Genomic DNA, 72,089 nt, shown 5'->3' on the forward strand with positions numbered 1-72,089 from the left:
CATTTTTGGTGTTGGACTCGTGCTTCTAACACACACACACACACACACACACACACACACACACACACACACACACACACACACACACACACACACACACACACACACACACACACACACACACACACACACACACACACACACACACACACACACACACACACACACACACACACACACACACACACACACACACACACACACACACACACACACAGGCGGCTCATCCAATGCTCAAAAAAACAATTGAACTACAGACCCTGAGGTCATAGAGGCACCTCAGGGTTCTAGAATTGCACTGGGGACTCAGAAAAGACAGATTTTTCTTCTTCTAAATGGTCAAAATCAATGCAGCAGAGGTCAAGATATCCTGGCCAGTCCATATCCATTATGCAGCTCAATTATCCCTACCACACATCCTACGTCTTTCAAACTCCTCCACTTCACTTTGTAACAGCAGGCTTTGTTGTTAAAAAATGTAAGCCTAAAGTTAAGATAACCCTAATGACCGCCACAGAAGACATTACACAACACAGTTTTCACAGTATTCTAGTATTAGTTGTGTTGATATATTAACACTTCACTGGATATTTGTGTTGTGTCACAGGTCTCATTACATTATTCCACTCTGCAGTCCAAATTTGACTTAATTTGTGTCAGTTACAAACTACAGTAGCTCCAGGGGGGGACACAATATGAGGCGCTGAAGCAGATTATTAAACCCCGTAGGCTATAATAGTCCTTTCAATCTACTATTCAGTTTAATCTTTGTACAAACAACATAAAACACAACAAGGAAACATTCAATACAAATGTTTTATTAACGCTCGGCATCCCAAACTGTCAACTATATCAAGTTTGTTGTTTCATTGTAAAAGAAAAACATCTAACCAAGTCTCTGTGTGCTTCCTTTTGTCTTTTATATTAAAATCAATTAATCTGCGGATTATGTTATTGATTACTCAACTAATAATTGGTCTATAAAATGCCCTTTATAATTTCCCATACTACCAAACCCAAATATATCCAGTTTACTATCATGTATGAAAAAGAAAAGTATAAAATCTTCACATTTAAGAAACTAAAACTAGCAAATGTTTGTCTTTTTTGCTTTAAAAAAGGTTATTTGATTATCAAAATAGTTGCCCATTCATTTTACTTTTTTTTTTATACAAATCCATCTGAAACTTTCGGTATTTTTTTTTATTTCTTTTGCATCCAAGAAAAAAAAATCCTCAGCTTGAAACCCTCTGCCTCCTGATACGCTCAGTCTGCCAGACCTTTTTAAACCACAGCTCTTCCCCAGTTTTTTGACAGCTTCAGCAAAAAAATTTTTTATACATTTTGGTCAGTTGTCTTTCACTTCTCAGAGTAACGACCATGAGTAAGCCTGCCTTTTCTCTGCCGTGAGCTGACATTTAAGTAGGGCTGAGATGATTAATCGCAAATTTATTGACTTTGAAATTCTGAAGTTGTTATCAATGTATTTTTCCCATGACGATCATTTTGATTATTTATTCCTGTTGATAAGCCTACTTTCTCCTTAAAAACATTCAACTGCGTGTATTCACGTGACTTCGCCCTGACCAGTCAGCCGCATGGAAAGCATAAGGGAAGATAACTCAAACACAGAGTCTGAGTCAACTTAGCAACAACAAAAAAAAACGCAGTGTCCGTCGTCTGGAAACATTTTGGCTTCAGAAAAGATGATTTAGAACAACGTGATTAATTATCATTCATTTATCGTTATTGAGGTCAAATGTGCAATTAATTGTGATTTTGATTTTATGTCATATTGTGCAGCACTACATTTAAAGATGAAGAGTTTCTTAGGAGTGATCCACCAAGGAGTTGTCATTAACGTAGCCAGTTGTGATTTTTCTGAAATGACAACTACATTTAACGTCTATTTAAGGGTCTAATTGGCAAGGTCTCAGAGAAGTCAACTAATTCTTGCTTTCATTAACGGCAGGTACATTAGGAATGTCAACCACTTAAAGTGCTCATATTATGCTAATTTTCAGGTTCATAATTGTATTTAGAGGTTTACATCATATTGTTGTTGTATTGCACGTTGCTGCAGCTCCTCTTTTCACCCTGTGTGTTGAGCTCTCTGTTTTAGCTACAGAGTGAGGCATCTCACTTCTGTTCCGTCTTTGTTGGGAGTCGCACATGCACATTTAACCATTTCCACATTGACTAGCAGCATGATATATTACACATCTCATAACATCTTGTGCTGCAGTTGTTCAAAAGTTCCCTGTGTGCATTGTGTGAACCCTCCTGTCCTAGCACAGCAGAGTTTGTAATGATTAACTATCTCAACAGCGGTGTCCTTGTCTTAAATATCTACAACCAACCGTCATAAAGTGAACACCCAAGACGTCTTATGATGCAGTCGTTGACGCACATCAGATAGGTCTGTTAAGATTTGAGCCGATAAGGACCGTCTAAGCAACGTTCCAAGAGCTTCCCCGCAAAATGAGATTCACAACCTTCACCCCCTTCACCCCTACCACCCACACATCTCTACGAATTATTACTATCATTATGACTGACATGTCTTACCTCTACAGTAATAGGATATCAAATAAATAGTTTTAACCTGAACAAACTTGAACTTTCCTGCATATGGTCTGGGAGTGTGAACAGGTGCATGAGTTTTGGAATAAAACAACATCAATAATACAGTATGTGACAGGATGTCGAATTCCTACTGACCCAATTGTTTTGTTACTTAATGACAACTCTAAATCACACCTGCTTGGGACACAGAGGAACATTTGGCTAGCCGGCTCAACCGCTACAAAGAAAATGATAGCTCAGCACTGGCTCCCCCCACTCGATTTGTATAAAACAGTGGTTGGCGTATTTTCTGGACATAGTTATGCTTTAGCTCTCTACAGCAAGGATTAACAAAGCCAAATCATCAACTATCAGCCTATGGGAAAGCACAGCAGCACAAATATCAGACTTAATGACCTCAACCCCACCAGAATTAGAGGAGAGTCATTAGGCAAGGTGTGATTTCTGTTTGTTTTGTTTTCCTTGAGACCGCAGAGGGTGGGAGGTGGGAGAGGGTTTTTGTTCTTGTTCAATTTGTGTTTATATGTGCACCATCTGCTATTAGCGGTCACATGTTGGGTAACTTGTTTTGTGTCTCTGAAGGTGCCATCAATCCTCTCATCTAACTCTCGGAAAGAAATCCCAAAATGTCTTATTATTGCTTTAACAATTGCAGTTATATATTCTTGCACATACTAGTACAGACTACATTTTGGAAATAGTTTTTATTGCACTTTTCTTGGACCATGGCAATGTGGAATTACACATTGTACTTGTATAATGATGTACCGTATGTGATATATAAACATGTGCTTTGATGTTAATGGTGTCATTGTGTACCAAAAACCTTCATTAAAAATAGCACCACATGTTAAGTTCAACTTCAAATAGTTTTTAGACTTTAGAGAGAGATTTCTGACCTCCACTAGCTGAGGCCAAATATCTTTGCATGTCACGCCCTCGTTACACAAGAAGGAGCTTAGCGAAACCACATGTAGTTTTCCAGCTTTAACTGAGTGACTGAGTTACTCACTCAGGCAAACAAGAGGATACATTGCCTTTGGACAGTAATCACTGAGGGACAGGAGCAATCCAGATATAGGTGTGTTTTTACTCTGCTTTGCTCTCTACTGCAGACTAATTTCTTTAAGTGGATCAGTACAGTATAATCTGTCACCGCTTTGTTCTTGAGTTTTAAACCATCAACTCTGCAATTTGTTAAACACGACAGCTATGACAAATGTCATCATTTCTGCAACTGGACAGCGTAAAGCTTTAAACTAACATTCAAAAATAGTCCTTACACTTCAGAAAAAAATACTGCTGCCGTGAGAAACTTCAAAACTGACAAGTAGTCTGAATTTTAGTCACATGTCAATAAAAGCCCAAGGTTTTTTTTTCTTCTTCTCACCAGTGATTTCTAAAGAAGTGACAAGAGAAATGTTTTTTTTTTTCTTCTGTAGAATTACCCAGTGAGTCATGCAGACAGACAAAAGCAGACTTAGGCATGGGCTCTGCAAATGTTTGCAGATGAAACACCCTCAGATGGTGATGATGATAAGGGAAAGAGGAGACGGCTCAGTGCTGCGTGGAGCAGCACGCCATCTGATGGACACAGAGAGGACGGTCATGACAATGGTAAATAGACGACTAAAGGATTCCCAAAGTTTTCCACGTCAGACAAACGGGTCTAACAGAATAACTTTAACTGTGTAGAGGCTTTGTGCAGAATGTGTGTGTGTGTGTTTGTGTGTGTGTGTGTGTTTTGAGAGGGAGGGGGGGCTACAGAGACAGAATGAAGGAAGTAGATATGGAGGAAGGAAGATAAAGACAGGAGGAGGGAATGCGTAAATATTTTGGGGAAATACATTCCATGTGGGTTTCCTCACAAAGTTGAATTATGCCAACAGTTTAACAGACACAATCCTGCTTACATACAAACAACACAACTGGAAACTACTACAACGGAATATGTGCTGCGCAGATCTCTTAATAAACACTGTAGAGGATATTCTCAATGAGAAAAATTTATTACAGTGATATATAAATACTCTGGCAAAGTTCCATTGAAGTATTTCATGTTTTTACCTATTTTTGGTTAATTTTTGTCAAAGTATTTACAGGAATATAATGGGAATATTAAAGTAAATATGCTGTGAAGCAATACAAACACACTATTAAATCTAATGAATGTATAATAGGGATTAGATATAACATTAATGAAGCTTGTATCAGTCGAAGTATCTAAGTAAGTCTGAGTATCACATATCCTTAAGTCCCTATATGTATTCTGCAGGGATAGTACAAGACTCCCATATTGAAATCCGTGATTTTTCAGAATTTTCTTTCCTAGGAGCAAACTGTCAGCCCTTCAGTTTTCGAACTTACTTTTTCATGGAAAACGTTTTGAAAGTTTAATTGTACAGATTAAGTTTAACTCACCGCAGCGGCCGTCTTTTCTTTGCAGGGAAATTCCACTGGACCTGTTAAAGGTGTCAGTCAGGTAATGCTGCTGCAGTTATGGTTCTTTTCCATTTTATTGCCGCTGATTAGTTAGTTAGTTTAGACTTCAAACTCTGCAACATGCAACGCTGCGTGCCTGCGTGCCCGGTCGGCCGTCACTGTGACGTCGACGCCCCGCCGGATCACATGACAGGAAGTGTAGCTGTGGGACGTAAACAACACTAATCCACTAACCACAAGGTTTGCTCTGTGGCTTTCAAACCTTTTTCCTGCACACACACACACACACACACTGACACACACACCTTTTTTGCTTATCTATCATTTATTTTTATTTTTTTTTACTATCACTCACCCCATTTATTTATTGATCTATCGAACCATCCATCCATCCATGTCTCACCTAAAACAATTGGACTCAAATAAGGGCTTGATCCCTCCCACTCACATATGTTAATCAGATTTATTAGGCAAACAAGTTAGGCCAGTATGTCAGACGACCTACTTCTACTTATGTTTTTGCTGGAAAAGTTTCAGTGATGTTACACACACAGACGCTGAGACAGCAAGATCACTCTTAGTCAAGATCACTTTCAGTTTGGCCGGAGTGGCACAGTCCTCTTACTGGCTCTGACCTTTTAGGGTAACCCTCACTATCAAACCCTGCAGACAACATGCTTTATTTCTTGAATCTGAGTCATCTATTTGGACAAACTTGACATGTTTAAGTGTTGGTCAAAAGACAACAGACAGGGTGCTGGATGGTTCTTCTGAGCATAACATCAATCTGAGTCAGGGATCACAACAAGGACAGAGGCATTGTTAAGCCTGGGCGTCCCCTGCTACAGCCCCAAATGTTTTATGGGGGGAGGATCTCTGGGGGCGGGGCTGTGTTGTGACAACATCTCCTCATTCTCTATCTCTCTCTCTCTCTCTCGCTCGCTCTCTCTCTCTCTCTCTTTTTATTTTGTATTTTTTATTAGTATAATAGAATAAAAAAGCCCCAAAATGGTACTTGCAAATAATGAAAACACATATTATCCAAGGCACTCGCAGTTCTTACATTTCTTTTGTAGAACTCATGGTATAACTGTAACTTTGTCCAGTAGCCTATATTTTTTCTTATCTGAAATATTGTGACTTTATTATTGTAATAGTGTATAACTTTATTTTTTATCAAAACATCACGACTCCTCCAAATCTCAGAGAACACAGATGGGATGAGTTATATTTTGATTGTGCACAAAGTTTTGAACATGAGCAGAAATCTTGCTCAAACATCTGAAATATTACAGTCCAGGGGTTTATTAATGCATTAAAATTAATTAATGTATCATTGAGGTGAATAACGGTCATATGCACATTTAAGGAGGTTACATCAAAAGATGCAAAAGAGGGAAGAGTAAATTAAGTCCACACAGACCTGGAAGCAAAACCTTGGCCTTTGGGTTGCCAGGCCAGTTATGATTAGGCCAAATGTTGGTGCTATTTAACCTACATCTACAAACTGGGCAGCTAAAATAAACACTGCACTGGCTATAAACAAGCTGTGCAAGTCAATCCCCATTTTGCATTGCATTCAGTATAGAATTAGATGGGTCCGGGCTAAGCCCTGAACCTCCTCAAGTCCTAGAAACGCCCCTGACCAGTGATATGGAGAAGCAATAAAGTACTTTTAACGGTTTTAGAAATATTCCTTTTATTTCATTGAAAATATCACAAATGTGCTTTACATCTGTCTGGCAGCAATTGTGTAATGCACACAGAAGAGGTTTATATGATGATCAGATCATCCAGATTTTTAAAAAGCATGGATTTACTGCAACCCCTGAGCGTAAACGTGCAGCAAAATTACTTGGTCCAAATAGTTTGAAAGTAGTCTGAATGTTTCATTTTCTATTGGAAGAAGGCTGTGTGTGTGTTTCAGTCATCACATACAATGTTGACACATTTCATGTAGTCCTCTCACACAGAACATGTAGAGGACTTTATGTGTCAACATTGTATGTGACAGATATATAACATTTGTCTTTAGCTGTACAAAAAAAAGGCCTGTTATGTTTCTGCAGACTAGTTTCATTGTTTTTAGAAGGCAGAAATAATCTAATGGACCAGGCTAACAGCAGATCCAACCAAGATAAACTACCAGTATTTGAATTTGCAGGTTTAGCAAGCCAAAGTGCACTTGTTGGCATTATTTGTAGATAGTCTAAATAGGTTTCCTTTGTTATCTCATCTCTTCCCTTGGTTAGTTGGCAGTCTTAATATTTCTTGGCTATAATTATTCCAATAAATTGGGTTTTCTTCACTGTTCCTGCTAAAATGTAACTCAACCAATACGTTTATTTCTACATCAAAAATAATCTACACTGGATGTCTCAGGCCAGGGTAGACATTTATACATAATCTATGATAATAAATAACATAATACAAACTGTATACTTCACATACACTTGTACATTCCAATTACGTTTCTATGTATACAATAATTGCCCAAAAATACATTTATACATGCAGAGAACATTATTTTCACGTACATTTTCAATACTGGAAATACATCTTCCCATGCACTGTTGATAATACAAATCCCCTAAATCATCATGGAAACTTAAAATGTACTGTATTCCTATAATGTTACATTTAAAGAGTGCAATTGTGAATATGCTTTTTAGGCTGATTCTTTTTTCAAAAGAAACTATGGAGAAAGAGTTGATTCAGCTTCAATCAGCAGAATTAAAAGCAGCCAAACAAGCAGGTCAAAGGTCAAAGCTGGGGCAGAAATACTCCACTGTCATTGACAAAAGTGTTTTGTAAAGAAATAAGAGTTGTACAGCAGACTGGACTCCTCCTGGATTTCAGTGTCTGAAGCCCCCTTTGTCATTTTGAGTACTGGGCGAATGGAGACTCCTCTGTGACATTTCTCTGGAGAAATGAAAGGAAACAGCAAAAGGGTTAAAAGGAACACAACATATTTATAACAACCTGCAACCAGTGTGGTGTTAAAAAGGAGTTGCAAAGCAGCATTCCAATGTTAATTTAGTGAACATTAAATGGAGTGCAGTGTGAAGATGTGTTTGATTCTGTTCAGAAGCTCCACATGCAGGAAAAAATAAGATAAGATTTTCACTAAATATGTAGATGTAAAATATGTAAAATTGCCTTTTAATATACAGAATAAAGTCCTGTCACTTATCAAACCTGCAAGTTATCTGCTCATCATCACCTGCTTAGTTTGGGAAATCAGCGGTTTTTGTGTGTGGACTCATATGTTGTTGGCCATGTACTGTACATGCTGCCGTGTACGCAGTACACTTTGTTCTAATCCGACACAACGTCCTGAAAGCTATTTACAGCGGCTGCACTTGTGTGGCAATAAAGATTTAGAGATAGCTGGCAATGAGTGTTTTGCTTTCGTCTCCGTTTTTCACACAGTGGAGATCTGATGCTTGGTCACACTTTCATCTGAAGTGACATCTGAGCCTACAGGTTTAAAGTGTCTGAATACATGCTGACGCACTGATACAGTGCTGATGATAAACTTGAATTTTCTGAAGAAAGTGCTTTGTCATTACATGCTCACCACACACACTGTCCTGTTTCTGACAAATGGAGTCAGGCTTCCTGTTTGTGTAAAAGAGTAAGCAGCAAACTATGACTACAGAGGGGGAAGAAGATGACACATGCCAGTTAATCCATTTTAAATGCCAGCTCTTACACGGCCATAGCCTGGTTAACACCAGACCCTTCTCAGTTGTAACTGACCTGCAGAGCAAATCTCAAATTTGCCGGAAGTTCGTCAGGGTTTACCCAGGCTAACACGGCCAGGGTTGATGGTTCAATTTCCTGTAGAGCAAGACTGTAGACTGTAGCTTACTGCTGCCAGAGTCACACCGTGTTCACTTTTTAATCATATTTTACCTAATGAATGTTGCCCCCTGCTGGTGGAAATACCAGGCAACTTGCACACACAAGGCACAACCCCACTATATGTATTCATGTTTATCATTGTTTACTGTGTATTCTTCTTGGTTCTTTGTCTCATACAATTTATTTGTCATCTTCCATCTTTGCTTAGAGTTAAATTGTCTCATTTAAGTGTAGTAACAATGTTAAAAGTGTTACAGAAGCTTATGTTATGATGCTTATGTAATGTCAAAATGTCATGTCTTCAAGAATTTGGCAATCAATTTTAGGAAAATGACATATATGACCTAGAGTCTGCAGCCATGCTAGCTGGGGTGTGAAGCTGTTCTTAGACACAGCGGTACTTTGACCTAAATACTAACGTCAGCATGCTAACATTCACAGTTACAATGCTAACATGCTGATGTTTAGCAAGTATAATGTTTACCATGTTCCCTTTCTATAGTAGTTTGTTAGCTTGCTAACGTTAAAGCTATAGTGCGTAGTTTCTGTCGCCCCCATGAGGAATTCTAAGTCATGACAACAACCCTCAACAAGCCCCCACCCCTCCTCCACGCAGTTGCTAGTATGCTAGGAGGACACGGAGGATTAAAAAAACATGATGTGACTCTTCAGAAGAGGTAATTATCTTCACTCAAGCTTCTGCACGGCAAATTCGCCGGACGACACAATCTTCTGAACATAGCCATGCAGAGAGAGTTGTGTGGAGCTGATAGTCTTAATTAGCTTCGTAGCAACTAATTTGGGAATGGCTAGAATGGATGTTCATTAATATGAAAAAGTTACGCACTAAAGCTTTAACACTAATTAGCACTAAATAAAAAGTGTATTTAGCGTCTTTACTTTTGCATGTATTATGCACTAGACAATCAATGAATGTTGGTACAAAATTTCATGAAAGATGACCAACTGGTTTCACCAGTATACTACTCACATTGCTTAGAACTAGGAATAACCTTTTTCACACTCATCCAAATGTGTAATGTAGTCTACCCATTTACGTAAAGATTGGATTATGTTTACAGTTTTTTCCAACTGCTGACACACAAAATCTTTTCATGTCACACGATTTTTGAAACCTCTCACTCAAAGTGCAAAACTACACAGCAAATCTCCAAAACCATAAGCTATTTTTCAGCCTTTCACTCAGTTTTCAATTGCATAAAACACTTTTTTCAAAACATTACACACAATTCTCTACCTAAGACACAAAAATCAACAGGAAGTGACTTGCTTTCCTTTTCTAAACACAACTAATCAAAATGTTGCCAGGGCACACACACACTCCTCACATTTGCAAACACATTATGTCATAATTGAACACTAACCAATCACACATACATAGGTCAAAGGTCAGATTACCCGTTTTGAACAATGGATGCCAACAATAGACAGAGAGCAAGGGGAGGAGAAGGAGGAGGGAGAGACAGGGGACAACAACAAGGAGGAGGAGGAGGAGGATGAGGAGGGAAGAAGAGGAAGAAGGAGAGCCATCTCTGATGAGATCAGGGCCACATGTATTCATCATGTGCTCAACCACGGATTGACCATGAGAGAAGCCCATTTTGAGTAGCTTTACAGTGGCGTCCATACTGCATGCAACTATCTAATGACTATTTCAGCATTACAAATCAATCAGACTTTGTTTCGCGCAAAGTGCATACAATCCCCCCTCCCCGACACACAAGCGCACAGACACACACTAGCGCACACACACACAAGCGCACACACACACGCACACACACACACACTTTATTTTAAAAATGATACCTTTGGTTTACATATGTTTGTACTTTTGTTTTCTTGTTTCATGCTACTGTATACAACACTCTGCTACTCTTACAAACATGTTTTGCCCAATCAATATTTTCTCTTTTACTGTAACATTACATTGTTTTTTACAGTGCACTTTTCAACCACTTTCAGCAGATTACTTTCTCTCTAGAACATTGTAAATGTAGATATAAGCCTATGAAAGACAAAAGAGCTTTAGATTTAGAACAACAATGTGTACATGGTATATCCAAAAATTTACTATTATGAAAAAAGTGTTTGCCATTTGATGCAAATGCTTCATTTTGAGATGTGTTTATGGTATTTGAATGCAGTGTTTCATTTTGAAGGAGATGTGAGGCATTTTGGACATTGTGTGCAGTTTTGGGAATTGTGTGTAGAGTTTTGAAAAAAGGAGACATATAGTAGTTTTGAAAACGTGTAAGCAGTTGGAAAAAACTGTAAGTAGTTAAAATGTAGTTTTACAAAAAAAAATTTAAAATCTGAACATCAGGTTCCTGTTTTCTAACTCACCATCGGCACGTCTTCAAGCCTCTCGAAGTTGGACCTAGGCGATTGGATGCATTTCACGCTGATAACCACCAGCACAAGGACGACGATGATACAGAAGATGCAAAGGATAGCCACAAGGCCGGGATTTGCTGCTATGTCATCTTTTTCCCACCCATGTGAAAGACCTGAAGTGAGACAAACCAAGAAGTCACCTTCTTAACTACTAAACAAAGATACACTACATTTCTGCTTCAGTCCAAAAAAAAAGGTTGTTAAAAAATAAATATTTGCAATTCTAAAATTTGCCAGCAAAAAGCTGGTCCACAGCAGGGCCAGCAAACCCTATGCTAAAAGCGATGTTAGCCCACTTGGAATGTGTCAGTGGGAAACCTTTCTTAGCCCAAGGCTGACAGCTCTGTTATCCTGGGGCTATGTGCAGTGTGAAAAAGGCTATTGCTACATTTAGCCTTTTGTCAGATCTGTGGATAAAAAAATATCAACAAGAAACTTTTATATGCTTCCCTAATACCCTTGTTGGGGGATTATCTGTATGTACTCTTTTATTACAGCTGTTTCTGTAATCCCTATCATTTTATGTATTGTACAGTAATGTTTTTTTTTGCAGTTTCTCAATTGCCTCTAGTAAAAACCTCAAAGGTCAACTGCGGTCTTAAATTTTTACTGGAAGTGTGTTAGAGGACAGAAGGACTCTTACGTAAGATTGTATATAAAAAAAGACAGCAGGTTTGGAGTCTTCTTCTAAGATCCCCCATTGGCCAAACATGTAACAATGCAGCTTTAGAGTGAATGAAAGTTAGTTGCAGCCTTGCAGTTATTTTAATGCTCCACTCAGTTCTAGGACTGATCTCTTTCACCACAAAAACAATTACGAAGGAACCATATCTAAATGAGTGAAAATGTTGCAGGATTTTTGTCACTATTTTGTCACATTTTTCAAATATTTTGAGGTGTAGATTCACCGTTCTCTGATTCAGAATAAAGAATAAACCTTTAAACCCTCAGCTCTGACAGTAGTCTGACCTGGGCTGGTTATGTTTACAGTGATGGTTGCAGTGATGTTTGGGGATTCTGGTGCCGGAGGGAGTGTTGATCCGTGGAAAACGGTCTGGTTGGACGTCTGGTTGGTCGTTGTAGTCTGAGGAGGAGTGACACTGGGATGTGTTTCCTCTGTCCTGTTGGGTGTTTGTGGGGAAGTCAAAGGCGGTGGTAATGATGAAATGTTTTTTGAAATGACGGCAGTGGTAATCTGGTGTGTTGTTGTTGGAGGTTGTTGTGTGTCGTCGGTTGTCACATTGAATAAAGTGGTTTTTTTTTTGCAGCCAAACTGGTGTGGTGTGCAGCACTTATGGTTATCGCCTTTGAAAGTTTGATTGTGGAGGAAGTGGTGTTGTCTGCAAAGAAACAAACAGCATAAAAAACGTTGGGAGGATGAACAGCATTTGCACCTGATCAAGATAAGGCTAACGGAGTGTTGGCTTTTTCAAAGTTGATAACAGAACTCGTATTTCATTTTAATTTTTTGAAGATAATTTTTTGGGGCATTTTAGGCCTTTATTTTTGACAGGACAGCTGAAGACATGAAAGGGGAAGAGAGAGGGGGGAATGACATGCAGCAAAGGGCCACAGGTTGGAGTCGAACCCGGGATGCTGCGTCGAGGAGTAAACCTCTACATATGGGCGCCCGCTCTACCAACTGAGCTATCTGGGCACCCACAAAACTGATATTTTTAACCAAAAGCAGAGGCGCAGCTGAATAATGTGTCCTATGCAAAGGAGGTGACTAAGCTTAAGGGCCCACCTCCACTTTAGATTAGCTTCATTTTATGACACACTATGCACAAACACAGTACTGAACTTGGAATCGCCCAAGTTTTTCCCTCTGTATCACATTCGAGTCACAAAGCTATCATGATCAAATTAATTTGTTCTTACATTTTAATGTAAGCAATTCAATATTACTTCAAATAAATAAATACTGTATAAAAATGAACCGTGCAAATTAGTCTATTTTGTATTGTCTTCCCTAATGGGCGCCCAGCCATGCAATACACACTAAATTAACACAAGCGTCCTCCTTATCCCATCTCATCTAATACAAGTAAGTGGGTGTTAAAGCAGTAAAACAATGATTCATGAGTAATTGGGTGAGTAGCCAATCAAGACTTCACACAAGGGAGGCTTGTTGGAGAATCAGATACGTTTAGCCACTCTATTCCACTCTTTTAAGAAGTAGAGTATCAGGTCCAATATTTGTGTTATCACAATGTGCGAGGGGACACATTGAACACACTGTGCTACTTGCTGCTATGACTTTATTCAACTTTTTCCTGTTAACAGTTTCCTAGCCATAGCAACGGCAGCCTCGTAGGACACACTAATCCATTACCACAATGTTAGCCATTCCCAGCTCCACTGGTTCAGTCCAGCAGACTTGGACGACGCAACAACAAAAAAGTGGTCAATAGCAAGCTGGTATGGAGTAATAAACTGTAGACTATTGCCACATTTCATATGCACTATTGTATATTTGCATTGCAGTAACTATTACAGAAGCAGTAGATCTTTAAGCATTAAGCAGAATATGACAACCAAGACATTTCATTTTGTTTATGAAAAATAGGAATGAATGTACATTCAGCATTTATGTTGAAATTAAATGTTTACATTTAAATACACACACATTTGAAAAAGAAAAGTTGAAAGAAAAACGTATTAAGTCCATTCAGTAGCTAAAGCCCAGGTGACAAATGTGAAATATCTGTACTTTACTTGAGTATTTCTAATTCATGATCATTCATTCATGTAAAGATTTCATAGTTTACGTTTCGCAAATACAAAAAGTTGCTTTTTTTTGGTCTCAAATGACAACAAATGTTTAATTGTAATCCATTTTGAGGTTTGGACTGTTGGTCAAACAAAAGACATTTGAAGGTTTCAATAATTGTGACGGCATTTCTCACTATATTCTCATGTTGTACAAACTAAACAATCAATGAATTGATCAAGACAATACTTAGCAGATCAATGGAAATAATTATTAGTTGCAGCCCTTTATAAAATGATTAAATATTAGCTTAACATCAACCAACTACATGAATAAAATGCTGTTTAAACATGAATGCATGAGTAGGCTAATAATAATCCAATGCTATATGACAGTACATTGTATACACGCACAGGGGACATTTTATTCTGCATTGAGTACTTTTGATAGTTTAAATACATTTTCCTAATTATACTTTTTTTTTTACTTGAGTTATATTTCCAATGCATAACTTTTACTTGTAATGAATTATTTTACTGTGTGGCATTGGTAATTTTTCTAACTGTACGTAAAGGATCTGAAAACGTCATCCAGTAACTGCTCCATATCTACTGATGAAGATTGTGTGACACGATCAAATGCGCCATAATAGCTTCTAAATGGACCTTGAGGTGAGATTGTTTCGCCAACTAATTAAGCTGTTTTTCGGTATTTTAGGCACCGTTCAGTTTGAGATCCAGATTAGGCTGCTGCCGTGTTTAATAACGCAGAACTAAATATCTGTCATGATGTGTGTTTAGGCTACTGATGATGCAGAAAAACAGCTGGCGATCAGCTGGCATTGTGTACACGTGTCTGTGTGCGTACAATGCAGAAGTAGCAGACGCGACATGTAGGTTTACCTCAGGATCCCTTTCACTGATTCACTTCAGTTTCCACCCAGGCGTGACCTTGCCATTTACTTTAACTTCTCTTATGATTTACTAGCAGTTCATAGGCTACTTCACTTCAAAATGCAGAAAGGCAAACTTCGACTTGCATCAGCAACACACATTAACATACCGCCAACTATTTCTGTGTTAGGCTACTATAGGCTGATTGTTGTACAACTTTTGATGCAATCCTGAGCTCAGATAGGCCTATTGCTGTTAAATGCATACAAATTACACTAAATATATTGTGTTCCTGTGTGTTGAGAAAAAAAAAATACCGCCAACAAACCTGCCTCTCGCTGCAGGAAGTTCCCCGTTTGCGTAACTTTGCATCTTTTGATTTCCATATTACGTTCAATTCAAATTCTCACACAGGTTAAATACATCAACTAAACACGTAATGTGAAATGTTGACTTACTTTCACAGAGAGTCACCGCAAACAGGGACACAAGCACAGTGAGGTGCATCGCTGCAGGCATGTTGAAAGAGGAAAAGGTTAGCGGTAATATCGACAACATTCAAATACATCTACATCCTTGACAGCAGGATGTGTGAGTGCCTGAGGAGGTGTGCTCTAAACGCTGGGCTGGTGCATATCAAATCCTTCAGGCTGGATAGTCAATGTTTGAACAGTGCTCTGTATTGAAAGTGATATCTATGTTCTTGCTTTCTACTGCTGAGGGCTCTAATATTTTGAATAAATTGTTGTGTGAACGCTGGATGTTAAAGTACAAGTGTACAAGTGACTGAACAGGCCACTAAAAAGACAGTTAAAATATATGGGCAATGAATTGGATTGCTGGCTTTAAAGGTTGAATAATACCCATAATGTATGAAAGATGTTCAATATGTTAAGGTGTGAAAATGTCTACTTCAACTTTAACTTCAACTTTATCTGTGTCCCACCCAGGACATAAAAGGCACCTTCAGGTACATATAACAGGTGATTTACCCTTCTTTTTGCTGTACAAGTGACTGAACAGGCCATTAAAAAAATATTTTAAAAGTTAAAATATATGGGCCTAATTATATGAAAAACTAGATATATTTTGATTGTTTAAATTGTGAGCACTGGGAACTGTTTTATATATTTTTTTCGTTAAACTTACATAAAATTGAAATGCAATTATTCATTAATGACTTTGCATCTTTATAAGATTTTAACATGCCGTTCAATTCAAATTCTCAAACCAATGAAACATGTCTGTGTTAAGAGCGGTGTACAGCTGCTCTCCACTCTAGTGTGATGTCACACACTCTGGCGCCAAATATTCCACAGACACTAATGTAAAAATCTGAAAAGGTCTGAAAATTGCACACCACTAAACGTGTAGTCTAGTACAGTACCAAGTCCCATTTACACTAACCAGTATAAAACTACTGCACAGTTTGAAAATGAATGAATTTCCCAGCTTCAGCCTGTCTCAAGGCAAAGTTTATACGGGTCATTATAAGTGTCAAAAACATGAAAACTGTTTCACATCAATAAGGGTTATTTTTGTCCCACTATACCAGAAACATAAAACAGCAGAGAAATAAAAGGAATGCCCCTCTGTTGGATGTTGTACCGTTTAAATCTTTGAGTGCAACAACAACGATTTGAATTTCACACTATAAAACCCTCCCAACAACTGGAAGTTGCATGTTGTGTTAATGGCAGCAGTTGCACTCTTGCCTAGAATGTGATAAATAAATAAAAACACTACAACAATCAGAGGCAGGCAGTGAAACAGCTTTTCATCCCTGAATGTTCCTACAGGAGTGCACATAATTTAAATATAAATAAACAGACAAATTGGACGGAGAGACATTAAAACTACAAACATGAAGGGAAAAGTGTTCCAGCACTTTCACTTAAACTTCACTTCAAGTCGCTGTATACTGTGTGTGTGCGTGTGTGTGTGTGTTTTTGGAGCTGGGTTGTCTCCATAACTCCAGGGTAGATATGGACGTGCAGGGCATCAATGGGAAGGGGAGGAGTTGTAGTATGTGAATCAGCTTACAAATTCAACGGGGAGCCATTCGTGGTGTGTTTGGCAGTGCAAAATCAGGCACTTTAGCAATATAATTGTGTGTGTGTATATATATATGTGTATGTATATATTTGTATTCATGTATTTCTCCGAATGATTTGTGTATGCGGCTGGAAGACGTTTGCTAAATAAGTTTGTGGTGTCTTGTAATCCCATGTGGGCATGACACAGCAATACAATGAAACTAACTGAACTAACTAACTAACTCAAGTCCTCTGAGTTCAGACAGAAACATGTGGTCATTCTAAACTTGGAGAGGAACGGCTTGTCGGAGGAAAGAGCACTCGGTTATAATAGTCTCGCAAAACAAGGCAGAAAGATTGAACAGATAGAAATGAACGACTTCACAGTTGAGCAGGAACTCCGTCTCTAAGCTTTGGTCTCCAGAGGTTTGGACGGTGGGAGTGCTTCCTGCTGTAGGCCTACATCCACAGCACTGCTGTCTGATTCCTGCTCAGTGGGGTGGCTGTCATCCTGTCAACACAGCAGAAACCAATACACATATTAATACAATCAACATGACTTTACTTTATTTAATTACTGAACAAGTTTTAAAATATACTGCATACACTGTGAATATATCTAGTGTATATATTACATATGCAGTACATCATTCTCTCCTAATTCTTACAAAAACAAAAACACATTTCTTGAGATGGAGACACTGAGACAACATCAACAATGTACACACAATGTAACAGAGATCATATGAAACCAGGTAATCTTATCATAAAACCCCTTGATTTACAGAAGCACAATAATCAATACAGTTCAATTTTAAAATCTACTCTTAACTTTCTCTTGGATGCATTTTTTTTTGTATGAAGCATCCATAACACATATAAGACCCATTGAGTTAAAAACTTTAAAGCACAAGTCAATTGTCATATAAGTAAAGAAAAACAGATCCCTTTTGTAAAAGAAAAATAAAAACTCTCCAGCACAAGCAGCAGAATGTCTACTTATCTGGCTAACTTACTCTGTGTTTGAGGTTGGAGAGATAGGTGGACCATACTAAGTCGGCAAAGTTCATGAAAATTATGCGGAATGTGGGCGAGATGAAGTAGAAGTTGATCATCTGAGCTGGAGGCCAAAAACACCAGTCAGCCTGCAGGTAAGAACAACAAAGATGAGCAAAAACAAAAGTGGACACGGCACAAACATTGTTCAAACTGTCACTTTCAGTTGGCCGGGCAACTAAGATATCTGTCTTTACAAATCATTTTAGAAGAAACCGCCAGTGAGCTTTTTCAAAGAATAATTTCTTTGACATTATTAAAAAAAAAACTCAGAACTCAGAATTATTTCATAAATTCATTTAGCATGTGGTGATGTGTTGGGTTGGGTGATCACAAATGATTGACCACAATTCAAAGGGTCAGCAGTAACAAAAACAACTAGACTAGGTTGAAACCTAGAATATGGCTGGACCGTGTATGGCAACATTAGCAAAATACACAAAAATGGATAGTGGCATAAACTACAAGTCTGTGTAATGTTTTACAAGTTAAAAGTACAATCTTGAAGTCATATCTAGCATGTACAGGGAGCCAATGCAAATAAATAAGAATAGGGTAATATGATAAAATGTTCTAGTTTTGGTTAATAGTATAATAGCAGTACTTGTCAGTAGTTAATAGTTGGCTAATAACTGATTTAGGTTAGCCAGAGAAAGGTGTTACAGTAGTCAAAATCAGATGAGACAATATGCATGAACAAGTGTTTCTTCATCAGCCATGGAAAGGATGGGACAAATCTTGGAAAATGTTGTTATTATTATTTAAGTGGAAATATGCAGTCTGTCACATTGTTGATAAGTTCTTAAAAGGAGAGATTCTGATCAAGACCTGCTCCAGACCTAAATATAGGAGCCTAACAAGTGTACTTGCCCTGTACATTTCCCAGAATTTGTCTTTAAACTCCTTCAATCCTTCGGTTATAGTGTCTTCCTCCATGACAGCCATACCTGCAATAAAAAGTTGTCTGTCAGATATGCGTCAGCGCCACGCTTCATCAAAGCCGACTTCAGGTAAGGGCAGATGCTGAAGGAACTCTTATAAAACATGACTGATAGACTGATATTCACAAACAAAACCTCAGTCAAATCCAAACTGTTAATCACGGACAACCTTTGAACTCTATCCACCTCTGATATTGACACTCATCGTCTTATGACTTCCTTCATTCACGTCTTTAAGTGCAACCTTTGACTCAGTACTGGGACTCTGTGTTATGTGTATGTGTATGTGTGTGTGTGTGTGTGTGTGTGTGTGTGTGTGTGTGTGTGTGTGTGTGTGTGTGTGTGCGTCATAGAGAAACTGCTTATGTGCCAACACCATGACAAATGCTGAGGTGTGTATGTGTGCACTAAGGGATGAAGAATACAGGCTGCTTAGAGCAACAGCAGTAGAGTGCCAGATGATATAGAGTGCACTCAAAGCGAAATACTTTCTGAGTTTTCCATTTTAAGAAATTCTAATCTCCACCACTGATGATTTTAATATTCCTAACTTTATTTTTTTATTATTTATTTAGTGGGTTTTGCATTCCATCTTATTTTAATGCATTCTATGTCTTCTATTTTCATCTCATTTAATCTTATTTTTTACTATTATCAAGTGCAGGGACGTGCACAGGTACGGGCTATTGTTGCCCAGGCAACTGCCCGTTTGCCCTGATTGGCTTAGCTGCCCCTCTGGTGAAAGAGCCTAAATACACTTTTCTTTCTTTCTTTCTTTTGCTGTAGTGGCTGCATCAGTATGATAATATGACCATCATTACCAAATTTAAATCAAATTAAATCGCTATATCATCCAATCTTGCCCTCAGTGATGCCCTCTGCCCCCAGTCACATGTCTTTGTTTTCTCACACACGGAGCACCGCATATGAAAGAGGGAAAGCCAAGCCCTTCTGCCTTCACGTGAGTTTTTAAAGTTATGGAGATTATGACAAATGCCCTGTGAATAGTAACCAAAAGATCCACTTGAGCTTTGAATAAATTGCCTTTTTTCCAGATTAGAGCAATAGCCCCCCTCCAAATGTCCGTGCACGTCACTGTGTGTTTTATTTTCCATTAATTATGGCATGCTATGCCTGTTTTATGCTGATTCTAGGTCATGTAGTTTCATTATTGTAAAGCACATTGTGCTGCATATCTTGTATGAAATGTGCTATACAAATAAAGTTGTTATTATTGTTATTATTATTATTATTATTATTATAATATACAGTAATATAAACTCTGAATTTATTCTCACCTGAAAAATACCATATCCCCAAAAATGGTGTGCCGACCAGCTGGTCTGCCAGAACCTTCTTGCCAACTGTTTTCAGAGCTTTGCCCACGAACACTTTGTCCAGCCAGGTGTACCAGCAGTACATCGGTGGACCCAGGGAGCAGCCCACCATAAACATGTTGCCTTAAGGAGAGAGTCAAGGGAAAAAGAAGGAATTAATGGAAATGATTTAGTCATTTGAAATGTAACACATTGCACAAATATTTATATTTTGGAAGAAAATAAATAAAAAATATTGTATTGTCTGATCTAGTTGACTTCTGTATTATTTATTAATTATTATTATTTAATTGATAGTATAGATAATATAGATAGATAGGAACAGTATACATATATATATATATATATATATATATATATATATATATATATATATATATACAGTATATATATATGTATACTGTTCCTTTTTATCGCATACAGACTTATTTATTTCTGTCTTACATTTGTTTTTGTCTTTTGTTTGTTTTTCTCCATCTTTTTGATTACTCTGTTTAATGTTCAAAAGTTATTTTGTACATGCTGGTTATGTTGTCAACCCAATAAACAAAGGTGGAGGAAAAAAAGACACCTTCAAATATTTGGGGAATAAAACATGGTGAAACACCTCATTATCACAAAATAAACCCTGATAGGACACTGACACAAAGCAGATCAACTGCTTCAAATTGTGCTGAGAAATTTCCCAGAGAAAATGATCTTGCAGAGGTGGTAGCCCACCCAGATCCTGATTCAGCTATTGTACTTTTATCCAAAACAACTTACAATGATGACTTTCTACTGTACATGTCATCCGATGAGCGGGAGGCCAGTCATTCAGTCACAGTAAGAGCAAGGCACCGGCACCTCCAGGGTTGACGGTGCTATTCCCACATTGCAATAATCCCCCTGGCTCTGCTTTTGTCTCTTTCTCACCTGTCCTCCTCCAGTCTTGGACTCTGTGTGACTTTCTGAAGTTCTGCCAACTCTGCTCCAAGATATCTCCCAGCGACATTAATACTCCTCCGCTCAGGGTGTTTGTGAACAGGAGGGCCCGGCCTTGGAAAAGCAGTCGCCAGTTGAAACGTATCCGGACCAGAAACTGTTTACCCATCCTGGGAAGCATTATGCAGAGATAGTGTTGTCATCTGTGGATGAAGAAGGTGCTCTCTGTCTCTCAGTTTTCAGTTATCCAATGAGAGCTAGAGACATAGATGGCCCGCCTTCAGAAGATGCCGCACCTTCATGCATCTCACAGTCATAAATATCTTCACAAAAACCAGAATAGAATATAAAACTGTATCTTAAACTGCTAATATAGTAAAAAAAAAAAAAAAAAAACTACAAACTCATTATCAAATAATTGAAAAAAACACTTTTAAATGAGTCACTGCAAACAGGGACACTGGCATAGTGGGCTGCATCCCTGCAGGCAGGTTGAGAGAGGAAAAGGTGACATTCAAACTCATCTATATTCTTGAGAGCAGTATGTGCTTTGTGCCTGAGGTGATGTGCTCTAAAATGCTGGGTTGGTGCACATCAAATCCTTCAGGCTGATCAGTCAATGTTTAAATAATGTTCTGTATTTTTTGCTGTATTTAAAGTGGCAAACAAAATAATGAACATGTTTGAAAAGTCTCTGTTTTTGCTGACCTCCTAAGAATTCTGTTTTCAGTCGACATTGAATTCTATGCATCAGTTGGCTGGCACTTTTGTCACTTGGAGGCTCATAGCGCCAAATGTGTAAGTATGTTTGTTTCCGTTTCTAGATTGTGTGAAATAGCACACATTTTCCGGATTTGATGTAAAATTCAGTATGCAGAGTAAAATCTGTTATGAGAAGTTTACTGCTGCACTCCAATCTAGAGTGTGATGTCACACGCTCTGAACATTCCATCCCAGACACATAACGAAAACATCTGAGGTGGTTTGAAAATGGCATGAAACTTAAACTGTAAATTCGTGAAAAGTATGACAGATATGGAAAGGCTGAGTGGGGTAGAGCACCGCCTATTGTATGTTCAGCCGGATCATGTTTGCAGAACGTTGCAGTCTTGTTCAGTGATGTTTTCTAACCAGGCAGTGATGTTCCTTGATGATGCAGGAGTAGAAATGTGTCACTACTTAAGGGAATGCTCAGGGATCTGAGGTGAAACAGTCTCTGCCTTGCGTTTCTCTCCACCGAGTCGGTATGCAGTGCCCAAGTCAGACCCTCAGTGACGTAGAAACCAAAGTAGTCAAATCGACGTATCAGCACTTGACAAGAGGGGGTGGCTTTGTAATCTGTCACACCAAATGATCTAAATTATTCCAAGTCATGAAAACTTTTACTTTGTGGTTCTAAATACCTGTCCTTGGTCTTTTTCCTGTTTAATGTGAAATGAAGCACAAATAAATCAACTTCCTTGATGTGTGAATAGCAGAAAAGACAATCGCCATTGTACAAAAAAAGCTCCCTGGAAGGTTTCTGTCTTTCCTGATAAATTCTTTCTTGCTTCATAGTTTCTATCAGCACCTGTTTAAATGTAGATAATAGAAGTACACAATTATGTATTAATTATCTGCTTGACCAAACTTTATTATTCTGGGTAAAATTGAAAATTATCGGTTTTCATCCAGTAAAGTGTATGATTAGGATACAAGGTACGTAATGTCATTCAAAAATAAAACTGATGTGATTGAGCAGCATTCAGAGTTCTTTACAGGCCTAAATGATGTATGCTTGTTTTTAAAGTTCTTAACACACACTAGTATGCTAATTATACATTTATGTGGAGATAATTGGGTGATCAAATTGATAGTAAATCTGTTATATAAACACAGTAGCAACACCAAAGATGAAATTCTACAACAATTGAAAAATATAGTCAGTCTATATTGATTTACAGATTTTCACTTCCACATTGACTCCATTTATGCAGATTTTTCTTCTTATAACAAACTGATCACCTGACCTGCAAAAATTAAAATTACTTTTTTCATAGCAGCTGGAGATATACAGTACAGTATATTAAGTCACATTAACAGTCACTGGTTTATCCTGAATCAGGTTTACACATACAGTTTAGGATTCAGTTTGATATGATAAACATAAAAGAAAATAATAATTCTGTTATAGATTTTCTTTCAGCAGATAATCACAATCATGCAATTATTTTGTCATTGATTCCTTTAAAGGCATAAGTTATTTGGCATGAAAATAGAGCGTAGCACTGGTCTACATACTAAGGCAAAGTTTATACAGGTCAACATAATAGAGCCAAAAACATGGCAACTATTTCACATCAATAATGATTCTTGTCATTATTTAATTGATTTCTTGTCATACTGTACCAGAAACATTAAAAAAAAACACAGAAATAAAAAGGAATGTCCTTCTGTTGGCTGGTGTACAGTTTAAATCTTTAAGTGCCGCAACAACAATGAGTACATTTAGATGCACCAATATTCCACTATCATTCTGAATTTGATACAGATCATGTAAACAGCATATCCAGGTTGGCTGATAGAAAGCAGGGGATAGAAAGGTGTTGAGAATGACCAACACCTAATCTAAAATGTAAGGTACTTAAAAAAAAAAAGAGAAGCTGTTGAATTAATAAAAGAGGGAGGCTTCGTTGGCACGGTCCAACAAGTCCGCCACTAGCAGGAAAACTTTGTTGTTGTTTTTTTTTTTATCGTATTTTGCACGGCTACATGTAAACGTGAATCTTCACTTTCATTAGCCATGTAAACAGCTTGGTTGGAATATCATCTTTTTCGGAATATTTCAGAAAACAAATGATCTTGCAATATTATACATGCAATATTATGTGCATGTAAACGTGGTCAATGTAAGTTTCACACTTCAAACCTTCCCAACAACTGGAAGTTGTGCCTTGCTGCAGATTGTGTTAATGGCAGCAGTTGAACTCTTGCCTAGGATGTGATAAAAAACAAAACCATCAGAGGTATTAGCCTGACAGGCAGTGAAACCGCTTTTTATCCCTGAATGTTCCTACAGGAGTGCACATCATTTAGATAAATAAACAAACTGTACAGCGACACATTAAAACTACAAACATGAAGGGAAACGTTCCAGCACTTCCACTTAAACTCCACTTCAAGTCCTCCGAGTTCAGACAGAAATATGTGGTCATTCTAAACTCAGAGAGGAACGGTTTGTCGGAGGAAAGAGCACTCGGTTATAACAGAACGTTTGAACAGATAAAAACAAAAAAGGCAAAAAGTAATTTAGCCTCCGACGAACGACTTCACAGTTGAGCAGGAACTCAGTCTCTAAGCTTTGGCCTCCAGCGGTTTGGACGGTGGGAGTGCTTCCTGCTGTAGGCCTACATCCACAGCACTGCGGTCTGATTCCTGCTCAGAGGGGTGGCTGTCATCCTGTCAACACAGCAGAAACCAATACACATATTAATATATAAATTAATACATCAATATGATCAAAGAAATGGTGGAGAACACACACACACACACACACACACACACACACACACACACACACACACACACACACACACACACACACACACACACACACACACACACACACACACACACACACACACACACACACACACGGCAAAGCAAAAACACAAAGAACTACATTGGGCCTCATACATTAAACATCTGTACTTAAAGATTTGATCTTAACTTGTGCGTACAAAAATGATACTCTTGTTCTTAGGTAAGATCAACATTTAAGAGTGCCCTAGACCCACACGTAAGCCAATATGCACAAACATAGAAAACTCAGGAAAAAAACAATTATTTATTCATTCAATCGTGTAAAAGGTTTACACAAGATGATTAGTTAGAAGCCTAAATGACAATAACATTAGACCAATATGCCTGCACGCACTGACGTGCCCTAGCTCAGTGGTGGAGCGCACTATCAATATACTGAAAGGCCAGTGGCAAGCTTTTTTTTAAATTTACATACCTGAAAAATAGTGCAAAATAATAATAGTAATTATTATAATATTGTGCACACTACGCACCATGGTGTGCCACCACATGAAGACATGGAGGGTGATAGTTTCCAGAGACCGGACCACAGGTGAATAGTAAAAACAAATTACCTCCTATGCCCTTTTCTAACCACTTTTCCTTAACTCCGATTATAAACCTCATGAGGTCAAGGTAAGGAAATGTCAAGCGTGGTGCCAGGAGAATACGACTGCCCTTACACTCGGCTACGTAATTATGTGACAGATGTTATTGCCGTGGGTCTGCAGGTGAAACTACACGGTTGCGTAGGTGGACTACAGAAAGCGCATCTGGATACCTCGCCCTGTGCATTCTAACCGCGTTGTTTCATGCAAGCTCTATAAACTGTGACAATCTGGTGGAAAATATTACTTCATCACCATTTTATTTTCCATCTTATTCTGCATTAATTATGTCTTTTCATGTGAAGCACTCGGTGCATGAAAGTTCATTATTGTAAAGCATTGAGCTGTAGGCTGTTTCTGGTATGAAAGGTGTTATGCAAATGATGATTTTAAATACTTCATCAACATATCATTATTGGTTGCTCATGCATGCTCACTCTCCTGTCCCCTCATATTTATCCACATGAATCCCAATTAGTAAGAATTTTATGAAACTAATGTTAAATTTATGCAAGATAAGCATAACTTGTTAGGCCTACGAATCTACTGTACATATTCTATGTTATAAGGTTAGATGGTTGCGAGTAGGTGACAGAAATACATCATTAATGCGGACAATATTCTCAAAACTGTAAACAAAGCAGAGTAGAGTCAGCTGCCGATAGAACAAAGTGGAAATTATCCAGGAAGCAGAATGTCTGTCGAATCTTGTGTGTGGCTGACTTACTCTGTGTTTTAGGTAGGACAGGTAGGTGTCCCATCCTACGGTGACAAAGTTGATGTACAAAACTCGGAATTTGGGCGAGATGAAGTAGAAGTTGATCATCTGAGCGGGAGGCCAAACACAGCAGTCTGCCTGCAGAACAACACAGATGCACATAAACAAAACTAGACTGACAAGGAAGCACAGACAAGACAGCCATGTTTAGTTTAAGATAAAGTTGCAGATGCAAAACAAGCTGCCTTATTAACTTCTCATCTCTAGTTAAGAACAAAGACGAACTTGTGATGTGACGAATGATTGAATAACAACGTGAGTACATTAGCACCAATCTGCTGCTCCAGATCTACAGGTGAGACCCTGATATGTGCACTTACCTTATAAAACTCCAAGAACTTGTCTTTGAACTCCTTCCATCCTTCGGATAAAGTGTGTCCCTCCATGAGACCCATACCTGCAATAAACAGTTGTTTTGTCAGATATGCGTCAATGCCACGCTTCATAGACCAACTTCAGCTAAGGTCAGATGCTCGGTTGGGCTGGTGTAAATATTTTCAAAGCGGTTTGATATCAAGCCAAGTACCGGACCCAACGGGTATGCCGAATTTTACCGCACTTGTCCCAGTCACTCCCGAGTGAGACTGATGAAAAAGTCCATAATGAATGTAGCAACTACAGACCACATGGTGGCGGTAATGCGTCTCTAAGCCATGACTTTTTACCTTTGGTTATATTGGGCTTGTTCGAGATGAGTCAGGTCGCGCAGAATCGATCACCGGCGATCACTGCCCAATGCATGCTGGTTAGATTTGTGTTTTTCAGACAACAGCAGCTATAGACTGTTGTTGGAATCCTCTACAGTGAAATACAGACACACCTTTACACCGTTTAGCTGTCAGCATTTTAACCGTGTTTATTCCAGCTGCTAGCTAACGGTAGGCTATCGTTACCTGCTGTCGAGTGTGGCGTTACCGTAACTAGCGTCCCGTGCGGCGATGTTTCAGTTGCCTCTAACGTCCGTTTTCGGAGCACCAGAGAGAAGCGCAGGCATTTAAGTGGCACCTAAATAAGGCACCGAAATCCGCGTTGCTATTTGGTCTGGTAGATAACAGTTGTTAAGGCACCGGTGCCTCTCGGACAACGCCCCCCCCCCACAAAGTAAAAAATCTTCAGCTCTACACGCTTCATGTGGATGACATTTTCCCATTCAAAACGGCAATTTTCACAGAAAAGCGACTAGTTTGCAGGTATGTAAGATATGAAACTTAAAGGGTTAAACACGAGTGGTGCCAACAGGGACGTTGTAGAGCGCCCTCTGGTGGACAAACTATGCAACACCAACACTCATAACGTGGTTGAAGGGTGTTTTGTCCGTTTTTATTTTTTAAATATTGATTTATAGGCCATTATAAATGCAGATACCGATAATTTGGAAAGTGCCTAATATCGGTCCGCCGATATATCGGTCGGGCTCTACTGCTTAGTACCAATAAACTCAGAAATCCTTTTCACCTAAAAAATACCACATCCCCAAAAACGGTGAGGCAACCAGCTGGTCCACCAGAACCTTCTTGCCAACTGTTTTCAGAGCTTTGCCGACGAACACTTTGTCCAGCCAGATGTACCAGTATTGCAGCATTGGAGCCATGGAGCAGCCCACCGTAAACATTTGCCCTTTAGGGGGGAGAGAGAGTCAAGAGGAAAAAGAATGGATTAATGGCAATGAGTCACTGACACAATGCAAAAATATTTTCCTAAAAACCATGTTATATTCTTACTAAGAGATGGAGATTTGGGTATACTGGCTGAGAGGGCTCTGCTTTTCTCTCTCTTTCTCACCTGTCCTCTTCCAGTCCCGAACTCTGTCTGGTTTCCTCAAGTTCTCCCGGGTCTGCTGCAAGATATCTCCCACCGCCAATAATACTCCTCCACTCAGGGTGTTTGTGAGCAGCAGGGCCCGTCCCTGGAAAAGCGGCCGCCAATTGAAACTTATTCGGAGCATAAACTCTTTACCCACCCGGGGAAGCATGATCGCAGAGAGAGTGCTGTCATCAGCGGGAGAAGAAATGCTCCCAGTTTCTCTCTGTGTAAAGGGTAACCAACTGGAAGAACCTGATTTATGTCGACACCAAGTTTTAGCTCAGGGCCTTCATCAGGTACATCTACCAAATGATGCTGCACCTTAAACACAGAGGGTTCGAAACAAAAGTACACAACAAAATTAAACAAACTTCTCACAGTCATAAAATATCATCACAAAAATAATACAAGTTGCAACCTGGGTTATTTAAAACATTTATTTATATTATTTAATACAGAGCTTATCGTGTAAATTACTATCTTTGTTTTACAGATAAATCATCTAGTCTTGCCTGGAACTGGATGGATAAAGCCATTTTGTGTTTCTGGTAAATCTGCAGATGACACGGACAGAAACTGTTGAAACAGTATTAAGGTTCAAAGGTCAGGTGCCTGGTGCTAGCTGTGAGGCTAACCACCCTGACTATAACGTTACCAGCCGGAAACAACCGTTCATTCACTGTACCACTTTGTATCTGGTAACGTTACCACACCAGCGCAGACAGTGACCCAAATCGTGTACAAAATGATACATTTCATTTTACAATGATTGATCTACCCTTGAACGCCACATGCAAGTATAGCCTATACCGATCAGAGTCGACTTTGAGCCGGTGTTGTGTCGTACATTTCATTTCCCCGTACTATGCGTTTTCCCTTACCCGACTTTACATGACCCCAACCACCTAGCTATGTACTTCACCTTACACACTACCTTACCTGAACCACTGCCCCAACAACAGAATACAAACATTACGGAACACCAAAGATGCCGATCCCGTGGTGGAAATACCATAGACAGTGTCAGTACCGGTCAGTACAGACAGTATGGCACTTTTCTTCTTCTTTAATTAATGGCGGGCTACAAACCAACTTTTAGGTATGCCGCCGCCTACTGTATCGGAGGTATGCAACAACATTGCCATGTTAAGTTCACATTCTAATATAGAGAGAAAAATAATTAAATTAAATAAAAAAAAAAAATCTACTCATATTCTATTTATTAATCTTGTTTCATGTAAAAAAAAAATTGTAATAATGACCTTTTCATGTAAGTTGTGATTTTCTCCTATTTCTAATGTTCCATTCCCTCCCTGCCACTTTGTCTTTCAAACCTTTCCCTTTCTACATCAAACTTTTTACACCTAATTAACACATGTTCTAACTGTTCCCCTACTTTCACATACTTCACACTTTCTGATTCTGCCTTTTTCAATAAGAACAATGTACTTTTTAACCCTGTGTGCCCTAACCTTAACCGAGTAAATACCAACCTCACAGAACCATTTGTGAATTCTTTGAGGTTTTGCCGATTTGATAGGCTACATTTGATTTATTTTTAACCATGTATTGTAATTAGGCCTACTATACTAGGCTATTCCTAATATATTGATATGTTTTTGTAGTAGGGTAATATTTTTATATAAGACCACTGTCTGAAACCGCAGCAGGTTTGACCTCCTGATGAATAATTGAGTCTCTCCGGCAGAGCTTATCAATAACAAATGACAGGTTGAGTAAAGGTTGCGTATTTGAGGCCGAATTTTTTCAGGACAGTTACATCGTGGCTTCGGATTCGTCAGACGCGCTGTCAATCTTCCCTACTGCCTTCAAAATCCCACCCACCTGTCATTCATTTGATTTAACGTCATCGTTTCTGGCTGCGTAAAGATGGCGGATTTACAGAAAGACCAGACATTTATTTTTCTTTCAAAGTAAAATCGCTTGCGTTCAGGTCATGGATGTGCGTTCAAGACTTCAATTAGAGAGTAGCCTACAAGTTTATTACACTAGCCTACAAGTGATGTCACTTGAGTCAGCGTCGGTTGGTCCCATGGATGTATGGGTTGGGCCTGAAGACTACAAATTTGAAAATGGTAACTGGTGGTGTGCGTAAAGAAGTGAGTTTACCAGACTTCTGTAGCCCGCTACTCATAGGCTCAAAGCTACATTAGCCGCTACTAGCACAACCCATAGCCATAGGCGTAATTTACAGGGGGGATAGGAGTGTTACAACATCCCCAATAATCAAAACTGGCCTGTGCACCCCCCCCGCCCCACCCAAAAAGGTATAATAATTATTACAATATAATTATTATATAATTATATAATAATTTCCTTTACATACATAAAGACATTTGCACCATAAATTGAAGCAGAAAAGGCAGAAAGTGTTGCAGAGAAATTCACCAGAATACAGAAAATGAAGTGTTAGCCCCCTTGAGCCTATCTATCAATTGTATATAAATAATTAAATATGCTATTCTGATTGTTAAGTTGTTTTAAATCCTAATGCTGTTTTTTTGTAATTTTTTTCACATATTTCTTTTTTTTTTAAATTGACATCAAATTAAAATGCAATTATCTTTTGCATGTTTTGCTTTTAGTGAATGGAATCAAAGCAATTTTTTTTTTTACAGAATCAGTTATTATCATTATTGGTCAAGTAAGTTGACCAGGAATTTGACTTGCAGCATACCACAAAGCAACACTGCCAATTAAAATAATACTTTTGAAAACGTGCATTGGTATTTTATTTTTTCTTTAAATCACCTTTTCTTTTCACCTTTAGAATTGCCGCAAATATTTTGAGCTATTTAAAATAGGCACAGCTCTTTTTCAACGGCTTTATTCCGGAAAATCGTAGCCGGATGTAGTATTGCACAGCCTTTCTAACTTGACAGTGGTGGTGTTTCTGCGGGTGCTGGTGCGGTGGATAGCAGCCGGATAGAAATCTATAAAGGTGGGATTTCTGTCTTTATTACTCTATTGCATGGACATACATGTTATATTTAAATGTAGCACTGTATACTGTGTATATTGTTAATGAGCGTTTCTGTTTGAATATTAAATAAATAATAGGTAGCCTATGTCAAATTTAGGAACATTTGACATAGGCTGTAAGATGCTTGCTTAGAACAGCTGTTTTCATTGTGAAAGCCATAAAACCGTCGTAGATGCATGAAATGCATATTTATTCATGTAATCTGTGGGGATGGATGTGAAGGCTGCTACTGGTTTAGTGGATCTCTGGTTTGACTCGGGGCCTGTCCTGCAGAAAAAGGCGTTTCACTCCGTATGACGGTTTAAATCAGGAAAATGGGTCTAAATGTGTCTGAGCAACAACAATAGAATACAATTCACAACCCTTCAAATACATTCAAAGAGCAAACGAGGCGAGAGTAATCAGAGATCAGTTTTGACACGCATACACAATTTATCATTTTAACGAATATTATCATGAACCTAAGGTCGCCACTGAGTACCATAGACTATTGGTGCGAATATGAGGATGATGGTAGAAATATTATTGGAATTTAATACATGAAACGTTGAGCCATATGCAGGACTGTTGTGTTCCTGTGATAGGGTGAAACATTTATTCCTAAACCAATCGGATCTTGGTCATTGCCTTCAAATGAATTGGCATGAATGTGTGTGCCTCCCACACTGCAATAGCACATTTCAGTACGGAAGGAATGAAATATGTAAGAATAAAACCAGTTAAATAGGCCTACATCATATAAAAATAATATATAATATATAAATGCTCCAATGTCTGAATGTTGATCTTACCTAAGAACAAGTCATAGTATGAGTATTAATGAATGCCAGAAAAAATGTGTAGGTTAAGATAAAATCTTTGATTGCAGACATTTAATGCATTAGGCCCAATGTAGTTTTTATTGCTTGTTATATGACTATATTACACCACATTTGTTTTTATAGTTTTGCCCTAATGAATGCTAGATTTATTAACGTTGCCACTAATATAGAAGAACGAGGAGAGAACGTGTGTGTGTCTGTGTGTGTGTGTGTGTGTGTCAGAGACAGACAGAGGATGTATTGGCTTTCATCTACCTTTTTAATTACAGTATCGAAAACCGTATAATAGTGTCATTGTTGATTCAGCCTCAGTCAGCAGTTTGGCCGTTGAAATGAATCATTAGGCTATAATGGGAAAATTTAAAGAGCTATGTATAAACTATAACATTGAAACTCTTCTGGCAGTGATTTTTGTTTTATTTTTGCCTGCAGTGATTACAAAGTTCCATGTGTTTGAATAGTCTAAATATGAGACCAACAGTCTGCATGTCATATCTGGTGTGGCAGTGGTGGCCTAAAGGTTAGAGACGCGAGCTTGTGACCGACAGGTCGTAGGTTCATGAAATCTGGGTGCGGAAAGTGAAAGAGCAGCGCTTGTCCCTCCCTCATTACCACCACTGAGGTGCCCTTGAGCAAGGCCCTTAACCCCGACTGCTCCAGTGGAGCTGCTCAGTGGCCAGCAGATCCGACTGTGGTTGTGCTGGGCAGCTTCCAGGTATGAATGTGGAACTGTGTGAATGTGATCAGGGCGTTCCTGCAAAAGAGAGGCTGCCTCTCAGTGAACCTTCCCTGAATAAATAAAGGTTAAAAAAAAAAAAAGAAATCCCTACTTCCTCCGCTGACAGTTAAGTTACCGGCAGCAAGACTTGAAGGCAAGAGTGACTCATCTGCTGTTTCTCCTGGGAAAACACACACATCCATGTTGCCTGATGTGACAAACACTGCTACAGTTCCAACCCAGAAACCAAGGATACCCAGGATCCCAGGATACGTTGGTCGATATTTTTTATTACATTTCAGATAAATATCACTCAGAATTATGAGTCTCATCTGACCACAGTGGCAGAAAAAAAGACTCAAAGCTCAGAGTTGTTTCTAAATGAAGACATTTCATACATTAAATAATTGTCTGATGATGGTCTAAAGTCGCTTCAGAGGCTTTTACACAATCATAAGAAAAACAAAAAAAATCTCTGAAAGGCAAACATGGTATTCCTGAAGGGAAAAATCACTACTTCGCAGTCCAAAACTGTATTTTTAATTCAAATTGTCCTTAAAAAGCTATATAAAAGCATACTTTATTATATTCATAAGTGGATATTAACTAAACACAGCCTTAATACATTGACAAAGTGCAGGAAGGTTTCAACTTCAACAACAAGCTTTACATTTTTGATTAATGTTTTTTTTAATTGAAAAAAACAGATAGGTGTAAAAATAGGGAAGATGATTCAAATAAAAAGCTAATATTTAAGAAGTAAGTATAAACCAGTTTACAAAGAGATACGGTTTTAATTCAAAACGTCCTTAGTTCACCTGCAGACTCTAGCACCAAAACATCTCACGCATGCTGGCTGCTCCCCCCATCTCTGCTTTCTGTTTGCTGTGGAGAGAAAAAAAAGAAAGAAGAGAAAGAGATGCTATTTTTAGCTTCCCCTCCTCTCATCTGCATCCCCCAGCTTCCTAGAAAAGGAGGCACGTGATTGGAGGAAAAGGGGGAAAATGCCATCCCAGGCAACCAGGAGCAGGACAGCAGCTGCATAAAACCCCTGCATCTTCTCTGTTTTAGTACATCATAAGTTATTGTTTCACACACCAATATGATGTGTGAAATATAGGGATGTGGTGATAAATAAGTCAGGTGAACTGTTGGTATGTAAAACCTTGAAACCTCGACAAGACATCCGATTTATTTTACTGTCAATTATTTAGACCAGTTGGTGTTTTAGCTGTCTAGTTCTAGTGTCCCACTTTTTCTCCCTTATGAGAAAACAATGTTTTATTTTAGCATTAATACCACTGAATGCTTGTAATTTATTTAGATGAAGAACAACACAGACGACAGTGAGGAAAGATACGCACATCTTAAAAGAGTTTTACCATAACATCCCTGACATATGTGGAAAGATATTTTGAGTTTCAATCTAGTGGTAGATAAATATGATTCATCATAGTCCCGCTGGTTTCTCTAATTTAGTTCAGATTTCACTTCCTATAGTTCATGGTCCTGGTTGTGAAAACATAATTTTAATGTTTGTTAGAACATTTTAGATTTGTGAAAACCTTTTTTACCCTCTCAGTCTGTTCACAATTGAAGTTTTTCTTCCTAACGGTGAATTTACACAAGAGGTTGCAGCCGTGGGAGAAGTATTTTAATCTTTTTTTTTTTTTACGTAATAGTAGCAAAGTAAAAGTCGTAAATACCAAGATATAAAAAATAAAGTAAATTCCTTTGTTCAAAATTTTAGTAAAAAGTATTGGCAACAAAATGTACTTAAAGTAACAAAAGCACTCTTGCTGTATCGCCCCTGTCAGTGATATATCATATTATTGAATTATTATTTTGATTGAAGTGGAGCTAACTTTAACTACTTTTAACCAGTAGCATAAAATGGAATATTACTTAATTTAGTAAATGTGTGTTATTACTTTCCACCACTGCCTATTTGTTCTAATAAAGGGTAGAATGTGATGCATTCACTTACTGTTTCAAATACCTAGATCTCACCTCATTTGTAAAAAGTCCCATCTGGTTGACCTTTGATCTGTGAAATAAGGAACACTAACTGATGTCCACCCTCTTTTTTTCAAATAGGGTGGGTTTTCTTGTTTAGGAAGCATTGATGATGCTTTTTAGGTATCTTTTAGTATAACTGTTAAAGACTGCAGCCATTAGAACAAGAGGGATGCTTCATGACTAGCAGTGGAAGGATAGACAAGTATTTAATTTGGAGATTCATCATTTTCAGTTTGTTGAATGCAGATGTTATTTCCACGTGTGAGAAATTTTTTACCCTGCAAGTTTCAGTCCGACCATTTTGAGACATGATGCATTCGAATGCTCCTATAGTGTCAGTTTTATGGGTTTGAATGGTGGAAAGAACCATGAACTTTTCTGTTTGTTGATGTACTTAAGTGCAGTACTTGAGTAAATGTTCTTAAAGAAAAGAGATTATCCCCACTTCAGAAAAATGTGTTTAAAGTGTAACTCCAGTATGACTTTGCTCTCTGAGTGGAGCTGAAAACGCCTCCGTCAGTCGTCTCAGCAGGTTCCTCAGTAACTGTCTTTTAGCAGGAAGGTGTTTGGGTGATCTGGGATCAGTCTGCAGGAAGCCAGCCGCTACTGATTAAATGAGCCTGACTAGCTGGCCTCAGCAGCACTTAGCTGTGGATCAATCCAGCTTCTGGAGGACGTCAATCTCCTTTAGGTGACAGGTTTAGAGGAGAGCTTGATGATGTCATTGTCCAGCAAAGACGCTCACAACTCTTAGTCATGATTGAATTAGGATTAAAGGACAAATCCAGCGTAAAATTAACATAGGGGTTAATAACACATGTGTACCGAGTCGACCGTTCTCTGGGATTTGTTTTCATGCTAATTGAATGTGAACCACTAACAAGGCTCAAAATAGCACCACATTTCCACGGTAGCATAATGAGGGTCCCTACATGTAAACCGAAGCATTGAGAACTTTGTAAGTATACAGACAGTTTACACGGCGTTTGTAGTTCGACCGGTCTTGACTATTTTCCCAAGATGGCGCCTGCATGTATACGTGAACGCTACTGTCTTTATATCTTTTTAATAAATTGCCTGTACACTTCCAAAGAAGTAAAGAAAAACACTCAACACTTTGTGAGAGAAGGTGGCACTAAGGTGTAACTACTGACAATGTGCTCTTGAGCAAAGCAGAAAACGTCCAGCTGCTTCACTGGAGATGGATTTATGTGTAGCTGCAAGTTTACTGCATACTGTTTAGTTTTTTTTATAATTTCAGATCTTTGTATGTAAATAGTTTTTACAATCTTTAATGCTTTATATTGTATAAAAACAGGCAGCACAATGGTGAAGGGGTTAGCACTGTCGCAATTTATTTAAATCATAAGTCGTAACGAACCCGTGTGTTACGGCAGCTCTCTCAGTTCAGCACACCTGACTGATAACTTTGTTCAAAGGCGGTTTACTATCGAGGCCAAATGAAAGCAGCAGGCTGAAATGCATTTGCATAATGAGAATTTAATTACTTTGAGATTAAGCACATAGGCCTGCAGTCTGTAAGCTTCTGTATCAAATTAGTGTTTAGTGAAGGTTAAGCAAACTCTCTTCTCCACAGCTAATCTCTGAGACGCAGAGGAAAGGCTGCAGTAATCTTACCACACTGTCACATACAGACATTCAGCAGCCAAAAAAAGTCTGTGATAGTGTTTGAAAAGATCCAGACTTTCAGCTGTGTCTGCTAATTTTTTACCTCCTCTAATCGCAGCTATTAATAACTGTCACATGCTTACGTTTAACTTTAAAGTGCCCATATTATGAAAAAAAAAACACTTTTTCTGGGATTTGGGGTGTTCTTTTGTGTCTCTGGTGCTTCCACACAAACTTTGAAAAAAATCCATCCATGGTGTTTTGAGTGAGATACGGTTTCTGAATGTGTCCTGCCTTCAGTCTCCGGGTGAGCTGTTCAAAATCGGCACGGCTTGTGACGTCACAAGCCGAAACGAGCTGGCTAACCGCAACCATTAGCTCGTAGCATTAATGCTAGCATGCTACCTCGTTCTCAATAGCAAAGCACTGCTAGAACACACACAAGTTCACCATAATCTACAAAAGAACTACTTACATGTGCACCCTCATTTAGAAGTCTCCCAGCTAATCCTGCCTTGTAACTGACCGAAGTTGGAGAAACAGGCTTTCTTTTACTGTCTATGGAGCTAGCTAGCTGACATGATCTACAATCTGAGCTACTGTGCATGTGCAAGTCATCAATCAAAGATAGTACAGAAGAAGAAGAAAAGAGGTCTCACTCTGTAGCTAAAACAGAAACCAGGTGAAAAGAGGATCTGCAGCAGTGAGAGAGAGCTGTGCAGTACAACAAAAATATGGTGTTTTTTGAAAAGGAAACCATGTAAACCTATTCTGGTACAACCTTAAAATACAATTATGAACCTGAAAATGAGCATAAAAGTGACGCTTTAAGGAATTTAAACCAACACTTTGGTCCAGAACAAACTCGTAAATCCACATTTTAGATACCCTACATTTTAAGAAAACATTAGGAAAGAGGCAAAGGGTTAGATCACGCTGTAGCACCTTGACAGATGCAGCAAATATTCCTGAAGTGGTAAATAATATTCAGAGAGAAATATATTTTGTAGAGAAACGTGAAGGAAGAAAGGAGAACGGTTTGAAGTGCAGACGTGGACATTTTTTGGGAAAACAGCAAGCAAAGATAATCAAGAAGTTTAGAAGAAGAGTAGACTAAGACCTTGGCTTGAATGTCTATTTCTAAATTACCTTATTTCCTAATGTGCTATACCTGCAACACTGCTGACTCAGCTTAAAGAAACTCAATAAAAAGCAAATGGGCTGAAATATTTGCTTAGCTGAATAGACACTTTGGTGCAACAGGAGCAGATACATTTTTAATAAGTCAGGCCAACGACGAAATCTAACACCAAACCCTGACTGTGATCAAGTGTGATCTCTCGTCCAGTAGGTTTGCTTTGGTAGGAGCCAAAGAAACATTTTTAGATTTGTTTTGGTTCACTGTGACAAATAGACGTCTTAGATATTTTAGTTAACGTTAACATTCTCTAATTTTTGGTATATTGTGTTTTTTGTGTGAAATGTTTGCATGTATGTAAAATCTTCCCACTTGACATAATTATTATGTAGCATTTTGATCAGATGTGTCAATAAGTGTGTTTCTGTCCACTTTTTGATATGCATTTTGAATTTGTACATTAAACAACCTGAGTTGAAATAAAAAAAAAGTCCAAATTGTGGTCGAAAAGTTGATGTATCGATAAAAAAAAACGCAATAAAGTGAAATGGATTATTGTTGGATTTCACTGCATTGTACGGCTTGACTTGCTCTTTTTTTGTTCTAAGCGAGCTGGGCTGATACTAGAAGGTGGAGTTAAAACTGTGATTTTTAAATAGCCAAGCTACTGCCAATTAAGTGCAATTTTTTATTCACTCAACCCAGGTTTTAAAAAATGGCAGCCTGCAAAACTACGCCATATATTGTGGTAGTTTATTAGTGTTGCATTGAAGATGATGTCACGGCAGCTCACGCCTTCCTTAAAGGTCCCATGACATGGTGCTCTTTGAATGCTTTTATATAGACCTTACTGGTCCCCTAATACTGTGTCTCTTTCCCGAAATTCAGCCTTGGTGCAGAATTACAGCCACTAGAGCCAGTCCCACAATGAGCTTTCCTTAGTATGTGCCATTTCTGTGTCTGTAGCTATTGAGGAGGAGAGGGGGGGGCAAGGTGGAGGGTGGGGGTGTGGCCTTGACCATCTGCCACTTTGCTCGTTTGAAAGCCATGATGTCTCTCTCTCATGGGTGGGCCAAATTCTCTGGGCGGGCAAAGCAGAGAAAGGGGAGGTAACCTTACTCCTTATGACCTCATAAGGAGAAGATTCCAGATCGGCCCATCTGAGCTTTCATTTTCTCAAAGGCAGAGCAGGATACCCAGGGCTCGGTTTACACCTATCACCATTTCTAGCCACTGGGGGACCATAGGCAGTTTGGGGGAATGCATATTAATGTTAAAAAACCTCATAAAGTGAAATTTTCATGCCATGGGACCTTTAAATGAACGCATGAAACAAACATAAATGCCATATTTCCATCACGTTTTCCACATTTTCTTCTCTTAAGGTTTGACTGTCGCATTTTTAACTACATCATTGCCCCCTCTTTTTCTGCAATGGTTCAGTGGCACCCACTTGGAAAATTAGAACCTCAGTTGTTTAACTCAACTCCTTATATATGCGTATCTTTAGTAGATGGAAACACACATTCATTTGTATTTTCTTTTGCTAATTTTCAGGAAATTCACTTGGATAGTAACTTAACTAATAATATCCCATTAATGCATTATATATTAGCAGGCTAACATTTGTTTTGTTTAGTTAGCTACTCAACAGTTACAGTTTAACTGTTTAACTTTTTACAAGTTACAGCAACAATACTTTATATATAAATTATATATATATAGAGTTATAGCTAGGCTAAGTTAGAACTTTAGTTAGTTCAACCAACACCAGATCTCAGCCCTATTGAACACCTATGGGAGCATTGTGTTAGGCAGCAGTCGGCTCCACCACCAACAAAATGATGGAATATTTTAATGGTGTTCACAGACTTGAAGTTGTTCTGGCAGCTCGTTGTGGGACGACACCACACCAAGACACTTTATGTTGTTCTTATCCTTTTAGTATGCCACCATTTGTATTTCTGTCAACTAAACTGGAGTTTCTGCAATTTAATATTTCCATAAGGTCTTTGGTAAATAAGTTAAATCATCTCTTAAGTGAATGGAAATTTATGGTATTAACACATTCTGGGTCTAATACTTTAGGGTAAGCCTCTATAACAAGCCAACCAGGGCATATAGTAAAAAAAAGTCAAATTTTTTATCTGGATCTAACAATCATCTACAGTATATACAAATCAAAGTAAAAACATTTTCAGAAATACTATATAGCAAATGCAGACACATGCATTTACATCACATAGACACAATTCTAAATACCTGCACATGACTCATGTAGGAAATTATAGACATCAACTCTACTTCTTCTCTCTGTTTTTTCTTTTTAATGTTCAGACAAGTTACACAAATAAATAGCTGGATATGAGCATTAAATCATATGTCTTAAAAATATATCTTTTCCTGCTAAGAGAATAAAAAAACTCACGCACAATGCATAGTGATGTGATATTAGTATGTAGGTGTGTCGTCCTTTGAGCACTGTTGGATCAGTGAATTGTGGGGTGGCAGTATCTCTTGCAGGTCAGCTGATTCAGTGAGGATCTGCGGTTATCAATATACTGTATGTCTCCTTCAACCTCTGTGTTTGTTCTCATTTCCTGTTGGTGTGGATTACAGACTCGCCCTCAGTGGGTCACACTGCAGATCACGTCACTGCAGAGCACATTTTCAGTCATCTAACTAGACTTGATGGGTTGCCAATGAAGTTCAGCGTGATTAAAATGCTGAGTCAAGCTAATTTGAAGTTGTTTACATCCACTTGTGATGAACAGTGTAGGAACTGCGGCTTGCTGAACATTTCTGAGATAGAGACAGATTAACATGAATATAAATAGAGGTTGCCTAAAAATACAAATGCAATGTGCTGAAAAAAACAATGAAAACATCATCAAACAGTGCCAATAATGATTGCAAAGTTATGTTGAAACACAGTGCACACAATCTCAAGCAATTATGGACTTAATTCTACAGTATATGGCATGCATCACACCAGTTTTTTTTCTAATGACACTGAGGTACACATACAGTACAGTATGCAACTTTAGAATAAAACATTTCTTTTGGGTGTTTCTCTTCTCACAGCCACTCTCCTCTGGTAACTTGGCAGTCTAATATATTGATTAGTTTGCAGACAGAAAAGCTTAGCTGTTTTTTTTTTTTTTTTACTGATGAATTACTACATTTATTTATTAAATTCAAGCACAAACACGTCTGGCAACTTCCCTTTCAGTTCAAACTGTCCCAAGACCTGTGTAGGTTTCGAATGAGCAAACATATTCAGAAATTCTGTTTTGTTTTGGATTTAATATACTGTAAATTATATGTTAAAACTAAGCAAAATATTTAAAGTCCTAATATTATTTAACTTGATTATTACTTTTTATGATATGATTTTATGCCCATGCTCAATTTGACAAGTTCTTATTTCAAATGTCGTCTTTTGTGTTCTGGATTAAAACTTGTTATATTTATTGTAAATCCAGTAGTGTTTTGAAGTATACGCAGGAGCTCAAGGCTGCAGATTTGTGACGAGTTATTGACGTCACAGGCGGAGCACAACTTATCATTAACCAAATACAAATCGACAACCGTGATGCTGCGCTTCTCAGATGTTTTCCGCCTCTTTCATAATCAACATCAATGTGTTGAGGAAGGGTCGGTGCTTTTTCATTATTTAACGAGTATCTCTGTGTTCCTTCTTGTAAACCGATAGGCCGGTGCTCTGAGGAGGGTGCAGTTGTTTTGTTTCTGCATTATTCCCTGAGAGTTCTCGTGTTCCACTGCAGCTGAGTGGAGATAACAGTCTAAATATAGAGCAGGTTGCAGCGACTCTGAGGCCTGTGGGCTCAAGTCAATGTGCTCTCAAGAGTCAAAAAGGTTTCCAGAATCCTTTTTGTCTTCGTAGCCCTGTACTCTTGTAGCCCACTGGTAGCTAGCGCGGTTGCATACCATCAAATGTTGCAAGTCTCAGTCATGTAGCGGATGGTTATTAAAGGTCCCATGACATGGTGCTCTTTGGATGCTTTTATATAGGCCTTTGTGGTCCCCTAATACTGTATCTGAAGTCTCTTTCCCGAAATTCAGCCTTAGTGCATAATTACAGCCACTAGAGCCAGTCCCACAATGACCTTTCCTTAGTATGTGCCATTTCTGTGTCTGTAGCTATTGAGGAGGAGAGAGGGGGGGCAAGGTGGAGGGTGGGGGTGTGGCCTTGACCAACTGCCACTTTGCTCGTTTGAAAGACATGATGTCTCTATCTCATGGGTGGGCCAAATTCTCTGGGCGGGCAAAGCAGAGAAAGGGGAAGTAACCTTTCTCCTTATGACCTCATAAGGAGCAAGTTTCTAGATCGGCCCATCTGAGCTTTCATTTTCTCAAAGGCAGAGAAGGATAACCAGGGCTCGGTTTACACCTATCACCATTTCTAGCCAATGTTCATGCCGTGGGACCTTTAAGTAAATAAGCCATGCTTCTTGTCAGATGGTTGAATACCGGTAGTCTCAGTCGACCGTGTCCGACCATTACTGTTACTTTCTGAAATGTGATTGGCCAGCTGTGTGGAGGTGAGAAGAAGTCAGGAACTTTTCTCACTTGCTGTTTTTTTTTCTCTCTTGCAGAAGCATGTTTTACGCCTTGAGCCAGTTCAAGGTTTGAGACGCTAATGTGTCTGCATCACATCTAGACAGTTAAAGGTACATTTTGTCAACCTGAGTGTTATTCTCTTTTTTGTGTGTGGTCATGCTCACCACAGCTGTTGTAGAGATTTTAGGAACTTTAAAATCTTTAAAATCTCAAACATTAAGTATTTGAGTCGACTGAGACACAGAAAGTAGTTCCTAGGAAATTGTATGTAGCTATTGTATGACAACTGCATTGAACAGCAGTTACACGTCTTGGCTAGCCTACCTCTCCAGCTGACCTAAATACCTGCTATCGTAGATTGTGAGTGTGTAGGCCACAAAATCTAAAGTTACCACTGTCATATAATCACTTCTTATGGTGTCACTGTTGGTGTAGATGTCAAGCTACTTCTTTCCTAGACTGTAACTTCAGCTGTAAATGAAACTCCTGCCACGAGGGAGTCATTAACGTCTGTCAGACGTGAAACTAATCCTCTTATGACGGTAATTGATGTGTCCCGCCCCGTCGCCATGCGTCGGCCTTCGTCTTCCTTTATTTTGGCCGATTCGGCGTCACACAATATGTAAATGTAAATGGACTGTTCTCATATAGCACTTTTCTAGTCTCAACGACTACTCAAAGCGCTTTAACATTGTACAGGAACCATTCACCATTCACACACATTCATACACTGTGGCCGCCGTACAAGGTGCCACCTGCTCATCAGATAATCAGTCACACACATTTACACTCTGATGCGCAGCATCGGGGGCAACTCGGGGTTCAGTGTCTTGCCCAAGGACACTTCGACATGGGACTGCAGGGCCAAGGATCGAAACCACCAACCTTCCGATTGGCAGGCAACCTCTCTACCACTGAGCCACAGCCGCCCGGAAAGTTCATTGCCAGATGAGCGACAATTTTGTTTGGCTTATTTTCTGTAACCAGTGTATGATGAAGGCATGTTGGGTGGGTCGAATTAGCAAGCTAACGTTAGCTAAGTAGCCAGCAGCGGGCTGTTTGTGTTTGGTCCCTCCGCTCCCACCGTAGGAGAATTCTTTTCAGAGAGAACGGATGACAGGCCGGGAGATGGACAGTCTGGTTAGCCATCTCCCGGTGTCCGCTGTTTTCCCTGCACGGAGTGAAGCAGAGGGACCATAGGCTCTGTTCAGTTCTGCCGCTTCTGATTTGAGCAAATTCTGTTTGTTGTGGGTATCATAGCATTTGTATCCGGTTTCCCTTTTTGAATGACGAATAGATTACCGCCGCTTGCTGGTATGGAGAGTTATTTCCTTGCACGCATGCGCAGAATGTATGTGGTACTTTGCCGTTGGCTGTAGTCTCTGTAGTGTGTTCCAGTGCTAATTTTTGGCAAAGGCGATGTGGTTGTCGTCGCCACTAGTTCCTGCCCGTCGGCTTGGTGTGTCAGGCCCTTAAGAGTCTATGTGGACAATTTCCACTGTCTTCAGGGTGTTTAGCTCTAAGTTGTTCTGACTGCAACAGTTTCACTAGGTGGTCAATCTCCCACCAGTGATGAGTACACTGAGGGTGGTATCGTCCGCGAACTTCTGCTTGATGGACTGGTGAATGGAGGTGCAGCTGTTGGTGTGCAGGGAACACCAAGAGCTGCACCTCCAGTCACCAGTATATCATCTCAAACTCCTAACTGACTTGTGCAGTGAATTATTCCTCACACATCCCCAGCTGATTGTGACTGATTGAGCCCTTTGCCTCCAACCTTTTCGCCAAATTGAGAAAACTTAGATGGGTTTTCTGTTTTCCCCTGACATTGCAGTGTGTTGCTTTGATTAAAGAATCTCATCTTTTGTCTAAACACTCATTAAATGAATGACATTTTTCTCTATATGAAAAATCCCCTCTGCTTTTCTTTTAAGGGTTTCTTGGGTTTAATTGTATTAAAGTTTGTTTTTTGCTTATAAAGGAGACATTCATTATTTAAGATAGGGCAGAAACCCTAGAGATCTGTCCATGCCTACATCAGAAAGTGCAGATGTGCCTGGATGAAGGAGCACTCTGCTGCATGTGTCTGGCCCCAGTTTGTGGGTCCATTTCCCATCACCAAGCAAGTCAAAGTATCCATCACATATCTGCATCTAATTCAGCAAGTGTCCCCTATCATCTTGCCAATCATTTTCTCAACTAATAGATTAATCATTTTGTTTATATCATTTTATGGAAAATCTTTGTTTCCCACAATTTCCCACAGCACCCTGTATTCAATATGTATTCGACCAACAGGCCAGAACCCAGATACAGTATATTCAGTTTACTATCATTAATGGCACAGAGAAGAGCAGATGTTTTGGAGAAGCTCAAGACAAATTTTCACTAAGGTGGACAATAAAGTCTTATCTATCTCCAATCTAAATGAAGCAGCAAATCTGCTGAAAGCTGAAACTGAAATCTTTCGTAATTTTTGCTTGAAAAATAATTACAAAACGATTAATTAATGATCAAACTTGTTGATTAATCAAGGCTAATCAACTAACCGTTGCACCTCCACTCTGCATTATCTTAGATTCTTAAATGTAGTTTTCCCTTAAGATTTATCAGATAACTTGTCTCAGCATTTGTATGGTTTTATTGAGTTATATACGTATATATATATATATCTACTGCAGGCTATATTTATATTCTTCTTTGAGATTGGATGTTTGAATGCTCTATTGCTCATCATTTGTGCTAATACAATGGTTGTGTTTTGTCTGTATGGTAGAGTTTTATATATGTATATACCTCAGATGTCATAGATTGTCAGTGTGGAATCTTATGGTGCCATCAAATCTCTTACCCTGAAACTTTTATGACCTCACTTGAAAGTGATTTGTTCTCTATAAAAAAATTTCACTGTCATCTTTTTTTAAAGTATTGCCACCTGCAGCACTGTTTTTGGGAGGAAAATGACACTGTGCATGCAGACTTGTCATGGGAGGCCTTGATCATACTGTAGCCATTCTGGTTAGTTAACGTAGTAGTAGTTAAGTTAAATTGTGTATCACAATTTTGTAGAAATGCATTTCATTTGTGTTTTATATAAGTGATTTACATGAGATTAAACATTACAATAATCATGTATAAGCAAATGTTTTTTGTATTTTTGTTGGCAAGGTACACATTACGCACAGCTAAAACATTGTTATGCTCACCTTAAACAGGATTAAACACATTGACCGGTGTTATACACAACTTTAACTGCACTAAATTCAACCCACTAAATGGGATGAATTACATGAAAGTCCCTTTTTCTGCTTTCTTGGCAGCAAACTCAGCAGTAAGATCTGTGTAATTCATCTTTGATGCAACATCCTGTTCATGTTAATTTGTTAGTCTGTTATACCTGGGACCTCTTCCTAGGAAGGAATAATAATCTTTTGTTTTTTTACTGGATGGAAATTAGCTTCGAACTATGTTGGGTTAAAAGAAAAAACCTGCATTGTGAGGCCCATAAGTGGCATGAGTCCCTGTGCAGCTACAATTAGAGGTCACGGCGGCCATTTGATTAAAGTTTTGTGTGTCACCTTTGTCTCTGTCCACAGATGGCCTCAGCAACAGCGACCTATGGGCAGAAGGAGTCTTCGGACCAAAACTTTGACTATATGTTCAAGATTCTCATCATTGGCAACAGCAGTGTGGGCAAAACCTCCTTCTTGTTCCGCTACGCCGACGACTCCTTCACACCGGCCTTTGTCAGTACGGTGGGCATCGACTTCAAGGTGAAGACCATCTACAGGAATGACAAGAGGATCAAATTACAGATCTGGGTAAGATATCTGGACATGTGTTGAGTTTCCTGGAGGGAAGTAAATCAAACTAAGATCCATAATTTCTTGTATGTATCCGGTGAATTGAAGATGAATGAGTGAGTGCCATTAATTGTTTTTTTTCACTGTCACAAGCTTGTTGGCCAAACTTTCTTCACTTACCAAACCCACTTATCAAACCATCACCTGCAGCTGGTCAACAGTGTCCCATGATTAGCTGCATTTTTACATATGACCGTTGAGCCACGTTTCCAACGTTTTTCCTGTGCTTTCAAGATGTCAGGTGCATTTGTCTGCATTTCTAATATGAATCAGTTTGAGAATAGATTTGCTGAAGTTGTCAGAGGTTTTCTGCAGTGTTATAGCTGCACAGTCAGAGCCTATACAGACACAAAGTGACTTATTTAGTCCTCAGGCATCGGTATGCTTCAACTGAAGTGCATGTTGGATGGTTGAATGTCTGAAACTCCCTCTACCTCACACATTTACACAACTGTCTCTTTTCATGTGAACATTTTAGAGCAGCTATAAAAACATTTGCATTGGTAGTCGGACAACGTGTTGTACAAATTAGTCTGATTCGAGCATACCAGCACCAACTCCACATCTGAAGGTTGTTTCAAAAAGCAGGATTTGAAGGTGAGCTCAACTATTGTGAGAAATATGTTACTTTTTTCTCCTAACCTAAATGTTACGTTTTTTTAATGATGTCTAATAATACAGCAAATAACATTTCGTAAGATATTTCATAACATGTTCAACAGAGCAGCAGGATCTGTGAAACACTGCCCCGTAGTGCAGTTTTTATCATGCAAACTATCCTCAGATCGCAGTAAACACACAAATCTGCACGCCGCCCGTACTCTGCAGCCTGCTCATCCAGCTGACCCTTGGAGGACTAGAATACAATATAATACAATAGAAGTAATGACACAGCTTGTAACATTGATGTGCCTTTAGGAAAAAACAGGGCAGTGTTTTTTGCATCAGAAATGTGTTGTCTCTTAAGGGTTAAGCAGTAAACGCAATCAAAGAGCAGCGTAAAGACAGGCTCTCTGAGGAACTGGTGTACATCATAACATAATTTATGACAGAGCTGTGATGGTGAGCAGAGCAGTGTGTGTGTGTGTGTGTGTGTGTGTGTGTGTGTGTGTGTGTGTGTGTGTGTTATGTGTGTAGAGCTGTCTCTGTTGTCAGCCTTTGCCAGGTCTTGCCTCTGGTAAGGGAGACAGAATCGTCCAATCAGAGCACGAGAAATAGATGACTGGGTGCTGCTCTCCCCTCCCCCACTACAACACACATCTCATCCTAGTAGATATCCCCCCTCCCTTTCCTACACACACACACACACACACACACACACACACACACACACACACATATTAACCCCCCACATCTCTCAGCAATTATCTCAGCTGAGAATCCATTCAAGTAAATATTTAAACGGTTTGAGTCATGAGCTCAGATGTCTACCTACAGTATATATAGATACATTGTATATTTAGGTTGTCTTGTTTTAGACAATGTGGGTCCATGTAGTGGCCAATTTACCATGTTTTCCTTGTAGTCTGCAGTGTATCTTGCCTCGTGTTCCATTAAATAAAATAAATTTACCCACTAGTCCAGGAGGCAGGGAAAACAGGGGAAAATATTGAATTTGGGTTTATCTGAATAGTTAAGATCACACAACATCACGGCAGGTGATCCTTCTCCAAAGTCTCAGCCCAACTAGTCATTATTGACTTAATGTTCGCTCATCTAAAATTTTCACAGCTTTATCTTTGTATCAGGGCTCGTGGTGAACGCAGAGTACTCCAACGTGTTCATTATGTAACACCACTCAGTGCTACCTACACTGACATTTTAGGTATAGAGCTTGATGCTCTCATCCTGAGCAGCCGGCAGCATATTGAGTGGATGAGCAGCACATAAACTGCGGAACATAATAACCAACAGTATGGAAATGTCAGAGCTGCAGCTCTCTAACAATAAATATATACAAATCGTGCCTTGAGAATGATTGTGTGTGATTACACATCAATGAGTACAAGAAAAGAAAAGCTAAAAAGTGTATCTGTGTACAGTATGTTATTTTTGTGTGTTCTTGTGTGCACACATCTAAGGACTGCTTGGTTTGTCGGAGACTGCACACTGCAGTCCATGTTACTGTATGTGTGCATTGTTTAGATGCTTCAACGTAAATAATCTAATTCCCTAGAAAGTTTGATAACAGGATGTAGAACCTGGGTATTCGCTGTATATGTGGTGTGATGTGCCTATGATAGTAATTGTAAATTAATTCAATTAATCATTTATAACACACTATAATGTAGTTGTAAGCAGTGTGTAAATAATATAATAGCTGCCTTCTTCCAGTAGAGCCAGTGATTGGTTTCTTTTTTTGCTCTGTTTATCTCCACACTGACAGCAGAGTGATGCCGTTGGACCAGAAGCTGCTCGGTTGGGTATCAGAAACACACCAGGCTTTAATTCCCTGAGCATTCATTAGGAATTAGCACTGACATTTAATCTCACCTGGGTTTGTGGCCAAGCAGAGAGAGAAAGAGAGAGAGCAAGGGAGGAGGAGACAGGATCACTGTTTGGCAAAGCTCGCAAGCAAAAATAAAGACAATAGGAGGAGATGATGAAGATTATAAAAACCACAAAAGGCCTTTTAATACGCTGGCTGTACTGGTGCACATGGAAACAATGTGTCAGTCTGACATGTTAAATGTTTAGGCTTTCTTTAGGCTCAAGTAATTGTGAAACCACAGCAGAGAACCCAAGTCGTTCGTGTGGGGGCATCTGCAGGTCTTAAACATTTGAATCATTCTAAAATAAGTTACTGAATATCAAAATATCTGCTCTGATAAAAACACTTTGACATCACGCTATTTTACTTGTCATTTCCTGTTGTCATGGGATTCTTTTGTTTTGTTTTTGTGTCAGGATGATACATCTTTAATGCAGGATACAAGATCGGTGTACGTGACTCTACCTACTAAGGAGTAGTGAGCCGTAAACCAATCAAGGATTGTGTCTTTAAAAACAAGATCGGGTAGTATGAAAAAGGATTAGACAACTCCTGAATTTGTCTTGAATTTCTGCACCCTGCAAATTCTACGTGCTTTATCATTTTACCAGCCAAATTCATTAAGTTAAACAATAAGTAAATGGTGTCTGTTGTGGCTGTGGTTATACCCTCAGTGAGGAATATGATTTTTGTACGTTTTTTCTTGGTGCTCGTTTTGTCTTTTTGTTGTCTTTAAATTTAGAAACAAAACCTGAGCTTTTGACTAGTAGAATAAGTTGTAATATTGTTAGTGTTGGCAGAGTGTTTGCAGGCCTTGTGCCAAAATCTCTGTCACGTGAGAAATAAGGAAAAGGTACCAAATAGACAGTTTGAAGACATAAAGGTTTATCCTCAACCTAATCTGTCAGAAGTCACTGTGAAATAGATTCTGTGACATTTTAAGAGATAGTCAAAAACTAACTGCAGCTGTTGTTGTTGTTTTTGTCCAGGACACGGCGGGTCAGGAGCGTTACCGCACCATCACCACTGCCTACTACCGAGGAGCCATGGGCTTCATCCTCATGTATGACATCACTAACGAGGAGTCCTTTAACGCCGTCCAGGACTGGTACGTGATGAGAGTGTAAACTGACACCATGGAGCTTTACCTGTGAGAGGGAGCGCTGTGTGGAGGATGGATCAAGTGGTACATAACCAGTCTGGAAATAGATGTACTGTAAAGATACTGATGATTGATGCACACAGCATTTGGTTCAAGTTTCTGTATGTATTAGTTTTGTCTCCTGCCGGGGCTTTGGCTCTGTGTGTTATTTCATTTGTCCTTAAAGAAAAAGTCCAGAGTTTTTAAAGTTGATCCTGATTACATTTAGACATACTCTATTACGTCTAGCATTTATTTTCACTGCTATCTCATCTCACATCCATCTCCATCTACTTCAAGTTTAAGAGGAAAGTGAAACTGCATTTTTACCAGTGAGATCTGGTGCTATGGCTGAGCAGGAACACGCAGGAGGAGAGGACAAAGGTGTTACAGATGGGGTTCTTTGTGCAATATTTCAACAAAAACACTTTTTTTGAGACCATATCTGGTAATTGTGACAAAATAGTCAGGCAATGAGGTCAAATTAGCTTGCTGTCCAATTCTGATTTTAGATGTGAAATAAAAACATCTAGGTTTCATTTTTCAGGATGGGATTTTGTAACTGTGCTCAATCACTTGGTTTAAAGCTTTTTCACTGGATACACTGATTTAGAAAACGTGTGAGAGGAATAATTCAGACTTCAGGCTACATTCAGCCTGCAGCGTGATCACAGTCTTTGAGTTTCCTCTCTGACTGCTGGGTGTGTTGGCTTCCAGGTCGACTCAGATTAAAACGTACTCGTGGGACAACGCCCAGGTGCTGCTGGTAGGGAACAAGTGTGACATGGAGGACGAGCGAGTGGTGGCGGGAGATAGAGGCCGACAGCTGTCTGATCACCTCGGTGAGTTCATGGTGTACACGCACACACACACACACACACACACAAACACACAAATACACACTTTGTACGACTCTTTGTTACTGTATGTACACTGACCTGAAGTGAATAGATGGACAGGCAGAAGGTTTAGCCTGGTATGTGTTAGACTATGCAGTTGCACAGATGACCACGTCCACATTAGTCTATATCCACGACATTCCACTTCCGGCATTACTCCGTTGCCGCCGGAAACTCTTTTCGGCCGGATGTCCGTTACCTTCCGCTTTCTTTGTGTTGGAGTTTTAAACTCCGGTCAATTTATTCTGGCAAAGCAGGAATACATCCCCATTAAACCTCTCTGACTGTCTTTCACGTCCTGTTTCCTCTCCAGGTTTTGAGTTCTTCGAGGCCAGCGCCAAGGACAACATCAATGTGAAGCAGACCTTTGAGCGCCTGGTCGACATCATCTGTGAAAAGATGTCCGAGAGCCTGGACGCCGGAGATCCCGCCGTCACAGGGGCCAAACAGGGACCCCAGCTGACAGAGCAGCCTGCTCCTCCTCACCAGGACTGTGCATGTTAAAGCTGACTACTTCCCCTAAACCTTTTTCCTCTCCCTTTCCTCCTTGTCCTCCTTCAGCTGGACCCTGGGGCCTCGGGTCAAATACTCCCAACACCCTTTTCACTCACTTTCCTGCTTCTTTCTGTAACCTAGTAAGGATCATTGGCTGAGGGGCACAAGAACCAGGTTAAAAAGTGTCTGAAATGCTAGTGGGCCAGTGCTAGAGGCATGGTTGCTCCTCATAAAAGAGCTAAAAAGTGATTTTTTTTATCAGTGCGGGTGTTTATCTGATACCAAAGCAAGTTCAATCAAAATACAGTGTTTCAGACTCTTTGCCAACCAGGTTCTTGAAGGTTCCCGACCCATCTTTCGTAGTCTTGCTGTTCCTCAGTGTGGTTTTACAAGAAGGATTTGACGGCGTCCGTCCTCAGAGTGCCATTTAAATCCTTCCAATGTTTACGGTACATCATTTCATGTCAGTCAAATGTCGTGAAAAGATTTCAGCCTTGGATGAGGTGACGGAGAAAGACGCGGTGGAGTTGATGTGGAAGGGATGATGCAGCTGAAATCTGCTCCATACTGATGTGTTCATTTCTTTTATGATTCTGGATGCACACAGAATCAAACATACATGTACCGGTATCTGTGCTTCATTTGTTGGCTCACCTGGTATCTACACATGGATATCGCAGGTATAAGCAAGTGTTTTGTTTTCAATATTCATCTGAGCCTTTTCATTTGGCCTTTTTTTATGTTTTTGTATTCTGGAGCCCCATTTATTCTTTCAGCACTGGGTGAGGAAAATATGAACAAGATTGAGCTATGTAAAAAATAGCAAAAAATTTAGAGACACGTTTTATTTAATTATTTAATTTCTTTTAATGTACATATAAATGTTGTGCAATATATATATATATAATATCTACAGGTATGCATTTCTTGAAATGAATTTAAAAAGGTATAAAGTTCTATGAGGATAGTATCAAATATAAGAGGTCTATGTTGTTGGGTTTGTTTGGATGATGTGTGGAATTGTTTGCACCCTCGGCAGCTCCTCCGGGAGTCGTTTCATTTCCCTGTCGGTTTTGTCTCATGCTGCCTTCCAGGGACGTCAGAAATTCAAACTTCCTGTTTAGAAAAATACAGTGGAATGACCCTTTGAGTCTGAATTACCAATCAGAAAATTACTAATATGTTGGTCATTCTCCAATCCACTCAGTGTGATTTCCAGCACTGCTGCTTATAAAGGGAAGCATTTTAAAATGTCTCTTATATAAGAAGAAGGCGCTTGCTGGAGAAACTTTGTGCTGCATCATAAATCCTTTAAGCCAGACAGCAACTGCAGTACAGCTGACATCAAGTAATAAATAAAATAAAGATGTGAGCTTTCAGAAGGCTCAAATCTTTATTTTATTTTACTCCTGATGAGCAATAACATTGATGCTTTTTGTCCCAACAGCCTCAACATGTTATTGTTCCTGCTGTCACTAACAGAAAATATAAAGATGTAAGAATATCTGCAATAGCATTTTGTGTAACACAGTTGTGCAGTTGTGCTTGCTAACAATGCTCCGCATTGATATTCCAGTATTTTATATCAGGCAGAGACAATCCTGCTGGGGATACAAAGCATTGAGGATGGAATTATGTGATTATTACAGCAGACCATTTATGACTCAGACTCAAATTCAGCAAACTTAGTTTTCATCTTCCTGATAGCTGTTTGGATAGTCACAGCTACTTTATCAAATTCCCTGTAACAATAATCATTCAAACATTTCATCATTCTCTTAAAATATGATGGAATGGGTTTGGAGGATGCAAACAGTGTTGTTTTATTAGATATTTGTATGGTATTTTGCCTTTATCTAATAGTTTGACCCATAGAGGGAGTAAACGGAAACATCAGGAGAGAATAGGATGACATGTGTGACATACAGCCAACACTTAGGGATTTAATGTTTCCTTGCTTTGTGACAAACAGCCCAACAGTAAGCATCTTCTTCTGAATCAGTATTACAGTCTGTTTTGTGCAATGCTATCTCCAATGCTCAGTCTTCAGGAGAAGTACATAGAGCACTGTTTAACAAGCATCAAACAGCTGGAGGCTGATATGTTCACAGACCAGGTAGCTGCTGAGTTTCTACCACTAGTTTTGAATCAATGCAGGAATTACATATTTCAGGTTTTCTTGGCTCCAACCACTCCACATTTCTGCTAACAGCTGTTTTTACAGTAAGTCCATTACAGGGTGTGCATTACTACACCAAACACTCAGAACATGTTTGTACCCTTGTTTTAATACAGTTTCCACAGTTAAAACTGGCTTGCCGGGTATTCGCTCTTTTCACTTCCCCAAAGATTGCTGTAGAAGCAGTTCACTGTTTTTGCTGTAGGATGCCATAATGAGCAGTGTGACCAAATTACAAACTGTAATAAAACAAATGCTGCTTGGAGGACTGAAGTGAATTTTGGTAATTTAGAAATCATATGCCAGGCTTGCTGGCGGGCAATGCATACCTTTTGAACGCTGTTGTTTCCAGTAAAAACACAAATGAAGAGGATGGATTGAGAGGGCAAAGCACTACACAAATCATTGTGGTGGTCAACTTCATCAACTTCATAAAGAAAGTGATTCTGACTATGTGATTGAAGCAAATATAATTCAGAAAAGCATTTATTTTGAGAGTAATTGTTGCATTAATTAACTGTCAAGTGTAGCATACCAACCTGAAATCACAGATGTGCCACTGACTTTCAAAGTTTAAGAAAATGAGGCACCAGTCAAAGCGCCCCACCAAAGTATTGATTATTATAAGGGAGTGATGATCACGACAAACCTGGGAGACAATTTTGATCCTGCATACATTTAACTTCTTACTGGTTGTGACTGTTTCTTTTCCGGTAAAATCCAAACTTTTCAACTGTTCTCCTTTCTAATGCGTCTTCCTCTCTATATAAACCAGATCTGTAAATACGGTATCTTTGAGTCATATGTGTGGATTGTGTTGTATCGACTAATGCTTGCAACAAAGAAAAAAAGACAGTAAAAACCTAAAAAACAAACAAAAAAAACAGCCATGTTGTACTGTATCTGCATTCATTACTAGGCTTGTTTGTGAATGAATGTGTTACTCTGTTACATAAGCAATACACATTACAGTATCTACACAAAAAAAATGCCATCAAGCTTGGTAGAAGTTGCCGACTTTAGATCTTCTACTAGCACGAAGAAACATACTTTAAATGGTCTTGTACTGCCTCTTCACATCCTCCTCAGTTTGGGCCATGAAGGTGAGAGAATATGCTGTGGATGTTTTTATCTGTACTTTGTGGTAAAACAATAAAAAAGTTACTAACAATTAGTTGATTCTTGTTTTTGAAGATTTACAATATTTTGTCATAAATATTGTTTTAACCCCAGAAAGTAAAGTTGAGATTCAGATTTTCTTTTGACTAATCACATTTTTTGGTGTCATGAAAGCTCAGTCTTCCAGCAGTAAAATGGTCATGTTGATCGTCCCAACTGCCTCAAGATGTCAATGTTCCACTTTTTGCTGTCAGATGATGTAGAAATAAACTGTACAGCAACAAGCTCTTCAGAGTGATTGCTTATGAAGGGAAAATGCACGCAGATATGTAATCGGCCAGTAAGTGTACAAAATATTTGTGCACGGTGATCCTGTCGTCAAGTAGACTAACCAGGTGAATGCATGCGAAAACTGTGATCAAAAGTAGCTCATTTGCGCATAGGTTCATTAGATTTTCCCAACAAATAAACATCATATCAGCAAAGGATATAATATCATGAGTGACAGGGCCAGGCATAAAGGGAGACAAGTGTTAGTGTGCTATTAGTTTCTGGTTTTGCTGTTAGTTAAGCTGTGTTTTGTCAAAATCCCATCTATTCCTGCCTCAGAGTGACTGACGGCATGCTACCTTCCTACCTTCGAGGTCAACATGCCCAAAGCAACATTTCTGTTTCTATATTTCAACTCAGCTGAAACATTAAATATTTTTTTCTCTCCGTTACATGGCTTTTGAAATTATACACAGTTATTGTCTGTGAGGGAGGCCTCCATTCCCCCATTAGGGCTCTACTGTATGACTTTAGCCGAAACGATATGCACTATATATATTAAAATACATATTATTCAATTCACAAAAACCATAGCTTACAATAATCAAAAATAGCTTTATGAAAATTACATTTTGTAGGTTTTGCAGTTCTAATTTTCTTGAACTGTGGTCAGACAAGAGCCTCTTGCTCATCATACTGTAGGTGGACAACACTGTTTACTGAAAAGGGTGATATTATTAGTATTTTGGTCTAACCCTGATTTGAAGGACTCCTACATAAATGTGGATAATAGATAACATAATTTGATAACATTATGTTTTAAGGAACCCCATCTAATCAGATTTATTCTGCCTTGCTGAGGAGTCATATACACAAAATAAATTAGCCATACAGTACCCATATTCACATTATTATGGGCTGACATCTGTTCAATGGCATGTGAAATCAATCTTATCCTCTTGAAGATCCTTCAATATGTCAGAACTATCCCAACATATTCACTAAAATGTCATTCTAACCAATTCCTCAATTAACCAGCAGAGGGAGAAAGACACCATGGTGATGATGTGATGCAGCTGTCCACACACACACTTCCAGAATCCATCCTATTACACAACACTGACTTCACTAATTCAGTAGAGGAGCAGCTGTAAATGTACTCCTTATCAAAATAACGTACATTAAGTGATCCAGGAAAAATAATCACTATTATTTATAATGATATAATGTTGTTTAGTTTGTTTAGTTGTTGCCAGTTATCGTTTTAATTTTCTGTTGGCCCTGCCAAATAACCCACAACATAATTTCTTACTGTCTTTATATTGTTTAATATACTTAATAAAAATTATTTTCCATGTTATTTTTGGGACTAGTGTGCAGTGAAAGAAAACTGATTCTTCAGTCAACCCAGTTAGTTGAATACCTTTATGAAACTGAACATAGTTTTAAAATTAATGATTATAGTAGGCTATGTCTTGATTTTGACCAACTTCTTTGGAGAAACACATAAGGGTCCTATCCCGACCTCCGCTAACAGCTCCTTCACTGTTGCACACACTGACTTAGACCTATGATTTTCACAACATGCATGTAAATATGAAAATTTTGTCAAAATGGAGGAAACAGCGTTTATTGCCGAGCAGCATTTAATCAGAACAAAGCAGCATACAGCCAAACAACTGTAGGCTTGAGTTGGCAGCAACAGTCAGTGCAACAAAAAGGTTACGCCTCTTCACATTAAAACAAGAACACAATGAAATAGGGACACAGTAGAGTAAAAAATAGATAAAACATGTGTTTGTAAAGAGTAAAGATTATAAACACTGATGAATTGCACCCTTTGACAACCAGCTGTGGGCAACATTCGAGTATGTAAACATCATGCAAATTGTTCCTTACATAAATAAATGGTAAATGGTCTAGGCTAGGTCATCTTTTACATATTAAATGTGGGTGTATGTGCATTTTTTCTTACAGCCACTTCTTAATATATTAAGGGTATCTGTGTCATAAATATTATATTAATATTAGGCTACGTTTGTTGAAATATTGTAAATCCGTTTGGTCCATGTTTGAAACTTTATATAGACACTGCAAGTCTATAAACATTTTTACAGGAAAAAAAAAATAATTTTGTGCTTTTTGTCATTAAAGTTGAGCACATAGAACCAATAAGTGCCTTTTTCTCTCATCAGGAAAGCCCAAAGCCAAAGTCCATTAAAAGAAACAGCCTTGTTCATCAGTAAAATATACGAGGTAGAACAGAATTTCAAACATCGACCATATTAAAAGGCAAACGCTCTTCATTTCGGCATAAATCCAAAAAACAATTTAAAATCCCTTGATTAATATATAATATATAGGCTACTGATTTGTGCTCTCCATTGGGTGGAGGCGAATGGGGATCCTGGAAATTACTTTACGAATTAAAATGTCTAATTTGTTGACTGATAACAACTGAAGAGTCTCATTATCACACTTTATCTTGAATTGTGTTCTACCCTATTTTTTACATCTTGCCGATGCTCAAATCAATCAACCGATTATTAATAGGCCTACATTTGGCCTATAGGCCTACGTGGCCTGCATTATTTCCACTGGGAACAGCCTACATCTGGGCTACGCTACATACAGAAAAACCAACATTAAGAAAGTCCATGAAGCTTATATGCTGGTCAGTAGCCCAAATGCAGGTCTGTCCTTCCGACTAGTGCACCTGCACTTCGTGTGGCAGCAGCTGGCAGCCGCTGTTGACATGGTTGAGGACTCTCTGTTTCAGCTGGGCCACTTGATCCCTTAGCAGGCTAGCCGTTGAGGCCAGATCGGTGTTGTGGCTTTTCAGCGATTTGACCTTGTCCTCCAGCCTCGAGATCCGCTCCAGTTTGCGCATCCGACACTTGGAGGCTGCAATCCGGTTCCTGAGCCTCTTCCTCTCGGCTTTCATGTGCTCCTGTGAGTCGTTGTCGATGGGAGACAGCGGCGGGCTCTCCCCGAAGCTCTGAACGTCTGGGACCGTCTGAGGCTCCTCCTTCGGCGGCTGGACCCGAGACAGCTCCGGCGGGGCTGTCCCCAAAAGATGCGAAGGAGGAGGCGGGAAAGGGACTGTGTCCGTGGAGTAGTTGACAGTGGTTTCCATTGGCCCGATACCGTAACTGTTCAAGTTCGTATACACCGGCAGATCAGGCTGGATGGTGACCGGGGCGATGTTAGTGCCCAGATCCAGGCTGCTGTTCGTCTGCCCGGCTCCGTTCAGCTGGTTCTGCTTGTGCAAGTCCTCCAACGCCTTCACAAAGCCCTCAGCGAACTCCTGCTCGTCCGTTATCGTCTTCGGGTAGAGGAACTGGGGGCTTGTCGGTGTCGTAGTAACCATACCGTTGGACTGGATGATAAGCCTCTCCAGCTCCGGGGAGGCCAGTTTGAGCAGCCCCAGGTCCGGAGAGCTGAGGATGCTCTCGGCGTCGCGGAGATGCGGTTTGAGATCTGCCTCGTCCGCCAGGCTCGAGTTAATAATATCCTTCTTCATCATTATTTCCGTGGTTAATAGAAGTCCTAACGTTACTGCTCGACACTCCCTCACAGTGGTGCCTTACCCATAACCTCACAGATATAAACAGCTAGTGTAAAATATCTCTTTAATTAATAGCCTATGTCTAATAGCCTACTATAGCCTACTTTACTGAAACCGTTGCCAGACGTATGTTCTCGAGCAGGATCTGAGTAGGCTACTGCACCCCCGCGCACACCGCCTCGAGCTTTTCTAGGCTGGCACGTTCCATTATGTCACATCGGCGCGCGCGCATTGGCCAAAAAGTACGTTTTCCAGTATTTTATTTCAATAATTGGAGGAACCAAGCAGAGAGGAGGAGACACGAAGAAAGTCTCACTCTTCGCTACATTCTGGATACAGACGTTTCAACTGTAGACTACTGTATTAGGTCTACTTCTATAGTTGTATAGGTTACAGTCTATGCTTCTTAAATAAGCTGGAACAGTGGTCGTTTGATCAATCTTTCTGAAAACATTTGCATATAATTTAGGCTATGGTATCTTGTTATTATGGTCATTCCTGGGGATAAAGTTTATCTCAAGAGCAGGTCAATTTGACGAATGTGGTCACAGGTGTTTTCACCCATTACAGCTATATCTCTCAAACAGGTTGAAGTGGGGATGAGCTATGCTGGTAATTAGCAGACCTTAGCTCATAAAAGAGTCACTTAATGTGTAATATTTTAAGTTAAATATTTACCTTGAAAATCAACTAATATGAATGTTTGTTATGACTCTCAATGTGTTAAAGTTACTGTCAGATGACACACTCTGGTGTTTAACAGAGAATACAATATTCAATCATGCTCAGTTAGGGTGTAGGCTAGTTATATTTCTCTATATTTATATTAACAACTGAGCATCTTCTGAGGAAGACTGTGAGATGTGCTTAAAAGTCCTGGGGGAGATGTAGGCTAAATGGATCTGTGTTAGGATTTTTTAACGACTGAGTTATCCGTATTCTCAATAGATGATTGTTGATACCAGTTCTATTGCCATGAAGAGGAGAGAAAACTAGAAATATTTACAGTATAATAAAATAAAGTCTGGAATGTGAAGCGCTGGAAACCATGTTTTCATTATTTTATCATATATATTTTTTATACTTAATGTAGGGATAATAATTGCTTAACTGCCAGATAAAATGAAAATATCAGCTTGCATAATTCTGGACATGGACAGTTGTTGATGTGTCCTCAAAAAAGGCTGCTCACTTCTGTTTTAGGGCCTTAGCCAAGACACTTGTATTCCTGCACAACAAAATTTGGAGAAGTTGAATCTGAAACTGATCTGATTTCAACACTTGTTCTGGTCAGTTTACAGTTTCAAGTTGTTTTTGAGTTGGATCTGCGTTTAGCCCGCATCCTAGTCACATGATAATTTCAGCGTTTCCATTTTCCATCATAGATTTTCCAATTTCACTTTCCACTTTTTGAAGGTATATCAAGTTGGCATTACATTTAGTAATTGAATTTTGTTTTTTAACATTTAATGTCCCGAATATCAAGAAGAGTTTAAAGAATATTACCACTTTATTTTCAGTGGATTTCTTTAAAAATGAAAATGAGGTGGAAATCTTAAGTGCAAGTTTGGTGAGCACTAGTGGAAGCTCTGTTTGTGGAAGGTTAGTACATTTAGTCAGGATTATTCAGACCATGCCTTGCCACATTCAAAAGGCAAATTTTGTTTCACCTTGTAATTTTACTATGTTTGCCAACTCCTTTGAGTTTACAATACTTTTATACACTACCTGTCTATACCTTCTGTGTGTATACCTTATGTTTATATCTGATGTTCATACCTGATTGTATTAACCACTTACACTCAACTACTTTGGTTGTAATGTTTTCAATGTTTTTTCAATGTTTTCATTAATGAATGTATGTGCTTTGTGTTTTTTTTGTATTTCTATTTTTATTTATTCTGTCACTCCTTTGTTGTTATGTAGTGATTGTGATATCCTAAATGTTTGAACCACCTGCACGACAAGATTATACATTTAAAGGAGTTTTATCTTAATAAGTTTAAACACTTGTATAAAATCATTATGTACAAACACACTTCAAGGCAGAATAAATTAACTGAATGGTTCCTTTAATATGACAAGTCTTAGTTTGATTTCCCATCTTTTAATGATTTTGGTTTGTCCATAAATACAGAGATGGGGCCAAATTGTTTCTTTCATTAGCAAACAGTGATCTGGCTTGTAAAGGGTTACACAGAGGAGGTATGTGCGTCACAGGTAGGCCAAGTTTATTACTGCAAAGCTTTGTGTGGGTGGATCACATGATGGACCCTGTGATGTCAGATCTCTCAAAACTGGCGGAAATGGAGGGGGGGGTATTTTTGTCTAAAAGATGAGTATTAGTGTTGAGAGAGTGAAAAAGTGGGGGTGCTGAAAAAAAGGCAGGCAGTAGCTGGAAAAGGATGTAGCACACACACACACACACACACACACACACACACACACACACGCACATCACAATAAGGCACAAAAGCAGTGAATTTAGTCTTATGATTGTGGAAACACACAGAGCAGAAGATTTTGTTGCAGGAGTATTTTGAGTATCAGCATCAGGGACATTTTAATTGACTTTAACCATGGAAAAATAGCAGGTGAACATAAGACAACACCTTCCGTGAAAAATGAGTAATGACAGAGAAACATTTTGAAATTTAGATTTTTCTTTAAATTCAAAACATTTTGAAATTTAGATTTTTCTTTAAATTCAAAATGTAAAAATCTAATTTAGATTTCATGCTTGTGAATGCACATTTTATCGAAGTCAAACGTAATAATAGGAATGAGCATTCATCTTCTTCTGTCAGAAAGAAACTTTAAAGCTTACTTTCACCTTAATTTCTATGAAGTTCTTGTGAACTTGAGGTTTCTAAACTAAAAAAGTGTTGTGTGGTGTCGCTGCCAGCTGGTTTGGCAATGAACATGCGTTGAACATGCATGTAATTTGATATTGTATAAGCTTGCAAGGCATTCTTTCAAAGCAGTTGATAAAAGATAAATGCCAGGCCAACAATGATACAGTGCCTGAATGGCAGGTATGTGACTTTGTGTGTGCATGTTTGCTCAAAAATAAAACACATCAAATAAAACCTTATCTTAGATCTCATTTCCATTTGCAGCACTTATCTTTCATACATGATCATCGTGGGTTTATAGGAATATATTGCTCTTTCTGCAGATGTGGTGATGTGATCTTGGACCTCTTTGGTGGTAATGTTGATGATGAATGACACGTTATTATATGTATTTGTAGAACAAGATTAAGCCTCGAAGGCATCAACATGCTGCAACCACTAACCTCCCCCTACACCAACATCAAAATCAGAACTTTTTTTGTAACTTTTAGGAACTGTCATATGACGTTCACCTTCACTTCCGACTGGCAAGGTGTGTGGTGGAAAAACTTAGGTTTTATTGCACTCAAGCTCTCCATTTTCTTTCTTTACACAGCTATGTGTTACTTTTCATGTTAACAACTCAGTGCAACACTATGAATGCCTTCCAGGAAAGACTGAAAGAACCTATATCTTGCCTCTATGACGGCCAGCTTTTTAACCTTAATTTCAAGTATGTCTGTTTGGAACAGCTAATACACAAAGCAGACTTAAGTAACCTTCAGTCACCATAAATATGTAAAAATAAAGATCAGATCATGAAATACCTAAAATGTTAAAATGTAAAAGGGTTCTGTGGTTCAATGTGTACATATGGAGGAAGGGCTGTGTTGTGTCCTCAGAGCATGGACTTTTTGCTACTCCTCCTTTCTTTAAAGGGATGAGAATGGGATTTGGGTTAAAGATATTTTTAGGATTCGATAATCTGAGGGATACTTTGAGATTAAGATTTGGGTTTTTTTATATGTTCAGTAGTAATTAAAGTAAAGAACAAGCGTAGGTACAACATGTATTTGTCCCACTAACGTGCTCCACTGGGCCTGCTGACGTAGTTTAAAAGTGTAGGAAGTTCCACATTCATGGAGGACGTAGGAACCCCATGCACAATGTGAGCGTGTGAGTGTATCAGTGCGTGCGTACTGTTGGTTTTAACATAACCCAGCTGTGCCCACACACACACACACACACACACACTGACAGTTTCACACACTTAACCACAAAACCTCACCAGGCCTACACCATTTCATGGTTAAACATAAGCTGTTTTAGAAAAACAAGACAAAAGCATACAATATTTGATAATTTTTTCCCACAACATTACTATACTATACTGGAATATACAGATACATGGAAAAAAACTGAAACATCATATTAGAACCATACTTACATATTAGGACTTAATAACACGTTTACACAAAGTTTTTATTTTATATATGTACACTGTAAATAATTGCTGTTAATTTACAGAAGGATTATAATAGTTTTAACCTGTTATTGTTAAACAGCGCTTTATTGTTGATACAAAAGAGAATCTGTTAAATAACGTTCTATTGACAGTTTTTTTTATATAATTATTGAGGAGTTAGTTTAGGGCTTGGGATATATATGTATTTTATTTTTATGCGCTACATTCATTGTGATAAGAGGAAATAAGGGGAATGCTGATTTTGTATTTGAGAAGTTGCAATCTATTTTGGAACTCATATCTTTCTCTGTCTGTCTCACATGCAGTCCGAAGGCTACCGATGCTGGGTTGAGAGAACATGGTGTCTTCCATGTGGGCCATCAGTCATCCACTAACCCACTCCCTTGCCATCCAATACTTGGACTTCTGTACTTTTTGGCATTTTGAGAGAGAAGTCTCTGTCAATTGTTTAACATACAATTGTTCTACATGTAAAGTTTCTAACTTTATACCAAAATAAAAAGTCAAGTGCAATAAAAAGCTCTCACATTTTAAATACTGTATATGATTGAAAAATCAGTAATAGCTCTGTTCCTCACTCACAACATTTTGTCATGGTTTGCATTATGTGCTTGTAGCCAGCTTTGGACAGAGAATTTGGGCAGAGTAACAACCAGTAAAGTCTTTTATAGCCTTTTTCTTAACAAAAATTTCTTTAATCGTATGTTGTGTGACAAATTCTATGTGTATAATCTGCTAAATTAAGTATTAATTTAGGTTAAAATAGGTTTATTAGGCCAAAAAAATTAAAACAAATATAGAGATCAATCAACTGTAAGATACTGTAAAAAGGAAAAAAAACAGCTATAATATAGTTTTTAACTTTAATTATTATTTAATTAAATTATTATTTAATCAAAAACAAACAGTTCCCACTGTATTTTGCATTAACAGTACAAAACCGTAAATTTTAGTGACAGTAAGATAATGTTAATTTTACAGTAACATAATGGCAACCCTGCTTCCAGTTCTTTATTGTTTGTTTACAGGAATATTCTTTACAGTTTCCTTGCTTAAGGTTTAACATGGTACTGAGAGTGTGTACAGTGCTACAGCCTGCTTAACTGTTGACTGTTATTTTTTGTAACATGAAATTATTATGTTTTTTGTATTTATTATTTTGCAGCTGCCGCAAACTTAGTCCCACAGAATTAATGGTATTTAATCGTATTGTCCCAGTAGAAAATAAGAGTGATAGACAGAAATGTTGAGCAGTATGCTTCATTAACATCAAATGGAGGTTTCTATCCATTTTCCATCTAGACTATGAAACAGAAAAATGTAAATTAAATTTTGTGGAAAGATTTTGTAACTGTCTCATGCCATTGCACACTTGATGCTGATTGTCTTGTCTGGATTTTAATGCTTAATGTTATAAGACACTTTTAATTTTTATAATAATTGATAGGTAGAGGTTAAGGGGGGGGGGTGTTGAATAGCCTACAGGCAAACAAATACATCAAGGGGCATCCAGGTTTAGGCAGGTAACAATTTACAGAATCCAAAGTTTCAGCTAACAGACAACAGGGGTAAGTGAGCAGAGGCTGGAGACAGGGACAGAGAAAACAAGCCAGACAATCAACCAACAGTCTTATATCCTAATGTCCTTATGACATCTTCCACATCCAGACAACAGGTGCTATTACTATTATATAATAAATTAGCCTCTCCATTTATGATGCCCTAGCACAGTGGTTCCCAACCTGGGGTCCAGGCACCCCCAGGGGGGGCGGCAAAGATCACAGGGGGGGCGCGAGTCTTTATCTGGTTTGAGGTTGAGGTAAAAAAAATTGTTTTGCACATGTTAAACAAATTATGATAATACACTAGAATATCTAATGTATACAAAAGTCTGTATGAAAACTATATATTTTGTTGTATCCTCATTTTTCCTGCCGCCACGGCATCACTATTTTATGAATGAAACATGGCTGTTATGGTTTTGGGGTTGTCTTAGTTTGGTAGTCTGTTTTCTGTGTTGTCTTTTGCTCAGTTTCCTGTTTTATTTTAAAGTCTCTGGTTTTCTGTCTTGTCCAATTTACTTCCTGTCTTGTGTTTCCCTCCTTTTTCGATTGCTTTGCCCAGCCTAATGTGTTTCACCTGTTTCCCAGCCCTTGTGTCACCTGTCTTGTGTTATCTCATTAGTCTGTGCATTTAGTCTTTGTGTTCCCCTTGTCCAGTATCAGATCATTTTGTGTGTTTTGTGTCCCCCAGTGTCAGTCCTCGTCTATTTCTGTGCTCCCGGTTATTCCTGTTTTCTTGGATTCCCTTGGTTTTTGTTGATACCTTTTGTCTTCATTTTTGGAATCGGTTTTTGCCAGCTGCAGCTAACAGGACTCCCTTGGTTTGTTTGTGTTTCCTTAATAAATCCTCCACTTCAAACGTTCCCCTGCTTGCCTGCCTGCTCTCTGCATTTTGGGTCCGCCATTCCCTACTCCTCCCTGCTACAACCCTAACACTGGCGGAGAAACGTAACAGTGCTGATAACTGCTCTGTATCAAAAAAGAAAGTAAGGCTCTATCTCGAGAGTTACCTCAACTTCGGTTTCGGGCGGGGGGGGGGGCTCAGCTTTTCTTAGACATGAGTAGGGGGGGCGCCAAGGAAAAAAGGTTGGGAACCACTGCCCTAGCACAACCCATTTATTTGAAAGTAGGCCTACTGTTCACAAAAGTTTGACTAGCCATTTCATTAGGTAGCCTGGGTGTGCCCTTCCTAGTGGTAAATACCTCTACCTGCCTTTTTAGCATGGCCTCCCTGCCTTTTTAGCAATACTACTACGCGACAACAATTGAACATTAAACAGTCGTTGTCAACATTAGTTTAGTTGTAGAATTTCCATAATGTTCCATGACATCACCATGTTAATGTTAATGGGAAAATAAGAAATTAAAAGTGAAATGTGATATGATGGAGCTGAGCTTTAGCTTGCTCTGGCCCAATTTAAACTTGGAATATATGCACCACCTTTAGTTTCCACATTAGTACGTATTAGATTACACAGTGAATTTTGGTCAACCTTGGAAAGAAGGCAAAACGTTAGCACACTTGTTCTATTGCAAACAGCTTTGTAAATGCTTATTAGTCCACTTGGCTTTCTTTTTTACTTGCCTCACTATAATAGTTCTGCCTCCAAAAATGACAAAATAGTTCAAACAGTAAACATAATTTCCTAGTTTCAAAATGACCTGTCAGAAACCTTTGAGAAATGTCATGCTGACTTCCTTCACTGTTATCTGTTCCTGGCACAACAGGCAAGTCCTCACCTTTAGTGCACTCTAGCAAAACACAGAAACTCTACCAGCTGTGGGGCTAGTGCTCCTTGGGTGGCTGTGACCACTGACCTCTGACCTCCCTGTGGAGAGTGAGTATGTGTATAGAAAATCCCTTTAGTGACAAATACAGTATCAAAGATAAAACAGTGCAGCTACTAAAACAAGATTATGTAAAACCTTCATTAGTGCTGTCATCTCAATTTAAGGAATACAAATATGCCTTTGAAGGAACAGCATTTCTGTTAGATGAATGGAGAGGGAGAGAGAGATGCAGAGTGTGGGGGCAGAGATGTTTTTCCAGGCATGCTGGGATAGATGTGGTTCCATAAATATGTTGGGCAGCTTGGTATATTATGTGCCCAGTGGTAAAAATAGGCCTTCTTCCTGAGGGAAGTGATGACGTGTGCAGCCTGCCTGTATCCTCATCCACAAGTCGGCTTCATCCTCATACTGAAAGAGGCGGAGAAACAAAGTGTGGGGGAGCATCAGTAATCACTATGGCAACACATGCAGAGTGACGTAGGTAAAAGCAATAGAAAGAAAAAGAGGTAGTGATTGGCTGGCGCCTGCTATATGCCTAGTCAGTCTGTGGAACAGATGTGTGGATGGTAAAGAAGAGGAGTACTCAATATCCCAGCACTGAGATTAGCCCCCACATCCCCCAACACACACACACACACACACACACACACACACACACACACACACACACACACACACACACACACACACACACACACACACACACACACATGCTCCTTGAGCACTGACTTCAGAGGCAGTGGAAAATGGTTCCTCTCACAAATGCCATCTTAGATATTATGCATGCCCGCATTTTGGGAGTAAATATTCCACACATTCCCTCCACATGAACTCAACGCATCCCACTGTTTCATTTCAGTGCCATCAAAATAGACATTTTGGCAATCAGCTGCTTTTGCAAAGCCTTAGTTTGGAATTAAATTCAATTTCAAAGGTTGCTCTGTGCCGTAGTCTTCTTATTTACTGCAGTTTTTCTTCCAGTTCTGTTCTATTTTTTCATCTTGTCATTGTTGGCGCACAGTGAAAACGTCATCCTGCAATCTGGTATTGTAAATACAAATCCAGGATCAAATTGGATGGCATTAGGGGTGGGGGAAAAAAATCGATACAGCATAGTATTGCGATATTTTCCGTGGCAATACTGTATCGATACACGAGTATCGATCAGCCAAGTATCAGTCTTTTATTATATAAATTGCACATGAAACATAAATATAAAAAGCTGGTAGTAGAGCATGAGATACAAACAATAGAGACCCTCTCATCAAAACACTGTGCTGTAGAGCTAACTGTTCCACAGGGTATCTTTAAAAGAACATGCCAACTTATTGAGACTTTAGCTTATTCACCGTATCTCCCAGAGTTAGATAAATCCATGCATACCCTTCTCATCTCTGTGCGTGTTGTAACTCTGTCTGACGCACCCACCGCTAGCCTAGCTTAGCATAGATCATGGAGGTAACCGGCTCCAACTAGCCTACTGCTCCCAATAAGTGACAAAATAACGCTTCGCAATACCTGAGAAGCCCTGTGGTGAGGAGCAGAGAGTAACAACGGTGCTTTTCAGGTGTTGCGCTAATCACTCCGCCCAAGTAGCAGTGCTTTGCCTTCTGTGGAGAATAGTTCCCAGTATGTATACGGTTAGAAGATGGCTGTGTCTCATGTGACCTTGTTATTTGTACACGCTGTGACTATACAAATCACAACATGTAAATAGGAAAATGTTGGCATTATTTTGTCACTTATTGGGAGCAGTAAGCTAAATGGAGCCGGTTAGGATCAAGACACATAACTTGACTGGTTAGGATCTGTGCTAAACTAGGCTAGCGGTGGGTGCATCAGACAGAGTTGATGACAAGGATATGTATGGACTTATGTAACTCTGGGGGATATGGTGAATAAGCTAAATTCTCAATAAGGCGGCATGTCCCTGTTTAAAGTGTCTCCATCCATGATAAAGTTTCTGTCATCACGATATCAACTTGCCCAATAAACACACTGTGAAAGACTGTGTCACATTACGAAAGACACTAAGGGATTTTTTTGATCAGTAGAAAACAAAACTGCACTATAAAATGTAGCTATCATTTATTTTTTAATGGTGCCTTTTGTGGTCAGTTCAATGTTCAGTTTGTTCAGTATAAGAATGTTGTAAATCATTTCCTTTTAGTTTTTTTTTTAATTCAACAAGCAATTTGTTGTATTTTAGCAATATACTGAAACAAGCAGAAAGGCCGAACTGAGACAATTTGGATAAAGTTTTTTCATCTTGTCATTGTTGGCATACAGTGAATATGTCCTGCAATCTGGTATTGCAATTTGTTTATCGCAAGTAGTATCGTTATTGTGATATTCAACAACATTGCATGTCACATATCTTCCTTGTGCAGCCCCATAAGCGACAGAGGTTATATAGAGATATATATTTGGATCAACAGCAGCCATGACAAAATCATACGTGTGTCCCAAAAGGATCTATGGTTCAATTCTGTTTGGTCACACATGTCATAAGGGAGAAGAGATGAGGGTTATGGAATAGAGTCATACCTGTTTTATCAGCAGTCATACCTGTTTTATCAGCAGGCCTGGCAGCTTTAGGGCACCCACCCAGACACACACACACACACACACACACACACACACACACACACACACACACACACACACACACACACACACACACCTCTCTGTCTCTCCCCAGAGATAATTAAATGTAATAATAATAATAATTAAATATGCAGTAATATAAATGTATGTATGAAAGTATGAAAACAAATTGTAAACACCACCTGTCTAAGATCCTTACTGCAGGCATGAACACAATTACCATATCTTAACCATTTGGAAGTCTTGAATACCATGCAAAATGTATTATTTATATACAAAAATATATCCTTTTTTTTAAATAGTTTTATGTGGGTATTTTACAATGAAGGCCAAAGGTAGTGTGTTGTAAAACAACAGCAAATAAATTCCAGTTTGACATGAGATGAAACTTTGATCCGAGGTGGGAAAGTGGGTCAATAAAGGAAGCATCACATGCCATTTATGTACTAATTAAACTATAAAGTAATTGATATAAATTAATCAATATTGCCTCCTAAAAAATGAAAATGGTCTGGTTGATATTTTATTGGCCTTTATGCATCTCTGTGTTTTGGCCCTATTTGTAACAAGAGCTTTTCTTCCAAATATGGTATGCTCATAAATATTTAGATGTGTGGTTGAGTGAATTGCCATACACACACATTAGAGACACGCGCTGATTGGTTGAGCGAAACCCCAATACACACACATTAGAGAAGCGACAGAATCTCATATTCCAGACACTGCAATGTTTCATTACCAAATTCACTTCTGAGACTTTTTTTTAGAGTTTTCAGAGTTTAGTAAATTGAAACAAATAAGACAGACAGAGACTAAAACCAAGTTGGGTTTTTGTATTTTATTAAAAACGTATATATATTTGCAAATATAGGAGCAACATGATTTCACAAAAGGCCGCAGCCCAGTGTGGAGTCAGTTTCTCAAATGAGTGAACAGAACCACTAGGCTTATATGCATCTTCAGAGTGACAGCACAGACGCACTTGGATTATTATGACGCTACAATTTTTACAGGCAATCTGATACACATGCAGACATCTCGGAGCCATTTCGCCTCCTCCTCCCTGTACGACTTTCACCCCCCAGTTACATCTTAACTGGCATGGGAAAACTAGAGAGATTTAGGGTGACCTTGTAGCCCCTATCTGTTCAGACAAACAGTGCTCACATTATGTTCCAGACTGGACACCTCAGCAGTTTAAGCAGAAACTGAGATAAACTGTCTTTCAATAATGTGAGAGAATTAAAGTAGAAATAAAACATAAAAATATAAGGCATTATGCTTAAATGTAATTTTTCCCATTACAGGAGCTCCATTTACCTCACAGCAGGCCGGGGTCTGTGAAGGGAGGCAGGCCGGGTGGCGAGGCAGCAACACAGGCAGCACCGGCCGCATAGTTGATTTCTCACATAAAAAAGTCTCAGAAGTGAATTTAATGGTAAAATAGTAGATGAACAATGTATACAATTTCTGAGATCTGCCCGAACTAGATTCAGAAGACTAACTGATCTCAGGTCAGTTGTGTATCCTATGTAAATGTTGGGGAGTGACAAAGAGAGAGACTAGAGCCAAATGAGGAGCTGCCAGTTGACGTCAACTATAGGCGGCTTGTTGAGATTTGCCCGTTTTCAGAGGCAGTTTCAAATTCTCAGATTTGCAGAGAAAAGAGGTGTCAATGGGATTTAGAGGTTCTATGTATGTCCTAGTTACCCACTAAACTGTCATTATTCAACTATGACAAGGTAAAATCGGTTTTGCATTCTATCACCCCTTTAAGGAATAAGGTCCTAAGACCAGACATGTATAAAGTACTAGAGACCCAGACTTGAGTAAAAGTAGCCTACAAGTTGAAGTGCTCTTTAAAGGAACTTGCCGACTTATTGGGAATTTAGCTTATTCACCGTAACCCCCAGGGTTAGACAAGTCGATACATACCCTTCTCATCTCCGTGCGTGCTGTAACGCTGTCTGACGGTTCCAGCATTAGCTTAGCCCGGCACAGATCCTGCAGGTAACTTGTTCCAACTAGCTCCGAATTGTGACAAAAGTGACAAAATAATGCCAACATGTTCCTATTTACATGTTGTGATTTGTAGAGTCACAGCGTGTAAAAAAAACAACGTAACATGAGACACAGCCATCTTCTAACAGTAAACAAACCGGGAACTATATTCTCAGACAGGCTTGCTGCGAGCATATCACTCCGCCCAAGTACTATATTCTTCCGCCTGAGAATATAGTTCCTGGTTTGTTTACAGTTAAAAGACTGCTGTGTCTCATGTTACGTTGTTTTTTGTACACGCTGTGACTCTATAAATCACAACATGTAAATAGGAACATGTTGGCGTTATTTTGTCACTTATTCGGAGCAGTAGGATTGCTGGAACCATTCACCTGCATGTTCTGTGCTGGCCTGATGCCGCTGGAGCTGTCAGACAGCATTACAGCATGCATGGAGATGAGAAGGGTATGTATGGACTTGTCTAACTCTGGGGGTTACGGTGAATAAGCTCAATTCCCAATAAGTCGGCGTGTTCCTTTAAGCACAACACTTAAGTGGAAGTACTAAAGTATTTAACATTTTTTTGTATTTTATTTTCAAGTAGTTTATTTTAAAATGTACTACTCAAGTACTGAAAGTAAAAGTACAAGTATTGTGTTATTTAGTTATTAAAGAAAGCAGTCAAAAGTTTGTATATCAAATTGTTTATATCAGTGGTTCTCAACCTTTTTTGTGCCAGCGCCCCCCTATCCATTATCCAGGTCCCTAACAACCCCCATCAGATATTATGTAGGCTAATTGCCACGAATATTAATGATTACGCCCTAATATAGGCCTATTATTGTTGTTACTATTGTTAGCAAAAATAATCAAAAAATCAAATAACTGAATGACAAACACATGTATTAGTTTCCCATGTATCAAAAAAGCCATGTAAATAGAAATGTTATATATTTACAGGTTTTAAAAAAAAAATGCAACCATTTGACCAGCAGCCAATCAGAACGACTAGATTTGTAACATTCAAACTATAATTAGGTATTATCAAAAGACCTGCTGCATGTCCCTGGTGTGAACCTCAGCACCTTTAGAAGATGACTATAATATGAATGTCCTTTTTTGTTTGTGAAGTGACCTTGGGTGTCATGAAAGGCACTTTAAATAAAATGTATTATTATTATTATTATTATTACAAACACTAACAGTAGCCAATCAGAAACAGCTTAGCAATTTAACATTCAAATCTATTTTTCATTCAAATCTAAATGTTCCAACGGAAAACAAGCTGGCACTTATCAAGGGGTAAAAGCAGAAGAATAACACACACACACACACACACACACACACACAGACACACACAAACACACACACAGAAAAGTATTTTGGTGATGACAAACGACTTGAAGAACGACACCTACTGCCGAATGGAAATAAGTTTACAACCTTTGAAAGTTAGTGAGAGCCCTTTTTTGATGCTTTGAATAGTTTAGGTTAGAAGAGTCTAGGTTAGAATAGTCTAGGTTATAATAGTCTAGGTTAGAATAGTCTAGGTTAGAAGAGTCTAGGTGTGCTATCGCCTGTCTTACGAGTAAATAGCAGAAAAAAGTTTGGAGAAACGCAACCCCACATCGCGCTGTGTTTTGTGGAGGTGTGAGAGTCCCGTACAGTAAACGGTGACATCACTGCCTCTATCGCTTCCATAAGAAAGTTTTAAAACCCCAAACACAAGCCCTGAACTGGCCGGGAGTTTGGGGAACAGCTAAATTTTTGCCAAACAAGCTGCCTTCAGGTTCAGTAGGAAACGTTGAGTTCTATAAACGATCTGACGAAAAAGTGAAATATAAAGTTGTGCTATATTGGGGGGTAAAGAATAGAACAGGACGTCGCGGCGATTGCTTTTATTTATTTTA

The 72,089-nt window shown here is 38.9% G+C and overlaps 5 protein-coding genes and 1 long non-coding RNA gene across 7 annotated transcripts in view; 2 read left to right on the forward strand and 4 right to left on the reverse strand.

The window, feature by feature from the left end:
• The window catches only part of pde4cb (phosphodiesterase 4C, cAMP-specific b), a 97,023-nt gene extending 91,785 nt beyond the window's left edge, over window positions 1-5,238 (reverse strand). The window contains exon 1 of the mRNA XM_028586689.1: window positions 5,008-5,238. The gene's annotated coding sequence lies outside the window, so the exon portion shown is untranslated. The remainder of the gene's footprint in view (window positions 1-5,007) is intronic.
• Window positions 5,239-17,989: 12,751 nt separating this feature from the next.
• On the forward strand, window positions 17,990-19,898 carry LOC114561760 (uncharacterized). The gene is made up of 3 exons (XR_003693392.1): window positions 17,990-18,103; window positions 18,932-19,018; window positions 19,819-19,898. It is a non-coding gene; the product is annotated as an uncharacterized LOC114561760 (long non-coding RNA).
• A 35-nt stretch (window positions 19,899-19,933) lies between these two features.
• Window positions 19,934-21,391, reverse strand: LOC114561689 (mpv17-like protein 2). Its single transcript, XM_028587756.1, has 3 exons — window positions 21,202-21,391; window positions 20,248-20,409; window positions 19,934-19,947 (listed from the first exon to the last, which is right to left on the reverse strand). Exons 1-3 carry the CDS (start codon window positions 21,389-21,391, stop codon window positions 19,934-19,936), a joined length of 366 nt encoding a protein of 121 aa, XP_028443557.1.
• A 1,431-nt stretch (window positions 21,392-22,822) lies between these two features.
• mpv17l2 (MPV17 mitochondrial inner membrane protein like 2) lies at window positions 22,823-29,038 on the reverse strand. Of its 2 annotated transcripts, none has more exons than XM_028587575.1 (6): window positions 28,900-29,038; window positions 27,940-28,275; window positions 27,613-27,774; window positions 26,478-26,554; window positions 26,107-26,235; window positions 22,823-24,648 (listed from the first exon to the last, which is right to left on the reverse strand). In XM_028587575.1, exons 2-6 carry the CDS (start codon window positions 28,127-28,129, stop codon window positions 24,544-24,546), a joined length of 663 nt encoding a protein of 220 aa, XP_028443376.1. In that variant the 5' UTR covers window positions 28,130-28,275; window positions 28,900-29,038; the 3' UTR covers window positions 22,823-24,543. The 2 variants fall into 2 exon arrangements, with proteins under 2 accessions (XP_028443376.1, XP_028443375.1); XM_028587574.1 differs by having other exon boundaries at window positions 27,940-28,281.
• Window positions 29,039-30,855: 1,817 nt separating this feature from the next.
• Window positions 30,856-51,195, forward strand: rab3ab (RAB3A, member RAS oncogene family, b). The gene is made up of 5 exons (XM_028587692.1): window positions 30,856-30,922; window positions 45,470-45,694; window positions 49,217-49,335; window positions 50,086-50,210; window positions 50,581-51,195. Exons 2-5 carry the CDS (start codon window positions 45,470-45,472, stop codon window positions 50,769-50,771), a joined length of 660 nt encoding a protein of 219 aa, XP_028443493.1. The 5' UTR covers window positions 30,856-30,922; the 3' UTR covers window positions 50,772-51,195.
• Window positions 51,196-55,944: 4,749 nt separating this feature from the next.
• Window positions 55,945-58,104, reverse strand: LOC114561696 (transcription factor jun-D). The gene has a single exon (XM_028587768.1). The coding sequence runs from the start codon at window positions 57,854-57,856 to the stop codon at window positions 57,038-57,040; it is 819 nt and encodes a 272-aa protein (XP_028443569.1). The 5' UTR covers window positions 57,857-58,104; the 3' UTR covers window positions 55,945-57,037.
• Between the last annotated feature and the right edge of the window lie 13,985 nt (window positions 58,105-72,089).

The sequence above is a fragment of the Perca flavescens genome, chromosome 9, assembly GCF_004354835.1.
Source record: "Perca flavescens isolate YP-PL-M2 chromosome 9, PFLA_1.0, whole genome shotgun sequence".
Lineage (NCBI taxonomy): Eukaryota > Metazoa > Chordata > Actinopteri > Perciformes > Percidae > Perca > Perca flavescens.

What these genes read in the sequence shown, in the direction of transcription:
- LOC114561689 (XM_028587756.1), bottom strand. Translation starts at nt 21,391, where the DNA reads ATGCTTCCCAGGATGGGTAAACAGTTTCTGGTCCGGATACGTTTCAAC. An exon ending in CCAAGACTGGAGGAGGACAG is followed by an intron (nt 20,410 to 21,201) that starts GTGAGAAAGAGA and finishes TCTCTCCTTAAG; the next exon opens with GCAACATGTTTATGGTGGGC.
- mpv17l2 (XM_028587575.1), bottom strand. Translation starts at nt 28,129, where the DNA reads ATGCTTCCCCGGGTGGGTAAAGAGTTTATGCTCCGAATAAGTTTCAAT. An exon ending in GGGGATGTGGTATTTTTTAG is followed by an intron (nt 26,555 to 27,612) that starts GTGAAAAGGATT and finishes TGTTTATTGCAG; the next exon opens with GTATGGGTCTCATGGAGGGA. An exon ending in TGTCCTACCTAAAACACAGA is followed by an intron (nt 24,649 to 26,106) that starts GTAAGTCAGCCA and finishes CTGTGTTGACAG; the next exon opens with GATGACAGCCACCCCTCTGA.
- rab3ab (XM_028587692.1), top strand. Translation starts at nt 45,470, where the DNA reads ATGGCCTCAGCAACAGCGACCTATGGGCAGAAGGAGTCTTCGGACCAA. An exon ending in GGATCAAATTACAGATCTGG is followed by an intron (nt 45,695 to 49,216) that starts GTAAGATATCTG and finishes GTTTTTGTCCAG; the next exon opens with GACACGGCGGGTCAGGAGCG. An exon ending in ACAGCTGTCTGATCACCTCG is followed by an intron (nt 50,211 to 50,580) that starts GTGAGTTCATGG and finishes TTTCCTCTCCAG; the next exon opens with GTTTTGAGTTCTTCGAGGCC.
- LOC114561696 (XM_028587768.1), bottom strand. Translation starts at nt 57,856, where the DNA reads ATGATGAAGAAGGATATTATTAACTCGAGCCTGGCGGACGAGGCAGAT.